We start from the raw sequence: 69,885 nt of genomic DNA on the forward strand, positions 1-69,885 counted from the left end.
CTGGCTGGAATGCAGTCTGCAAGCAGGCAGCCCATGAAGCCTGGAGTTTGTGGAGATCATATACCGACACTTACGCCTCCATAAATATAATATCATCCGTAGCCAAGTTACTTAGCCTCCTGTAATTACACTTTCTTTCTTTTCCAGTTTTTAACAACATTAATTCTTGGAATTATTAATAAAATCAAATTGGTTATTTGCTTAGTTTTCCATGTCCCTGTAATGAGTTTATTCTCCCATACCACCAAAAATGTAAATTTGTCCTCTCTTCATCTTTTTATTTATTGGCGACATCCTTTCTGGTGCCTTCCGCCCTCCTGCCACAGTCTTGACTGGTTCCTCGCTAAGCCTGCTGCCAGGCTGTCGGTCACCCGAGGATTTCCCTTCATCATCATCTTGGGGATTCTCCTTTCTCACCTCTGTTCAGTATCCTGTTTCTAGGACCATGTCTTTCTTCCTGTTTCTTAATTTATTCTCTCATTTTGGTACACCACATCCTCTAGTAGTTTCCTGAGAAAGGGTACTTGGTTAGGAAGTAAAATGTTTTAAGATTTCACACATCTGAAAATGTGCTTACTTTACTGAATCCACAGTTTGGCTAATTTCTAAAATTATAGGTCATAAATAATTTAAAAGCTTTCCCTTTCCTCTACCGACTTCCAGCATGGCTGCTGAGAAGCACTGTGCCATTCTGTTGTCCCTTTGACTATGACCTGCATGTTTTCTCTGGAAGATTTTAATAAACTTCCTTTATTTACTCAGTGATCTAAAATTTCATTTCTTTATCATCCAGTGTGGGCCGCTCGTTCCAGAGATTTCAGTTCTGAGATGATTTCTTGAACTGTTCCTTCAATGATTGCTTTTCCTTAATTTTTCTATTTCCCTGGAACTCTCCTTAGATAAATGTTAGTCCTCCTGGGCTTTCAAAAATCTTTTCATGCCCCCTTTTCAGCTTTTATTTTTTTAAGGATATTTCCTCAATTTTATCTTTCAACTCTCTGAAGTTATTGGTTATATTTTATCATTTTTACATTTTTATTTATTTATTTTAGCGAGAGAGGAATGGAGAGAGACAGGAACTTTGATCTGTTCCTGTAGGTGCCCTCACCAGGGATTGAACCAGCAACTTCTGTGCTTTAGGATGATGTGCTATAAACTGAGCCATCATATTTTATTTTTAAAATGTTTTATTCCCTGATGTTAATTTGTAAGCGCCTGTTCCTGTTTCATGTATGCAACATCTCCATATCACTCTAAGAATATTTATCACTTTTTTTTTAAGTTTAGAATTTGTTCTCTTGCTGTTTCTGTATTCTCTAATTTCCTTTTTCCTTGTTTATTTGTTTGGTTTTTGTCTCTCATGTTAGAGACTTTCTTCAACTACCTGGTGATCTTTGATAGTCCATTCATGGTTAAGACTGAGGCACTGGCTGGGTAGCTTAGTCGGTTAGAGCGTCATCCTGATATGCCAGGTTTTGAGCCCGTCAGGGCACATACAAATATTAACCAATGAAAGCATAAATAAGTGGAACAACAAATCAATGTTTCTCTCTCTCTCTCTCTCTCCTTTTCACTCTCTCTAAAATCAGTAAATTTTAAAAAAATTGTTTTGCCTGACCTGTTGTGACAGTCGATAAAGTGTTGATCTGGAATACTGAGGTTGCTGGTTCAAAACCCTGTACTTGCCTGGTCAAGGCACATACGAAAGAAGCAACTACTATGAGTTAATGCTTCCCACTCCCTACTTTCTCTCCCTCTTTCTCTCAGATCAATAAATAAAGTCTTTCTTTTTTTTTTTGAGAGAGAGAGAAAAAGAGACAGACAGGGACAGACAGGAAGGGAGAGAGAAACATCAATTCATAGCTGCAGCACCTTAGTTATTCATTGATTGCTTCTCATATGTGCTTTGACCAGGGGGCTCCAGACGAGCCAGTGACCCCTTGCTCAAGCCAGCGACCTTGGGCTCAAGCCAGCAACCTTGGGCTGCAAGCCAGTGACCTTTGGGCTCAAGCCAGCAACCATGGGGTCATGTCTATGATCCCACGCTCAAGTCAGCAACCCTGCACTCAAGGCAGATGAACCCACACTCAAGTTGGTGACCTTGGGTTTCAAACCTGGTTCTTCCGTGTTCCAGGCCAACGCTCTATACACTGCCTGGTCAGGCAATAAATAAAATCTTTAAAATAAATTAATTAAGTGCCCAGCCTGGCCTGTGGTTGTGCAATAGACAGAGAATAGACCTGAAATGCTGAGGTTGCCAGTTTTGAAACCCCGGGCTTGCCTGGTCAAGGCACATACAACAAGCAAGCAATGAACAACTAAAGTGAAGCAACTATGAGTTGATACTTCTCACTCCCCTCTTCTCTATAAAATCAATAAAATCTTTAAAATAAATAAAAAAATAAAGTGCCTTTAACAAAGTTCGACAATCGCTTCTTGTGGACCATGAGGACATGTTTCATGTTTGATTATATATGCTTCATCCATTAACAAATATGTGACCATCTACTACCGTATTCCCCACGTGTAAGATGCACCATTTTTTCGAAAAATTTGGGGCCTAAAAACTGGGTGTGTCGCCTGACCAGGCACTGGTGCAGTGGATAGAGCGTCGGACTGGGATGCCAAGGACCCAGGTTCGAGACCCTGAAGTTGCCAGCTTGAGCGCAGGCTCACCTGGTTTGAGCAAAAAGCTCACCAGCTTGGACCCAAGGTCGCTGGCTCAAGCAAAGGGTTACTCAGTCTGCTGAAGGCCCGCAGTCAAGGCACATATGAGAAAGCAATCGATGAACAACTAAGGTGTCGCAACAAAAAACTGATAATTGATGCTTCTCATCTCTCCGTTCCTGTCTGTCCCTGTCTATCCCTCTCTCTGACTCTCTCTCTGTCTCTGTAAATAAATAAATAAATAAATAAATAAATAAATAAAGGAAACATTTAAAAACTGGGTGTGTCTTATACAGTGGTTGTAGATTATTTTACTTGCTTTTCCCGCTTTTTTGCACTTGTTTTGCGCTCATTGTTGAAGACAGTGATTTGTCATCAGACACAGATGAGGACAAGCTCATGGATGGGAGTTCTGACAGTGATGAGGAGTTGTATGAATTTTATGATGAATAAAACTTGAGTTCAATAACTTTATGTAATACATTTTTTTTTTAATTTGGGCCCCCAAATTAAGGTGTGTCTTATATATGGGGGAATCCTATACATGGGGAAATACGGTATGTGTGAGGCACAATTTTAAGCACCAAACAAGACAGACAAGATCCTTGTTCTCATGGAATCTGCATAGCAATGGGTATAGGAAGATAGTAAAAAGATAATTTTAGGTATTGAGAGGTGTTCCGAAGACAATCAAATGGGGTCCAGTCATACAGTATCTGTAGAAACTACCTTAGACAGGTTGGTTACGGAAGGCCTTACGGAGAGACATCTGAACCTGAGGTAGGAATAATGGGAAGAAACAGCTAATTCCAAGGTCCTAAGAATCACACACAAGATCATGGTGTGCTCAAGAAACAGAAAGAAGGCTAGAACCTAGCGAGCAAAGGGAAGGGACAGGAAAAATCAAGAGGATTATTTTATGACAATAGTCTTTCTGCTCACAGGAGTTGAAGAGGAAGAGCACTGTCTCAGCTCTTCTGTGAATGGCTCTCTTTTTTTTTTTAAAGATTTTATTTATTAATTTTTGAGAGGAGAGAGACAGAAAGGGGGAGGAGCAGGAAGCATCAACTCCCATATATGCCTTGACCAGGCAAGCCCAGGGTCTTGAACCAGCAACCTTAAGTGTTTCCGGTGAACGCTTTATCCACTGCGCCACCACAGGCCAGGCTGAATGTCTCTTTTCTAAGTTATTTGTAAGAAGTGTGTGGGAAGTCAGGAAAATGGCTATGAAGTTTTCCCCATCACTAAGTAAGGGGCACTCAGTCCTCCAGCTGTCACAGTCACCTCCCATTCTTCCTCATTGCTAATAAGGCCAAGGTTTAAGCCCCCACCAGGTCAGTCAGTTTCGCTCATTAGGAAAGAGCATCAGGTCTCAGCCTGACTGCTTCTCCCTTTGAGGGGGTTGGGTGGAGGACATGACACTGGGTGGGCAAACTGCAGCTGATCTCATCCATTCAAATTCATTTGCTTAACAGATACTAGTGAGCACCCCTGGGTGGGCACACAACACTTGGGCCAACCACCTCACAGAAACTACTGGTTATGCTCAGGCCATTTCACAGATCGAAAAGGTTAAGTCACTGGCTCAGGATCATAAAGCAGGAAGTGGCAAAGTAAGATTGAAACTCAGTTTTTCTTTTTTAATTTCATAATTTGGACATGAATATTCCTGACATTCTAAAGTTAGGGAATAACATCAAAACCCATGTACTCCATAGAAAGCTCAAGAAATACAACTTGAAGCCTCCTGTGTATCTCTCCTCACTCCACTGAATAGTGTGACCTCGGACTGCTCCCACTTGGGAAACACTGCAAATGGCATCACCATCCATTTCGTAGCACAAGCCAGAAATCCTAAAAGGTACCAGTGACGCCCTGGCCGGTTGGCTCAGCGGTAGAGCATCGGCCTACTGTGCGGAGGACCCGGGTTCGATTCCAGGCCAGGGCACACAGGAGAAGCGCCCATTTGCTTCTCCACCCCTCCGCCGCGCCTTCCTCTCTGTCTCTCTCTTCCCCTCCCGCAGCCAAGGCTCCATTGGAGCAAAAATGGCCCAGGCGCTGGGGATGGCTCTGTGGCCTCTGCCTCAGGCGCTAGAGTGGCTCTGGTCGCAACATGGCGACGCCCAGGAGGGGCAGAGCATCGCCCCCTGGTGGGCAGAGCGTCGCCCCATGGTGGGCGTGCCGGGTGGATCTCGGTCGGGCGCATGCGGGAGTCTGTCTGACTGTCTCTCCCTGTTTCCAGCTTCAGAAAAATGCAAAAAAAAAAAAAAAAAAAAAAAAAAGGTACCAGTGACACTTACCTCTTCTTCCAATCAGTCACCAAGTTCAATTAACTGATATCTATTTTTTTTTGTATTTTTCTTTTTTTTTTTTTTACAGAGACAGAGAGGAGTCAGAGAGAGGGATAGACAGGGACAGACAGACAGGAATGGAGAGAGATGAGAAGCATCAATCATCAGTTTTTCGTGGTGACACCTTAGCTGTTCATTGATTGCTTTCTCATATGTGCCTTGACTGCAGGCCTTCAGCAGACTGAGTAACCCCTTGCTTGAGCCAGAGACCTTGGGTCCAAGCTGGTGAGCTTTGCTCAAACCAGAGGAGCCCATGCTCAAGCTGGCGACCTCGGGGTCTCGAACCTGGGTCCTCAGCATCCCAGTCTGACGTTCTATCCACTGCGCCACCACCTGGTCAGGCCTCAGCACTCTAGCTTTATCTCAACCCCTTATCCTCTGTGTTTTGGAGGCCCAATCCTTATTGCACTCCCTTATAATCTCCAAGCTCACTCCTACCACAGCCTTTGTACATGTTGTCCCTTCCTTCTTCCCCTGAATAACCCTCTTCCTTTTCTCAGCTAAGTTTTCCTTAAGCTCCTCTAACTGTATCATTCCTTGGCACCTGTCACTTTGACAATTATACATCTGTTTGTGAAATTAATTAATTACTCTCTTCCCTAATCATTCAAAAATCAAGACTTACTTAGTACAAAATACATGCTAAGTAGATAAGTCAAAGTACATATAACATATTTCACGTGCCAGGCAGTGTTCCTAGCACTTAACATGTATTAAATCCCTTAAAAACTCCCAAAAGCCCCCCCCCCCCATTTTTAGAGACAGAGAGAGAGTCAGAGAGAGGGACAGACAGGCAGGAACGGAGAGATGAGAAGCATCAATTATTAGTTTTTCGTTGCGTGTTGCAACACCTTAGTTGTTCATTGATTGCTTTCTCATATGTGCCTTGACCGTGGGGTTGCAGCAGACCGAGTAACCCCTTGCTCAAGCCAGCGACCTTGGGTCCAAGCTGGTGAACTTCGCTCAAACCAGATGAGCCTGCGCTCAAGCTGGCGACCTCAAGGTCTCGAACCTGGGTCTTCCACATCCCAGTCTGATGCTCTATCCACTGTGCCACCGCCTGGTCAGGCAAAAGCCCTTTTTTTTTTTTAAATTATTTTTATTTATTTATTCATTTTTTAGAGGAGAGAAAGAGAGAGAGAGAAGGGGGGAGGAGCAGGAAGCGTCAACTCCCATATGTGCCTTGACCAGGCAAGCCCAGGGTTTTGAACTGGCGACCTCAGCGTTTTAGGTCAATGCTTTATCCACTGCACCACCACAGGTCAGGCAAAAGCCCTTTTTGATGTAGGTAAATTAGCTCTACTTTATGTGCTAAGTGGCAGAGCTGTGATATGATGAACTCAGTCAGTTTCTGGAGTCTATGTGCAAGCACACTGTGGTGCCTCACTAGCACCTGTTGAATACAACAGAGTGTTGATAAGGACTAGATAGCACCATCAGTAACTTCAGTTGAACTAAAATAATTTCACTTGGGTTTTAGTAAGGGTTTGATTGGAACTTTGCTGCAAAACATTTATCTTCCCAGCATTTTATTCGTTTCTTTGAAAATCCATTCACCTTCACTGGTACTATCATGACTGATGTTGAGCAGAGGAGGCGGCTCAGCAAACTGCTAGGGGGCAGGAGAAAATTGGCTTGGAGTGAGACAAAATTGCAGATCATCTGGAGCATGGGTAATCCCATAAAGCGATTTCAAAGATTTTCATGGACATCATCTCAATTAACCTTTACTGATTTCTGATAAAGCCACACACACAGTGCAGTTCTTCCTCAGTAACAGATGAAGCAAGATGCTGGTGTTAGAACTGCTAAACCATACAAAATCAATGAATCACAGGGTGAGGTGAGGATGGTGATCCACACTTCTGCTTCAGAACTGCAACGAACCTGACCTGTGGTGGCACAGTGGATAAAGTATTGACCTGGAATGCCGAGGTCGCAGGTTTGAAACCTGAGGCTTGCCTGGTTAAGGCACATACAAGAAGCAATTAAGATGAGTTGATGCTTCCTGCTCCTCCCCCCTTCCTCTAAAATCAATAACTAAAATCTCAAAAGAGAGAGAGAAGTGCAACGATATCTCTAGCTTTAGACCTTCCTAATAGAGGAAGACCTTTTACCCTCTTTTAAGGATTAAAAGTATCTGGCACACTTTTCTTAATTCTTGGGTGGAACCTCAGTGAGGAAGAATTTCTCCTAGGTTTTCTCGGTATGGCTAGAGTAGGGCAATTATTCCACAAGTTCAATATTTATGGTCAAGAACTCTATAAAATTCCCTATATTAAGGTGACTAACTTTTTTACAATGAAAAGGAGGACAAAAATAAATTGAAGAAAACAATATTGTAAATAAAAGAAACATTTTATTAATTGCAACAATACATTATAATAAATACATAATAAAAACATTTGTAATATTTTATATTGTACTGTCCTCCCTAAAGGAGGACGATTGGTCATCTTATCTACATGCAATTAATCCTAAAGCAGTATGGTGAAAATATAACAATTCAGGAAATTCTTCACATGGAGCCCAAGTACCAATGTCAGTGGAAGTCAAGAAATTGTATGTCCATTTTTTTATGCTTTGATGGGAGAATGTGCCATTATATAATTTTTTAAAAAAGATTTTATTTATTGATTTTAAAGAGAAAAAGGCAGAGGGGAGGAGTGGGAAGTATCAACTCCTAGGTAGTTGCTTTTCCTTTGTGCCTTGAGCGACAAGCCCAGGGCTTGGAAAGGGTGACCTCAGCATTCCAGGTGGACGCCTCATCCACGGCACTACCACAGGCTGTATGCACATTTTCTTTCTGTGCATTTTACTAAGGAAAGGCTTTCATTAGTTTTTTCCAGGACTCAGAAGTAAAAAAGGTTAAGAATCACGATCCCTCACGCCTGTACACAATTCTGTCTGGTTCACGGTTATGCCTTGTTAGAGGATACTTCGCAGGAGGAAACATTTATACTTCTTCAAGTACCTGGTAGCAATGAGTGGAGGTTAGAGGAACTAAAATTGCCACCCCATGTGAATTAGACCTTGTAACAGCACAGACCTCAAATCCTATAAATAGGTCTAAGGGAAGTGATTAGCATTCACCTCCTTGAAGGCGGAAGCTGCACGTAAGGCCAAGGGCAGTCAGGAGCGCTTGAGTCCTATCCCGAGCAGGTCACCAACCAGCTCTGTAACCTAGCACAAGTTGCATACCCACTCTGGGCTTCAGTTTCCACATCTGCTAGGAAGTTGAATCGCTTGGTCTTCATGGTCCTTCCCGCCGCGAGGGAGCCACCAAGTAGGCCTAGTCATTACAGCAGCTTCCTGTGGGCGCGGTGCAGGGCTTTAACGGTCCCCCTCCTTCCCCCGCTCAGGCCCGCGAAACCCTCTACAACACGCCCCTCGAAGTGACGGTACTTCCCCAACCGCAGCCAGAGCACGGCTCCGCCCCTTCCCGGAGCCATCCCATCGTGCCCCGCGCCAGGGTCCTAAAGCGGCGGGACGCCTCCCGCCTTTCCGCGGCCCCGACCCCGAACTCTTCTACCTAATTCTCCTGGGCGCCCTGACCTATCAACGTCTAGTATCGCAGCCAATCACGCGGGCCCGAAGTCTTTCCTTCGGACCACTCTCCTCCCAGTGCTCAGCCGGTCTGAGCCCAAGGCCTTCACCAGGCCAATCCAATCAACAGCCAGCTCTTCCCCTGACCCACCCCCTCGGCCAATCCGCGCTACCATTCTGCTGCCCGCCAACCAACCCGAGCCTTGAAACCAGCGGGCGAATGGACTCAGGGCGGCCCTTCAACGCTGACTGCCTAGCCAATTGAAGATTCCGCGTGGCCACGGCGGCAGCCAATCGACGTGGAGCGCGGTGCCGCCGCGGCGAGGTCCGGCCCGAATATCCCTCCGCCTTCCTTCCCTCCCTCACTCCCTCCCTCTCTCTCCCTCCCTCCCTGAGAGCCGCGGTTCACTTACAGCCTTCCTTCTTTCTCCCTCCGCCACCCGAGCACCAGCCGCGCTCTGAGCTGCCCCCGGGGTCCCTTCCCCGCCTCCAGAGAAGCAGCTGCCGCCGCCGCCGGCAGGAGCAAATTGGGAGGGAGGAAAGGAGAAAAGGAGGAAGGAAGGGAGCCGGAGCGACTAACAAGAGGGAGCCGGTGAATGGGCTGGTGGTGACCCCCGCCCCCCACCCCACCCTCCCTTCCCACCCGACCCCCAACCCCCATCCCCAGTTAGAAGCCGCCGCCCCAGAGGCCGGACCGACGTCTTAAGAGAAGTCGCCGCCGCCACCTCCGCCATGGAGCTGATCACCATCCTCGAGAAGACCGTGTCTCCGGGTAGGACGCGGGGGCCGGGGGTCGGGCTGAGGTGATTGGGTTGGGGGAAGGGAAAGCCCTGGACCCGCTGACCCTGTCCTCTTTCCCACTTTTCTTCCCCCCAGATCGGCTGGAACTGGAAGCGGCGCAGAAGTTCCTGGAGCGTGCGGCCGTGGAAAACCTGGTGCGTGCCATCCCGCCGGCCCCCATCCCTCCGTCTCCCCATCCCCTGCGTGCGGGCCTTCCCGCCCTCCTGGAGGCCCAGGCCTCGGGAACCCACCCCGCCCCATCCCGTCCCCCTCCCCCCCCCGTCCAACCTAACCCCGCCATCGGGAAGCCGGTGGGTGTGTCCCGCCCCGGGCCCCGGCAGCTGGCCAATGGCGCGCCGCGCCGGGGCGACTGCGCCCAATCGCCGCGCGTCCTGAGGGCGGCGGTGCAGCGGCAGGGAGAGAGAGGGAGGGAAGGGAAGTTAGGTTGCGCCGCGCTGCGTGTTCAGCAAGGGTGGGGGTGGGGGAGCCGGGCCTAGGGGCCATGTGGAAGCACCGAGCCCAGTTGCCCGCCCTGTTCTGACCCGGGCAGGCTTCTCCTTCCTGTCCTGTGGCCCCTGTGATTCCACCTACCTCTCAGAGCTCTACCCTTCCCTATCTCTTTTGGTCTGTACTCATAGGCAGGCCTGGCAACCGAATGCATGTTGACTTATTCTAGGCAATATTTCTCTCTTTTTCTGCCTGATAATTTGCCCGGGATTTTTTCATTTCTATTACTTCGATGAGTAGAGAATTGGTACCCAGACAGCAATCTGAGGCTCATCCTTGAGATCGGGTCCGTTTCCAGATGAAATCACAGAGGAAAGTTCCTCGTTTTTCATAATTTTGGATTGAAAGGGTACAGGAAAAAGGAAGATAAGTCCACTAGGGTCTGGACTTTTGCGTAAAAATGTGGGATGGATTGGTTGAAATAGCCTGTGTCAGCAGTGTTGTTTTCTTTAGTGTTTCCTGTTGGGAGAATGGGGAGCAGAGGGAAAGGTGGATCATACTTGACATCTTTTAAAGATGATAGGTAATGTCTAAATAACACTAAGCAAGTGTATTTCTTTGGGTTAATTAGGCAAATGATGTAAGCAAAAAACAGTGACAAGGCCTATTTTATACGAATTACCTTTCAGTGATTCTTTTTTTGTTCTTACATTGCCAGATTTTACTGCTACATTTTTGTTCTTGACTTTACAGAAAAGGTTTCTTTCCACTGGTATAGACTGATGATAGTTCTATTTGGAGTATATTCCTGTTTCTGGCTTTGTTAATTTGGAAGAAACCTTTTATGTCATCCCTGACATTCCTAACATTATTTAGTAGTACGTAAAACTTTTTTAAGAGTGATTTTCTGCTCTGGTTGTCAGTTGGTTAGAAACTGTCTGTTTTTGGTTTTTCCTGTTAACTTTTCAGGAAAAGTTTTTGGACAGAGCTTTTTGCAGAGTAGAGGAGTATGTTAAAATTTTTAAACAAAGGGAGTCGTTTTGGGGTTCTGCATTACAAAAGACTCAGTGTCCTTTTGGGGAGTCCACTATGTTTAGTGGACAACTCTAGTCAAAAATGTATAGGAACATGTACTGTGTTGACTGTTGACTGTTAAATATAATTGCCTTGACAAATTTGCTGTCACATTTTTATGTTTTCGGTTTCCACCTATTTCTAAGTATCATTTTTTCCCCTGTAAATCTGCTTTTTTTGCTGTTCCCCACTTGCTAAAGACTCACAACTGAAATAGGACTTTCACTCTGTTTTTGTTTTATAAGTATTTCCCTCTCATACAAGATTATGTGCTTTTCTGAGATAACTGTAATAACATACTCATTTATTCAACAAATATTGAGTACCAGGCATTGTTCTAGGTACATCTTTAAAAGCCCCCTGACTACTAGATTGTCAACCTTGCTTTAATTCTGGGGGATCTAATGTGAAGATTTAGGCACTAAGAATGACTTTGATAGGAAAATCTAACTTGTTAAGTGTTGAGGGTGCATGAGTAGATGGTTGCCTTCTTTAATGTACTAACATACAGAAGTCTTAAAGTAAGTATTTTGGAGTTTTCTGAAATATGATATGTCCTAAAAGATTTAGGTTCTCCCCAGTGTTCTGGTGTTCCATAAGCTATCCTCAGTTGAAATTCCTAAGAGATCTTTTCATTCACTAGTGCATCTTCTCTTAACAGCCCACTTTCCTTGTGGAACTGTCCAGAGTGCTAGCAAATCCAGGAAACAGTCAGGTTGCCAGAGTTGCAGCAGGTCTACAAATCAAAAACTCTTTGACATCTAAAGATCCAGATATCAAGGCACAATATCAGCAGAGGTGGCTTGCTATTGATGCTAATGCTCGACGGGAAGTCAAGAATTATGTAAGTAACTATTACCTCATTTTGGTCCTATAGCCTAGGGAAAATCTTGGTCAGTTCATTTATCATTTACATGGGATAGAGCTGATGGTATAATAGGTTTTTGGTACCTAAACTTCACTTGAAGACAAAAGTTGTATCTCATTTAAATCTCAGTTCAGCTTGTGTATTCCCATAATGGATTGGAATTCTTTTCAGATAACTGAAATAAACTGCAGCAGTTTGGGAAACTTGAATTAGATGCCAGAATTTGTAGAATCTCTGGAGAATTGGACTACTATACAAATTGAGTTTCCAAACTTGGGTTATCAGAATCAGTTAAAGAATTTGTTAATGATATGGTTTCAAGCTCTCTTCGTAATTTTGCTTTGAAGTGTGAGGCTCAGGGATTTTTTTTTTTTTTTTTTTTACAGAGATAGAGGGAGAGTCAGAGGTAGGGACAGACAGACAGGAATGGAGAGAGATGAGAAGCATCAATCATCAGTTTTTCGTTGTGACACCTTAGCTGTTCATTGATTGCTTTCTCATATGTGCTTTGACTGTGGGCCTTCAGCAGACCGAGTAACCCCTTACTCGAGTCAGTGACCTTGGGTCCAAGCTGGTGAGCTTTGCTCAAACCAGATGAGCCCGCGCTCAAGCTGGCGACCTCGGGGTCTCGAACCTGGGTCCTCCGCATCCCAGTCCGACGCTCTATCCACTGCGCCACCGCCTGGTCAGGACTCGGATATTTTTTAAACTGTCTTCTCAAGTGATCCATCTAGTCAGTCAGTACCTACTCTTGTTGAAATTCTGCTATAGATAATTTTCATTATTTGGTGGTTTAGACATGCTACTCTGTGTAGTCAGAAGGGAATTTAAATCATCTCTTGGGCCTTTTCAAGCCCAGAGTTTGTGAAATAAGATTAATAGTTCTTTTATCAAATACTTAGCGAATTATGAAAAACTTTCTTAAGAAACATCTGGCTCCCCCCCGTCCCGGAAGTGGGCAGGTGGGGGCTGCGGCAGACAGACAGATTCTCCCTGTGCCGACTCCACCTGGCATGCCCACTAAGGGGCGATGCTCTGCTGCAATCGGAGCCATTCTAGCACCTGAGGTGGAGGCTATGGAGCTATCCTCAGTGCCCAGGCCAACTTTGCTTTAATGGAGCCTTGGCTATGGGAGGGGAAGAGAGAGACAGAGAGGAAGGGGGGGGAAGGGTGAAGAAGCCAGATGGGCGCGTCTCCTGTGTGTCCTGGCTGGGAATTGAACCTGGGACCTCCACACACCGGGCTGATGCTCTACTGCTGAGCCAACCAGCCAGGGCTAATATCTGGCTTTTGATCAAAGCATTTAGATTGGGCTGATGAGTTTTATTGAAAATTGAAATGTATGTTGTTGCTCTGTGTCATTGAAGTTCTGTGACTTTTTTTTTTTAATTTATTTTATTTTATTTATTCATTTTAGAGAGGAGAGGGGGGGGGGGAGAGAGAGAGAGATGGGGGGGGGCTGGAAGCATCAACTCCCATATGTGCCTTGACCAGGCAAGCCCAGGGTTTCGAACCGGCGACCTCAGCATTTCCAGGTCGACGCTTTATCCACTGCGCCACCACAGGTCAGGCTGACTTTCATTTTTTATTTTTATTTTTTACAAAGACAGAGAGTCAGAGAGAGGGATAGATAGGAACAGACAGACAGGAACGGAGAGAGAGGAGAAGCATCAATCATCAATTTTACGTTGTAGCGCTTTAGTTGTTCATTGATTGCTTTCTCATTTGTGCCTTGACCTTGGGCCTTCAGCAGACCGAGTAACCCCTTGCTCAAGCCGGCGACCATGGATCCAAGCTGGTGAGCTTTGCTTAAACCAGATGAGCCCACCCTCAAGCTGGTGACCTCAGGGTCTTGAACCTGGGTCCTCCGCATCCCAGTTCGATGCTCTATCCACTGTGCCACCACCTGGTCAGGCTCTTTTAATTTTTAATTTGTTGATTTTAGAAAGGAGAGGAGGGAGAAAGAAACATCGACTTGTTCCATTTATGCATTCAATGGTTGACTCTTGGCATGTGCCCCAACCAGGTATCAAACCCACAACCATGGCACATCAGGACAGTGCTCCAACCAACTGAGCTGGCTACCTGGCCAGGGCTCTTGTGACCTTTTTTTGTTGTTTTTTTGTTTGTTTGGTTTTTTTTTTACAGAGACAGAGAGTGAGTCAGAAAGAGGGATAGACAGGGACAGACAGACAGGAACGGAGAGAGATGAGAAGCATCAATCATTAGTTTTTCATTGCGCGTTACAACACCTTAGTTGTTCATTGATTGCTTTCTCATAGGTGCCTTGACCGCGGGCCTTCAGCAGACCGAGTAACCCCTTGCTGGAGCCAGCGACCTTGGGTTCAAGCTGGTGGGCTTTTGCTCAAACCAGATGAGCCCGTGCTCAAGCTGGCAACCTTGGGGTCTCGAACCTGGGTTTTCTGCATCCCAGTCTGACGCTCTATTCACTGCGCCACCACCTGGTCAGGCCTCTTGTGACTTTTTCGTTGAACTAGAAATTTTTATTTATAAATGTAGCAAAAGATTCAGAATGCATGGACAGGTGTCTTTTTTTTTTTTTTTTTTTTTTTAAGCTAAACTGCCTGTCCTACCTGTATAAGGCACTAAGTCAGGCATCATTGGTCCTTGCTGTTTGAGGGGAAACCAGTGGGGATACTTGTGTATTTGTGCAGGTGTGGTTATGCACATCTTATTTGCTATTTCCTGGTTCAAAGTGTCAGCATTAGGTAAATTAGTACCCCATTAGGCAATAACTTCCTTGGTTACATACCGCTTTCCCAAGTCTTACGTGGAAACACCTTATTTATTTATTGTTTTTGTATTTTTTCTGAAGCTGGAAACGGGGAGAGACAGTCAGACAGACTCCCGCATGCGCCCCACCGGGATCCACCCAGCATGCTCACCAGGGGGTGATGCTCTGCCCCTCTGGGGCGTCGCTTTGTTGCGACCAGAGCCACTCTAGTGCCTGGGGCAGAGGCCAAGGAGCCATCCCCAGTGCCCGGGCCATCTTTGCTCCAATGGAGCCTCGGCTGCGGGAGGGGAAGAGAGAGACAGAGGAAGGAGAGGGGGAGGGGTGGAGAAGCATATGGGTGCTTCTCCTGTGTGCCCTGGGCGGGAATCGAACCCAGGACTTCTACACGCCAGGCCGATGCTCTACCACTGAGCCAACCGGCCAGGGCCTTATTTTGAGTCTGTCTTGAAATACATCAAGCTATTTCTATTCACATTGGATCTACTTATATAGTAACATTTTAATATTCTCTTTAGCAATTTGATATACTGTAAATGAAAGTTATGCCATCAATCACTGCAAATCTTCATTACCTACATTGCAGTGCCCAAATGTGATAAGAAATGATTGGGACTGGAACTGACTTTTTTTGGGTTTTTTGCACATCCCTATTTCTTTTTTTTTTTTTTAATAATTTTGAAGCCTGTATCTCTTTTTTAAAAAATTTTATTTATTTATTCATTTTAGAGTGGAGAGGGAGGGAGAGACAGAGAGAGAGAGAGAGAGGAAAGACAGAGAGAGAGAAGTGGGGGAGGAGCTAGAAGCATCAGCTCCCATATGTGCCTTGACCAGGCAAGCCCAGGGTTTTGAACCGGCAACCTCAGCATTTCCAGGTCAACGCTTGATCTACTGCGCCACCACAGGTCAGGCGCACACATCCCTATTTCTTAATTTGAGAGACAGAGAAACATCAGTTTGTTGTTCCACTCATTTATACATTCATTAGTTGTTTCTTGTATGTGCCCTGATCAGGGATCAAACCCACAGCTTTAGTGTACTGGTATAATGCTCTAACCAGCTGCCCTATCCTGCTAGGGCAGCACGTCCCTCTTAACACCAAAATTTTTCTAAAATTTGAATAAGAATTTGTTGAGCCCTTGTGCGTGAAGAAAAAATTAGCAATTATCTTGGTCTTTTCCCCTTCCATAACACATCTAGTAATTAATACTTTCTCAGTGCTGGTGGCAATGTTTTTTTTTTTTACAGAGACAGAGAGAGGGATAGACAGGGACAGACAGATAAGACTGGAGAGATGAGAAGCATCAATCATTAGTTTTTCGTTGTGCATTGCAACACCTTAGTTGTTCATTGCTTTCTCATATGTGCCTTGACCGTGGGGCTACAGCAGACCGAGTAATCCCTTGCTCAAGCCAGCGACTTTGGGTCCAAGCTGGTGATCTCGGGGCCTCGAAACTAGGTTCTCTGCATCCCAGTCTGGTGTTCTATCTGCTGCGCCACCGCCCGTTCAGGCGGCAATGTTTTTTCTTAATCTCGGTCTTAGGCAAAATTGAGAGCTAGTTTCTTTTTCTTTTCTTTTCTTTTCCAGAGACAGAGTCAGAAAGAGGGATAGATAGGGACAGACAGAAAGGAACCGAGAGAGATGAGAAGCATCAATCATCAGTTTTTCATTGTCACACCTTAGTTGTTCATTGATTGCTTTCTCATATGTACCTTGACCGGGGGGCTACAGTAGACTGAGTAACCCCTTGCTTGAGCCAGCGACCTTGGGTTCAAGCTGGTAAGCTTTGCTCAAACCAGATGAGCCCACGCTCAAGCTGGTGACCTTGGGGTCTCGAACCTGGGTCCTCTGTATCCCAGTCTGACGCTCTATCCACTGCACCACCATCTGGTCAGGCTAGTTTCATATTTTTATTTCAGATCATTGAATATTATCATCAGGGCATTCTTACTTTAAAAATAAAGTAATGTTCAGTACTCTGGAGTTGAACATTTGTAATTTCTAAATCAAGTAATGGCAATTCTGGAAGCAATTTAAAAGGAGCAACATAGCCCTGGCTGGGTTGCTCAGTTAGTTGAAGCATCATCCCTGTGCACCAAGGTTGTGTGTTTGATCCCCAGTCAAGGTACATAAAGAAGCAACCAATGAGGCCCTGACCAGTTAGCTCAGTTGGTTAAGAGCAAGAGCATCATTCCGAAACAATAAGATTACCAGATTGATCCTGGGCCAGGGCACATGTGGGAAGCTGACAATGAGCGCATGACTGTGTGGAAGAGCAAATGAGTGCTTCCCTTTCCCCTCCCTTCCTCTGTGTCTCTGAAAATAAAGAAATTAAGCCCTGGCTGGATAGCTTGTTTGGTTGGAACATCATCCTGGAGCACAGAGTTGCCAGTTCAATTCCCTGGTTGGGGCACATACAGGAGCAGCTTGATGTTTCTGTCTCTCTACCGTCTCTCAAAAAAAAAGGAACCAATGAATGCACAACCTAAGTACAACAATAAATTGATGTTTCTCTCTCACTCAAATCAATCAAAATTTTTTTTAGAAAATCAAAAATGAAGGTGCATGTGGTTCATTACTCTCAGATGGTGCAGTGTAGTACAAAGGCACGCTGGACTGAAACTCTTAGACTTGGGTTAATGCCTGTTCAGCTCCTGCTATTTTGGACAATTCATCTTGACCCCTCCTCCTCCCTTAGACTTTTGACATACAATTTTGTTAAAGTCCATTCTAGCTTTGGTAGCCCTAGAGAGCAAAACCTTCATTTAAAATCAACCAGAACTGTTTGTTATTGGGTAGAGCTGGTGGGAGTGGGAGCGGGCAGGGGTGATGGTGTACTGTATAGGGGGAAAGATGGGGAGGTCATTATTAGCTACAAAGCAGGATTCTGAATGACCTGACCCAGTCAGCAGAGCTGGCCTGAATATTTGGCAGCTACTCTTTGTCCTGTGTTCATGCCAGGAACAGTTAACTGTTTGCCTTTTGAGTGGACTGGTGATTCTTTTTTTTTTTTTTTTTTAGATTTTATTTATTGATTTTGGGTGTGGTGGTAAGTGTGGAAAACATCAACTTGTAGTAGTTACTTCTTGTATGTGCCTTGGCTGGGGCCCAGGGTTTCGAACTAGCAACCTTAACATTCCAGGTCAAAGCTTTATCCACTGTGCCACCACAGGTCAGGCATGGACAGGTGATTCTTAGTGAGTTCATTCACTGGCTTAGCTGATCATAGTAATGATTAATCCTGGGTCCATTGTGTCTTCATCCTTTATTTGTACTTGTGCTTTTACCCTTTATATAAATGCTTATATGATTACTGTTTCAAATGAGACATGTTTAATGATAAGATTTCTTTTTTTTTTTTTTTTTTTTTAACTTTTATTGATTTTAGAGAGAGAGCAAGACAGAGAGAGGCAGAAACATCAATCTGTTTCTGTATGTGCTCTGACCGGGGATCAAACCAGCAACCTTTGCATATCAATGCGGTGCTCTGACCAAGCTCTCCGGCCAGGACTATGGATTTCATTTTAATAGGCATATCTGACTAGTACTTGGTATCTCTCAAGAGAACTGTTCTTTTATTTTTAAGGAAACAGAACAAATTCAGATTGGGGGTTAAATAAGCATAATTCTTAGGTATTAGTAACATCAATTACTTTGTATCTATATCTAGTGATGTTACTTGACTGAGGCCTCTCTATGAAAGTTACCCAGCATGCTAAATTGTCAATGACCAGAAGGTTGAAGGTTTGTTCCGCATTTCATGAGTGGGAATATCTCTTCCTTAAATAAGGTTAGGCCATGATCTACTATGAATCAGACCCAACCCGAATGCCTCAGAGTTATTTAGCCTCATCCCCAAATCCCACTTTCTGTCCACAAAGCAAGGCTGTGAGCATCCTTCCATTATATCACTAAGGAAACTAGAAAGGGAATTTTGTGATATCCTTCACCTTTTAATGCTATCGCCTTTCTGTTACTTTTCTACCTTGCGTTGAACATTGAAGTGAGGTGATTGGCTTTGGAGAATTCCATCTGGAGGTGGGGGGAGGTGGTTGGGATTTTTTCCTGGGGTCTGGGCAATGTGGATTGTACTGATGTTGGTGTTAAGGCTGGCTTTCCCATCCCCAACAACTGATCTATACTGTATATGCCTTTTATACTTTTCTGTTATAGAAAACTCAGTTCTAAGAGGTGATTGTTAGGAATTGACATCTTTCATCTTGTTTTTCTTTTGTGTCTGTGTATGCAGGTTTTGCAGACTTTGGGCACAGAAACTTACCGGCCTAGTTCTGCCTCACAGTGTGTGGCTGGTATTGCTTGTGCAGAGATCCCAGTGAACCAGTGGCCAGAACTCATTCCACAGCTGGTGGCCAATGTCACAAACCCCAACAGCACAGAGCATATGAAAGAGTCAACATTGGAAGCTATTGGTTACATTTGCCAAGATATAGTAAGAGCTGCCTTTATCTAACATACATAACTATGATATCATCTGGTTGTGACATGCGTGATACAGCATCAGGATTATTTTAACCATATAAAAAAAACCAAGTTACTACAAAATGTTTTGAAAGTAGAACTGCTTTATTTGTTAATTTAGACTTCTAAGTTAACTTATCCTCACATTGTTAGTCATGTCCTAAAATTAAGAGACTTAAGGGTCAAACTCAAAATGGAAATCCGTGTGTTTGGAGAGGCGTAGATTCTTGACTTTTAAGGACACTCTTATCTTGGATCATCCCTGATCTAATCTCAACATCCTCGTGTGCCATGGCTGCTGTTACACTTTCATTGACAATCTTACAGAAACGGTATACCAGCTCTTTTTTTATATTTTAAGTTAGAAGCGGGGAGGCAGTCATACAGACTCCTTCATTCGCCCGACCGGGATCCACCTGGCATGCCCACCAGGTGGCGATGCTCTGCCCATCTGGGGCATTGCTCTGCAGCAACGGAGCCATCCTAGTGCTTGAAGCAGAGGCCATGGAGCCATCCTCAGCGCCTGGGCCCACTTTGCTCCAATGGAGCCTTGGCTGCGGTAGGGGAAGAGAAATAGAGAGAAAGGAGAAGGGGAAGGGTGGAGAAACAGATGGGCGCTTCTCCTGTGTGCCCTGGCCGGGAATCGAACCCAGGACTTCCATATACCCGGCCGACACTCTGCCGCTGAGCCAGCTGGCCAGGGCCTCACCAGCTCTTGCTGTAATTGGATTAGCCACTGGAGCCACAGCACAGTGTGTGAAATGCAGCCCTCCTAGGACTGTTGTTGCTGCTGAGGTTACCACTCTTGGTGTCTGTTTTGATACAAAGACTTGAAGCAGAGAAGTCCATAGCTCTTGACATGAACTTAGACTCCCTTGATGTGTGCCCAGGTGTTGAGCCTTGGCCCTTAGATATTCTGCAGCTATACTTGAGTTGGTACAGATGACCTGGGGGTGTGGGGAATCACACTGCCATTTCCATTTGCACAGAAGGGAGTGGGGAGCAGTATTACCTCATGTCCAGAGTCATGCTAAGAAGTCAGAGATGAAGTTGATGAGTTAAACTTTTTTCGGGTCAATTTTTGGACTATCAGACTCTGGGATATTTTGTCCCTAAATGGAAATGTGTAGAGAAAGATCAGAGAAAGTCATGATACTCGCTCAAGTGGATTTTACACTTAAAAGGACTGCTGATTAGTCATGAGTTCATTATTATGTTCATTGCACTTCTCTGCTTGTTTCAGGACCCAGAGCAACTACAAGATAAATCCAATGAGATTCTGACTGCCATAATCCAGGGGATGAGGAAAGAAGAGCCTAGTAATAATGTGAAGCTAGCAGCTACTAATGCACTCCTGAACTCATTGGAGTTCACCAAAGCAAACTTTGACAAAGAGGTAAGTGCCTTTCGACAGAAAGGTGTGGATTCAGAGGGTAAGGAGAATTAAACCAAAGATGGTTTTTTATTTGTTTGTTTTATGATTTAGAAAGGACAGTCTTGTTTAGAAGTGTTCATTTCTATTCCAGTTAAGATTTGTGTGAGATATGGCCATGGAATAGGTGTTCGTCATTTTTCATCAGGTTTTTGGAAATAATGTGATCTATAAAGGGTTTCTAAGCTTAGATTTTTTTTCCTCTTTGCAGTCTAAAGTGTACTTTGAGATTTTCTTTTTTTTTTTTTCCTGAAGCTGGAAATGGGGAGAGACAGTCAGACAGACTCCCACAGGCGCCCGACTGGGATCCACCCAGCACGCCCACCAGGGGGCGATGCTCTGCCCCTCCGGGGCATTGCTCTGTCGTGACCAGAGCCACTCTAGCGCCTGGGGCAGAGGCCCTGGAGCCATCCCCAGCTCCTGGGCCATCTTTGCTCCAATGGAGCCTCGGCTGCGGGCTGCGGGAGGGGAAGAGAGAGACAGAGAGGAAGGAGAGGGAGAGGGGTGGAGAAGCAGACGGGCGTCTCTCCTGTGTGCCCTGGCCGGGAATCGAACCCGGGACCTCTACACGCCAGGCCGACGCTCTACCACTGAGCCAACCGGCCAGGGCCTTTCTCTTATTTATTTATTTATTTATTTTTGCATTTTTCTGAAGCTGGAAACAGGGAGAGACAGACAGACTCCCGCATGCGCCCTACCGGGATCCACCCGGCACGCCCACCAGGGGCAACGCTCTGCCCACCAGGGGGCGATCTGCCCATCCTGGGGGTCGCCATGTTGCGACCAGAGCCACTCTAGCGCCTGGGGCAGAGGCCACAGAGCCATCCCCAGCGCCCGGGCCATCTTTGCTCCAATGGAGCCTTGGCTGCGGGAGGGGAAGAGAGAGACAGAGAGGAAGGCGCGGCGGAGGGGTGGAGAAGCAAATGGGCGCTTCTCCTATGTGCCCTGGCCGGGAATCGAACCCGGGTCCTCCGCACGCCAGACGCTCTACCGCTGAGCCAACCTCTTTTTTTTTTTTTTAATTACAGAATTTGAGCTGCTTTATACTTCCTGAGGAAGGTGCTTGAAAATTAAGTTTATTTTGCCTGAAAGTATTTTCTTGTTATTTATTTTTAATTGTGTTACAATAGGCAATAACATCAAATTGACCATCTTAACCATTTTTAAGTGGAGAGTTCTGTAGTGTTAAGTATATTCATATTGTTTTGCAACCAGTCTCCAGAATTTCATCTTGCAAAACTGAAACTATTTCCATTAAACAGCTAGCTCCCCATTTTCCCTGCCTCATTCCTGGCAACAACCTTGCTTTCTGTTTTTATGATTACTTGACTCTGTTTCTGTGATTTCTCTAGATAGCTTATGTAAGTGGATTGTGTAGTGTTTGTCTTTTTGTGACTGGCTTATTTCACTTACCATAATGTCTTGGGTTCATGTATGTAAGATGTGTCAGAATTTCATTTTTAAGGCTGATTGATATTCCATTGTATGTATGTATATATATCCCATATACACACATTCTTTAGGATCTATAACCAGAAGTGGACTTGCTGGGTCATATGGTCTGGAAGTAGTTTTGTATATGTGGTGACACTTCAGCTGGGCTCTTTGCCATTTCTTGGCCTTATAGTAGACAAAAGTGGAGAGGTCTAAAGAAGGCCAAGGCAAACTGAAATTCTCATTGCTTAGAAAATAGGGGTTTTCTTTTAGGTTTCAGAAGACTTAGGACAGTTAGCAAGTAAAGTTCATTCTTCTGTTCTCCCGTATCTTGCCACATTTGATGTGGATTTGCCACCTCCCAGGAAACCAGTTTTGTCTCTGAAATAAAGTGAATGTTTTTAATGCTCTTAATTTTTAAATACAAAGAAACAGATTTTCCGAATGTAGGTAGATTTTTTTGTTTTACTTTTGTTTTAACTAACCATCTTTATTTAGAACCTGTGGCCAATATTTTCCTATTTTCTCCCCGATGTCTTATTAGTGAAGGTCATTTTGGGGATTAAAAGATTAGGGACCTCCTTTGAGGACAGGTCATATGATAGACACTGGGGACAAACTCTGTAGTCTTCGTAGTGCTATTACTATGTCAGAGCTGCTTGGTTGGTCCAGAACTGTGTGGGTCCCTGAGGGTGTAAGGTTTTTCTTGAAGGGATAATCTGGCAGTCTTGATGTATGTGGTTTACACTCTTCTAATTCTCTCTCTCTCTCTCTCTCTCTCTCTCTCTTTTTTTTTTCTGCAGTCCGAAAGGCACTTTATTATGCAGGTGGTCTGTGAAGCCACACAGTGTCCAGATACGAGAGTAAGTATGAGGTCCCTGAAAATTTTATCTTCATCTTTCCTAGGAAATGACAACTCTGAGGATAGTAGTTTGAAATGTTGGGAATTGGGTAACTTCAGAAATAAGGTTATTAGACCATTAAGAATTTTTCTTCAATATCTCGGAGAAGAGGGAAGAACAGTACTTAGAAAGTTTACATAATAGAAGTTGACATCTTGAAAAGGGTTTAAGGAAGAAAGGATTTTTGATCCACCTACTAGTTCATTTCCTTAGTGTAAGTGATTGTTTTCCAGTGTAGCCATTGAAACAGCTTTGCTACTGCTGTAACCTAAATGTTGACCCTTGAAGCAGGTTGGAGTAACCTTAGTCTAAATGGCATTAGTGAGTTTTGTCCTGCTCTGGCTTCCATTGGGGAATGCTAATCCAAATGTACCTCTTTTGACCCTTTAGGTTATTGACTCTCTTGAGTGGAGTAGTTACTTTTGTCAGATTGCCTTGTTATTAAATTGAATGGTAAACTGTTTAATCTGCTCTTTGCAAAAGGTACGAGTGGCTGCCTTACAGAATCTGGTGAAAATAATGTCCTTGTATTATCAGTACATGGAGACATATATGGGTCCCGCTCTTTTTGCAGTAAGTATTTCTAGTTTATGTATTTGAGCATTAGCTAATTGTAAAGCCCATCATTTTGAGTTGCTGTTTGGTTAATTCTATAAATTTTTTTACTTAATATTATGAAATCAAGGAAGTTTCTTGAGTGCTAGTGTTATGTTGAAGTTCATCAGCAGTGTGCCAGAAAAACATGCCATTTCTGTGCTGGGTAACAAAAAAGATAATGTATTTTTAAAATCTGTTTCCTCTATCTACCCTTCATTTTAGACCTAGCTTTTATATATCTATATTTTTTAATTTTTTACAGAGAGAGGGATAGACAGGGACAGAGAGACGAGAAGCATCAATCATTAGTTTTTTGTTGCACGTGGCAACACCTTAATTGTTCATTGATTGCTTTCTCATACGTGCCTTGACCGTGGGCCTTCAGCAGACCGAGTAACCCCTTTGCTGGAGCCAGCGAGCTTGGGCTCAAGCTGGTGAGCTTTTTGCTCAAACCAGATGAGCCCGCGCTCAAGCTGGCGACCTCGGGGTCTCGAACCTGGGTTTTCTGCATCCCAATCTGATGCTCTATTCACTGCGCCACTGCCTGGTCAGGTGATAAATCTATATTTTTAAAACTTTAATGTCTGGTTAGAGGAGGGGTCTAACTTGAACCAGCACTTATTTGGGGCGTGAGGTGTCTTTTTTCTTCCTCTCTCTTTAAGATCACAATCGAAGCAATGAAAAGTGACATTGATGAAGTGGCCCTACAAGGGATAGAATTCTGGTCCAACGTCTGTGATGAGGAAATGGATCTGGCCATTGAAGCATCAGAGGTGAACCTGGGGGCTGGGGGCGTGGAGGGAAAGTGATTACTCTGACTGGGCTTTGGGACGTGCCTCCTTTGTAGGCCTGATTGTTCTCTTCTGAGAAAGCTTTATTCCGACTGGACTTAGGCTCGTTCGCTTTGTGGAAATTTTGATGTTTTTGCTAGCTGTGAGGGAGCCATTTGATTTTTTTGCTGCTCCTCGTGAGGAAGACAGACCAATAATGTGTCATCTCATGTTTTTCCCAGTCAGGCTTGATTTGTAAATATTCAGTATTCAGGCTTGATTTGTAAATATTCATGAACACAAGGGGGCAGCAGGCAGTTCCAGTTCCATGAAGTGATGTCTGGTGCTGTTTTTTCCTTTAGGAAGTCCGAATACAAGTTTTCTAACTTCAGTGGAGATAGGGGAAAAGGGATTAGTTCTGGATTTTCAATCCTTTGAATTCAAGCTTTGTTTTCCATCTTGATGTACTTAAAAAACACAATCTTATTTTTGGTATTCTTCAGGTCACGTAGATGACAGCTTGTTAATATGAATTGAGCTTGTGAAAAAAGAATGTAATTCTTAACATTGCCTTTGTCCTTTAAGGCAGTGGTCCCCAGGCCGCGGACCGGTACCGGTTCGTGGGCCATTTGGTACCAGTCCGCAGAGAAAAAATAACTTACATTATTTCCGTTTTATTTTTTAAAAAGGACCAGATTCCCTCTGTTACATCCGTCTAAGATTCACTTTGCTGCTTGTCTCGGTCATGTGATACATTTATCCGTCCCACCCTAAAGGCCAGTCTGTGAAAATATTTTCTGACATTAAACCGGTCCGTGGCCCAAAAAAGGTTGGGGACCACTGCTTTAAGACCTGAAAGAATCTCATTGAAGTAGACCAAAAAATATAAATGCCCTCAAAGATCACAGCAGATGTTACCATTTGCTCTCTGTATTTTCGTACAGACCCCTGGACAGCTCTCATTGTCTGCCTTAGTACCATAACTTGTTTGCTGCTGTCCTGAATTTGCTTTATGTTTGTCCTCAGGCAGCAGAACAAGGACGGCCTCCTGAGCACACCAGCAAATTTTATGCCAAGGGAGCACTACAGTACCTGGTTCCAATCCTTACGCAGACACTAACTAAGCAGGTGAGTTACCTTCCAAACTTAGCCAGGTTAGCGATGAAACTTTAAGGGTGAGTTTGCTGTGGGACAGCTTCCACGAAGGAGCTCAGCAACTGTTCAACCGTTACAGATGATTGAGGAACAGCTGGGCAGGATCTGTAAGGTCCTCTAGGCTCAGAATTGTTTGTGTTTTTTTGTTTTGGTTTTGTTTTTTGTTTTTACAGAGAGAGTCAGAGAGAGGGATAGATAGGGACAGACAGGAACAGAGAGAGATAAGAAGCATCAATCATCAGTTTTTCATTGCAACACCTAGTTGTTCATTGATTGTTTTCTCATATGTGCCTTGACCTTGGGGCTACAGCAGACCAAGTAACCCCTTGCTCAAGCCAGCAAGCTTGGGTCCAAGCTGATGAGCTTTTTGCTCAAACCAAATGAGCCCACGCTTCTCGAACCTGGGTCCTCCACATCCCAGTTTGATGCTCTATCCACTGCACTACCGCCTGGTCAGGCCAGAATTGTTTGTTAAGGAGAACTTTTCAGTCTTGATCTGGAACAAGCCATACACTACTCTGATTTTCTGAGTGCTACATTGTTCAAACTAGCAGAAGAGACTTGCACTGTAAAAGTTGCAATAAAGAAAGTTTGGGAAGAGAGAAGTACAAGTTTTAAACCACTCAAATATCTGCTTATATCTGGGATATTTTTGTGAGTTCACAGTATATATACCTTTAAAATGATGAGGTTGAATAAGAGTTAGTCTTGATCTTAGCCAAAAGGCCGAGAAGCAATGAGTTCCTTTTTTTTTTTTTTTTTTTAATTGATTTTAGAGACAGACAGGAACATAGATTTGTTCCTGTATGTGCCCTGATCCCAGGGATTGAGCCAGCAACCTCTGTGCTTCAGGATGAAACTCTAACCAACCAAGCTATTTGGCTGGGGCTTTTTTTTAATTTTAATTTTTAAAAATTTTATTTTTAGAGAGGGAAGCATCAACTCAGTAGTAATAGTTGCTTCTCATGTACCTTGCTTGACCAGGGAAGCCCAGGGTTTTGAAGTGGCAACTTCAGCATTCCAGTTCAACACTTTATCCAGTGAGCCTCCATAGGTTAGGCACTTTAAGAGTTGTTCTTTTTTTTTATCTTTCTTGAAGCTGGAAATGGGGAGAGACAGTCAGATAGACTCCCGCATGCGCCTGACCGGGATCCACCCGGCACGCCCACCAGGGGCAACGCTCTGCCCACCAGGGGGCAATGCTCTGCCCCTCCGGGGCATCGCTCGGCCACGACCAGAGCCACTCTAGCACCTGGGGCAGAGGCCAAGGAGCCATCCCCAGCGCCCGGGCCATCTTTGCTCCAGTGGAGCCTTGGCTGCGGGAGGGGAAGAGAGAGACAGAGAGGAAGGGGGTCGGGGGTGGAGAAGCAAATGGGCGCTTCTCCTATGTGCCCTGGCCGGGAATCGAACCCCGGTCCCCCCGCATGCCAGGCCAACGCTCTACCGCTGAGCCAACCGGCCAGGGCCAAGAGTTGTTCTTAACGAATGTCCTGGTGAAGGACTTCAGCCCATGAAAGAAACATTTGATTCTTCATGACTATTAATAAAGTAAAAATAAATTTTTTAAAGAAATAGTACTAATTATTAAAAATCATAATAGCCACTTTGACTACAATATAATAAAATCAGACTTTAAAATCAAAAGTTTACAGCCTGACCAGGTGGTGACACAGTGGATAGAGTGTTGGACTGGAATGTGGAGGACCCAGGTTCAAAACCCTGAGCTCACCAGCTTGAGCATGGAACTGTGGATATTACCCCATGGTCACTGGCTTGAACCCAGGGTCACTGGTTTGAGCAAAGGGTCACTCGCTCTGCTGTAGCCCCTGGTCAGGGCATATTGAGGGGGGGCAGTTAATGAACAACTAAGCTGCCACAACGAAGAATTGATGCTTCTCATCTCTGTCCCTTTCTGTCCCTATCTGTCCCTCTATCTCTCATCACACACACAAAAAATAAAAAGTTTACACTAAGTCACTCAAACATTTGAAAATATTAAAACATAATAAACAATTAGGTCAAAGAAGATTAAAAGCATAAGATTTGGTACAAAAAGAAGTAATTAGACTTCATAAAAATGATCTAATGAGTAAATAGAGAAATTTTTTTATATGAAGTGTATCTTGGTTGCAGTCTGTCCTTTTGACTTTGTGAGTAGTTTTCCTTGATGAGGTGTTTGGAAAGATTCTGTTACCTCATCTCTGGTGCATGTGAAATGTTACCGAAGAGATGTCAGTGCTGTAACTTTGAGCTCTGCAAAATGTCTTGTACAAACAAGAATGTAATTTTTTTTTAGGAAAGTACACGACTCTTTCAATTGTAGAAGATAAGTAGAAATATATTTGGTTTGAAATGGACTGGATATGCCCTTAAAATTTCTTCTCTTTCAACTTTACAGTTGATATTTTTTAATCTTTTGATCTTATTATCTTTGCTTTTGTATTTCTTTGGTTGTGTTTCCCTGCTTGGGAACAAATCATTCTTTAAGTACGTAATTATCTGAAACTACATAAGCATCCTGCCTTAATAAACTTCTATGGGTGAATGGCCACAATAAGGATGATAGAACTTGACTTCTAATTTCACAGAAACTCTGAGTGGAGTCTTTGTTGTTGTTTAACTTTTTACTGAATTATAACAACTACTAGAACATTAGAAGCCCTCTTAGGTGTTCTTGTCAGTAGCTCTGTAGATTAATTTTGATTGTTTTAATTATGTATATATTTAGAATCATATAGCATATAGGTTAATTTTGATTGGTGTTTGAACTTCTATAACTAGAATCATACAGTATTTTATATGCTTTTGTTTTGCCTTTCACTCCATAAATCTGAGATCATCGTTCCTGTTATATGTCGTTGAAGTTCGTTTGTCTCATTGTGTAGTGCTGAGTGGGTTCCTCCCTCCAACTGGGTCTTAACAAAGCATGTGCCATGATGAATCTTTATGGAAGAGAATAAGTAAAAAGGTTTTGTGTTTTAGCCCTGGCCGGTTGGCTCAGCGATAGAGCGTCGGCCTGGTGTGCGGGGGACCCGGGTTCGATTCCCGGCCAGGGCACATAGGAGAAGCACCCATTTGCTTCTCCACCCCCACCCCCTCCTTCCTCTCTGTCTCTCTCTTCCCCTCCCGCAGCCAAGGCTCCATTGGAGCAAAGATGGCCCGGGCGCTGGGGATGGCTCCTTGGCCTCTGCCCCAGGCGCTAGAGTGGCTCTGTTCGCGGCAGAGCGATGCCCCGGAGGGGCAGAGCATCGCCCCTTGGTGGGCAGAGCGTTGCCCCTGGCGGGCGTGCCAGGTGGATCCCAGTCGGGCACATGCGGGAGTCTGTCTGACTGTCTCTCCCCATTTCCAGCTTCAGAAAGAAAAACAAAAAAAAACAAACAAAAAGGTTTTGTGTTTTATTTACGACCCCAAAGCTTCAGTTCTGATAACATTTGGTAATAATTAAGAGTACCTTGTTAAAATGATTTTTGTCTGAGAGAGAGAGAGGCAGGAAGAGAGATGAGAAGCATCAACTCGTAGTTGTGTCACTTTAGTTATTTATTGACTGATTCTTATATGTGCCTTGACCAGGCGACTCAAGCCGAGCCAGTAACCCCTTACTTAATCCAGTGACCTTGGGATCATGTTGATGATCCCACACTCAAGCCGGCTACCTCTCGGGGTTTCGAACCTGAGTCCTCAAGTGTCCCAGATTAACACAGTATGCAGTGTGCTACCACCAGTCAAGTGATTATTGGTACCTGTTTTATTTATTTATTTATTTATTTTACAGAGACAGAGTCAGAGAGAGGGATAGACAGGGACAGACAGACAGGAACGGAGATGAGAAGCATCAATCATTAGTTTTTCGTTGCGCGTTGCAACACCTTAATTGTTCATTGATTGCTTTCTCATATGTGCCTTGACCGTGGGCCTTCAGCAGACCAAGTAACCTCTTGCTTGAGCCAGTTACCTTGGGCTCAAGCTGGTGAGCTTTTGCTCAAACCAGATGAGCCTTTGCTCAAGTGGCGACCTCGGGGTCTCGAACCTGGGTCTTCCACATCCCAGTCCAACGCTCTATCCACTGCGCCACCGCCCGGTCAAGCGGTTCCTGTTATTTTTAAATAAAACTTACCTCGTGCTATATTCTTTATCCAGGATGAAAATGATGATGACGATGATTGGAACCCCTGCAAAGCAGCCGGAGTGTGCCTCATGCTTCTGGCCACCTGCTGTGAAGATGACATTGTCCCTCATGTTCTCCCCTTCATTAAAGAACACATCAAGAACCCTGATTGGCGGTACCGGGATGCAGCAGTGATGGCTTTCGGCTGTATCTTGGAAGGCCCTGAGCCCAATCAGCTCAAACCACTAGTTATACAGGTAAAGCCAAGGGCATGAAGGGGTGGAAAGGGAGATGTTTGTTCTTGAAACTTTTTGCTTGAAAGCGTTCCTTTATTCTAAAAACAAAGCTATAAGTAGTCATCCACAGAGATTATTTCTAGGTAATTACTTGCTGCCAATGAAGGGTAAAAATATTTCTTTTTATTTTTTTATTTTTTTATGAAAGACATGACTTGAAAAATGCAAAAAGGGCCAAAAAAGTGTCACCTATGATCCCATTGCCCCGAGATAACATTCTAATTCTCAGTGTTTATCTTTGCAGCCTTTTTCTGTGTGCATGTATGTGCAACACGATGGCGACCTTACTACGCAAACAGTCTGATAACCTTTTTCTCTTAATGCTATCTCATAAACATTTCCTTATAATTTGTAATGACATGATTATTTTGTCCCAAGGACAAAATGCATTTCTGTTATGAAACCGCTTATGGAAATATACTTATTCTGCTATTGAAAATGATAGTAGTTCATTATAATTGTGCATACAGAACTTGGCCTTTTAGGCTGTAGCCAGAAGTTGTCACAGTCACATCTTTGGAGCTCTCCCTAAGTAATCTAGTAAATTGCTGAAAATTCACGCCAAACTCTTCAATTAAACTGTATGGATTTTGGTAAAGAAAGGACTTTTTCACTTTATTGTATTATATTACCGGATATTTGATGAGCATATCTTTTAAAAGGACAAAACCATCCTGATGTTCTGAGTTTTAAAACCCTAATCATCATAAGTTTCTCTTCTGAGGTACTAGTCAACAGGATTTTAATCTGTGTTTTGCCTCATATTTTCAGGCTATGCCCACCCTAATAGAGTTAATGAAAGACCCCAGTGTAGTTGTTCGAGATACAACTGCGTGGACTGTGGGCAGGATCTGTGAACTGCTCCCTGAGGCAGCCATCAATGATGTCTACTTGACCCCCCTGTTGCAGTGTCTGATTGAAGGCCTCAGTGCTGAACCCAGAGTGGCTTCAAATGTGTGCTGGGTAAGGGATTTTCTTCCTGGTAAGATAAGGACTTTGCCTGAACCATTGGCAAGGAAGTTTGAGGTGTGGGAGAGAAATGGGTCTGCCTCGCTGGAAGGCTTTTTCTGAATAGCATCCCCTTTCTAATTCCTTCAATTAAAGTGTGGAGATGTCAACTACAAGAGCCAGTAGGAACTGTTGACTCATGGTGACTGGTTCCTGAACCATTTAGAACAGTCATGCTAACCCAGTGGGAAAACTATCTGGGCTGTTTTCTTTCTTCAGTTGCTTGGGGACAAGAAATTTTGATTAAAGTAGGGAGTTGTGGGCTACACAATGTACAATTGCTGGGAACAGGGCAAGAAGAAAGGAAGGTAGGCGGTCTAAGTGTTGAGTCAGTATAGGCTGAATGTGGTTGATTAGGGACATTTGGGGCTGTAGGGGAGGAAATTCAAATAAGGGAGTGGAGGCTGAAAGGCTTATTTTTGATTAGAAATTGAAGTAGCAGGCATTTGTGGTAAGTGAAAGTTCTTTGGTGCTTAGTTTTGGGCAGGACAAATTAAATATAAATAAACATTTAATTTTAAGGTTATTCTATAGAACATTGTTTTGAGATGACCTTGACAGAGAAAGTTGAGGCTTCACTAGTGTTGATTTATTCTAAGATCAGTTGGAGAAGGATGTGACCTAAGATATCTTAAAGAAAAATGAAGTAATCTTGGGATGGGGTTCAAGACTAGTATTAACTCTCTCTGGTTTTAAGGCTTTCTCCAGTCTGGCTGAAGCTGCTTATGAAGCTGCAGACGTTGCTGATGATCAGGAAGAGCCAGCCACCTATTGCTTGTCGTCTTCTTTTGAGCTCATAGTTCAGAAGCTCCTGGAGACCACAGACAGGTAACTTACTACGTGTCTGTGCGTTTAGCTCCTGTCTTCTTGGGGGGCTTTCTCACCTAATCAGAGAAGCATTGCATGCAATAGGAGGAATTAAAAGACTCCTATGGTCGATTATTTGTTTAAATAAGAGAAAGAAATGTAGATTAGAATTGTTTGGCTTGCCTGGCCTATGGTAGCACAGGAACTAAAACGTCGACCTTGAACACTGAGGTCGCCAGTCCAAAACCCTGTGCTTGCCTGATCAAGGCACACACAACAAGCAATCAATGAACAACTGAAGTGAAGCAACTATGAATTGATAGTTCTTGCTACCCTTCTCCTCTTTAAAATCAATAAATAAGACATGCTTTTTTTTTTTTTTTAAAAAGGAATTGTTTGGTTTACAGTTCAAGTCGGAAAATAGTCTCATTTTTCTGTACTTAAAAAGAGTATTTGCTCTAGAAGTCCCTTCATTTTTCCGTGCCTACAGTTAACTACTGATTATGGTGTCAGAAATATATATTAGTTCTTGTTATGAATTCAGTTGCTACATAAGATCATTAATTGCTATTTATGATAATTGGATGAAGAACTTGCCATTAAATGCAGTTTTGTAAATGAGCTTTGAAGTTTAGTTTTAAGGGGTTATAAGTTGAGGACAACCTTGAATTTGGGTTTTGTGTGAGCTGTACTTACTATAAAGCCGTGCTTAAAAGAAATTAATTGCCTGACTGATGGCTCAGTGGATAGAGCTCGACCTGGGATGCTGAGGTCCCAGGTTTGAACCCCAACCTTGCCAGCTGGAGCGTGGGGTCATCAACTTGATCCCATAGTCACTGGCTTGAGCTCCAAGGTCACTGAGCAAGTGGTTGCTGGCTCAGCTTGAGTACCCTGGTGAAGGCACATATGAGAAGCAGTCAATGAACAACTAAAGTGACGCAACTACAAGTTGATGCTTCTCCTCTCTCCGTTCCTGTCTCTCTCCCTTCCTGTCTCCGTCTCTCATACACGCAGAATAAGAAACCATGAAAGAAGAGGGTTGTGTATAAATTCTCTCAGGTTGACCTAGTTCGTTTCCACTTCTTTGTTCAAGATTATATATGAAAGCGTCTTTCACAGATGAAGAAATTTAGATGCCTTTTTCTTAGCTATTCAGGCAACCTCTTCAGTTGTGTACGTAGACTCTTCATCATTTTAATGTAATTTTTCCCTGTAATTTTAGCCCATTTCCAAAAGGGCCGTTCTAAAGTTTAACCAGCTCTGGAGACCATAATGACATAGCCATTGGCTTAAAGGTTTAAAATTTAGTTCCTGGCTATATTGTTTTGCTAAAATTAAATCAGGTCTGTTACCATATCAGTTCCTGGATTTTTGCTTTTGGTGAGACAGTGTCTACCTTATAACAACTCTGTTCTTTCTCAGTTGGTACTTTTTAAGATTCTTGTTTGTTTTCTTTACAGACCTGATGGACACCAGAACAACCTGAGGAGTTCTGCGTATGAATCTCTGATGGAAATCGTGAAAAACAGTGCCAAGGATTGTTACCCTGCAGTTCAGAAAACAACTCTAGTCATCATGGAACGACTTCAACAAGTGCTTCAGATGGAGGTGAGACTTGGGCATTGTTGGCTGGAAGGGTGCAGTATTTCTAACAGCTTTATTTTCGAGGCCGTTCTTGCATTTCAGTGTTTAACTGTATTTTTTCTCAGAAAGATATCAGGCTAATGCAAAAAAAGTGTTGTAGCTTAAAGTTTGCATTGCTTGTCACAGTTGACTCATCCATGTGTTACAGTTTATTTACTTTCCTACATTAGCGTCAGGAATGCTTATTTAATAGTCCTGGCAAACTCAGCAATAATGGAAGTATTGAAGGAGTTTAGAGCACCTTTAAAAGGTGTTTATTCAGAACATGATGATCTTGTTTTTTTTCTTGTAGTCACATATCCAGAGCACATCGGATAGGATCCAGTTTAATGACCTTCAGTCTTTACTCTGTGCAACTCTTCAGGTATGTTGGTGCCATATCACTTAATAGCTCCTGGGGAGAGACTCAGGCCCAGGGTGCAAGTTGATGCACATGCAGAACTCTGAAGTAGTATAGATGGTGCTCATTAGCAGCTCTTCTCAAAAGGCTTTGGGTTGTGATTGATTGGGGAAACGGTTTTTTTTGTTTTTGTTTTTTTTCTGTGTCCATAAAGATGAGGTTTGTCTTGCACAGTGTAGGGGAGGAAACTATTCGGCTTGTAATGGTCCTTCCTGGCATACAGTGTTTTGCTTGTGTGACCTTTCATAAGAGTTATTTGAGTCAAACAGGATACACCTGGAAGCAAGATCTCAACAGACTGATTAAGAATGCTTCTTTTCCAACTGTTTTGTGTTGGGGCAACTTTGGTTTTCATTGAGCTGTCCAAGTGTAGCTGTCAGATTCTGTTCCAAGCTGTAGTATATACACCCAGCTAAAAATAAAGCCTTGAGTTTCTGCCATCATCTTTTGAAGCAATGGTTGCTTAATAAAGTTCCTGATAAAGTTTTTAACTTACATCATTTATAGTACTTAGTGTTCGCAGTAGACTTTTTCTGAGAGACCAGGATAATTAAAATGTCACTGCTCACTCAATGACTGGAGTCATTTAGTAGCTAAGGAAGATATTCCCTTTTATACCAAAGAAAACCCTGGAACTTGTCTGACACTTGGGTAGGTACTAGATTTTAGTATTGTGTAATGCTGGCTAGATAATCTTACCTGTGAACTCCCCTCGTTCTTACTCTAAACTTAGTTTTTTAAAGCATGACTATTATGAAGTATTTTCTTATTCATCAGGGAAATAAAGGAATGATTCAATAACATTAGTTGAAACAAAGGGTAAAGAGGGAAGTTTGAGGAATGTAAAATTAGGAGAAGTTAAATTGGCTTTATTTTATCAAGACTGTTTCTTGACCATCTGTAAATCAGGACATAGGAAGGCTTGTGTTTTTTGTTTTATTGAGTAAAAACTCTAACATTACATGTCCTTTAAAGCTGAAATAATAAGACTTGAATGTAGAGGCTGCTGGCAGGGGTTTGTCAGACATAGGTGAAATGCAGACGAGATGATTTTATGCACCATTGGAAGATCATCTCGTGTTTGTTTCGAACTGGTAAATAGAAGGGCTATTAGAATGTATGTTGTAAATGATTTGCACTGTTGAAACTTTTGAGCCTAAAAGGTGTATTTGACCTTTTCAAAAAAGAAAAAATTTCAAGGGACTTAATTGATTTTAAAAAGGTAATGTGTTCTGATTGGAGGGTTTAGAATCAACAGATCCAGAACTCTTGTTTATTTCACAGAATGTTCTCCGGAAAGTGCAACATCAAGATGCTTTGCAGATCTCTGATGTTGTCATGGCCTCCCTGTTAAGGATGTTCCAAAGCACGGCTGGGTCTGGGGGAGTTCAAGAGGATGCCCTCATGGCAGTTAGCACACTGGTGGAAGGTCAGTGAGCTGAAATTGGGCAGGGAATCATCTTTAACAATAGCCACGGAAGAATTTTTGACCATGAAAAGTGTAGTTCTGTTTTCTCATTTACAGGCGAATGAGTTGGTTCAGAGTTGAATTGAATGTAAATGTAAATTTGTGCGTTGTGTTGCCATGCACTCTCCTGGAAGTAAATGGGGAGCCAGTTTGCAACTCAGTTTGGCAGACTTTTGGGGGAGAAACTTATCTACCTGTCTTTATCAGCATTCTTTTTTTCCTGAAAGTCTACTTGATTTATTGAGGTCAGGCTCCTGTCAAGGATGAGGGAAGCAAAAGTTTCCTTTTTCTTTCCTGGCCATTGGTACCTTCTGGTTTGGGTTGTAATGCTTTGAACTCAGGTTGACATGCTATAGTTCTTGGTATGGGCTGGAATGAAACATTGAGCGAGTCCTAGGAATTTCTGGCTGTTACATGTCTGCCTTTGCAGAATTGCTTTGAGGAAGCCATGTCTGACTTAAGACTCTTTGAAGGGTCATTAAAAGCACCTAGAATGTTTCAGAGAGTGGCCTGAAGGTATACTACTAAGGCCGTTACCTGAGAAACACTCCCCAGAGGGACCAGACTGATTTCTAGCTTAAAGAACATTGTCGAACTGATGTGGCATGATGTGACCACCCTGATTGAGCACAGCAGTTTGTTTTGGCTCCTGGAGTGGCTTATTTGGATATGCAATCCAGCCTGCTTTTCCTGACTGGCTTAAGTAAGTTCTTGATAGAACTGCCTAGGGAACCCAGTTTTTAGTTGGCTTCCGAAGAGGACACGGGAGGAGGTAGACAGGAGGTGATATTGCTAGCTCAGCCAATTCACATTAACCTTGACATTCCTTGAGGGCCATGCCATGTGGCTGTTTGAGCCAGAGTGAAACCCTACGCTGTGGAGATGCGACATTATCTCCAGGGCCTACGAGTTAGGCCCTTCCAGCAGTTGTGAATTTGTTTTGTCTGAGGCAGCCTTAGTGTCTTCATAATACAATCAGTAATTAATTCACATTCTACCCAACCTGTTGAGTAGGGTGAACATATTTTGGGAAAACTAGGATGGTTAATTTTGCTCACTGCTGTGATATCCTATGGTGGTAATAGTTTGTTTCTTTTCAGTGTTGGGTGGTGAATTCCTAAAGTACATGGAGGCCTTTAAACCCTTCCTGGGTATTGGATTGAAAAATTATGCTGAGTACCAGGTAGGTTATGCGTTTCAAAATATAGTTGACCTTTGAACTGTGTGGGGTCCACTTATATATGGATTTTTTCCAACAAATAAATACTTTGGAAAAGTTTTTGGAGATTTGCAACCGTTTGAAAAAGCTCACAGACATGGACAACATAGCCTAGAAATAGTGAAAAATTGAGAAAAAATTAGGTATGTTATGAATGCATAAAATATAGATACTGCCTGACCAGGCAGTGGTGCAGTGGATAGAGCTTCGGATGGAACGCAGAGGACTGAGGTTCGGAACCCCGAGGTCGCCAGCTTAAGCAAGGGGTCACTTATTCTGCTGCAGCTCCCCCGGTCAAGGCACATACGAGAAAGCAATCATTGAATAACTAAGGAGGCCCTGGCCGGTTGGCTCAGCGGTAGAGCGTCGGCCTGGCGTGCAGGGGACCCGGGTTCGATTCCTGGCCAGGGCACATAAGGAGAAGCGCCCATTTGCTTCTCCACCCCCACCCCCCTCCTTCCTCTCTGTCTCTCTCTTCCCCTCCCGCAGCCAAGGCTCCATTGGAGCAAAGATGACCCGGGCGCTGGGGATGGCTCCTTGGCCTCTGCCCCAGGCGCTAGAGTGGCTCTGGTCACGGCAGAGCGACCCCCCCCCGGAGGGGCAGAGCATCGCCCCCGGTGGGCAGGGCATCGCCCCTGGTGGGCGTCCCAGGAGGATCCCGGTCGGGTGCATGCGGGAGTCTGTCTGACTGTCTCTCCCCGTTTCCAGCTTCAGAAAAATACAAAAAAAAAACAAAAAACACACACACAAAAAAGAATAACTAAGGAGCCGCAACAGACAGTTGGTGCTTCTTATCTTTCTCCCTTCCTGTCTGGCTATCCCTATCTGTCTCTCTGACTCTGTCAAGAAAAAAAGAAAGATACTAATTTATCATTTACTATCATAAAATTATGCAAATCTATTATAAAAACTTAGTTTATCAAAATGTATACACAAAGACAGATCATGGTGCCGTTAAGAGAAATGTAAACATTTTTTTTAAACTTTATTAATATTTTTAAAATTTATATTTATTGCTAGAGAGAGGGACAGACAGGAAGGGAGAGAGATGAGAAGCATCAACTGGTAGTTGCCACACCTTAGTTGTTTATTGCTTTCTCATATGTGCCTTGTCGGGGAAGGGATGGCTTCAAGTGAGCCAGTGACCTTGGGCTTCAAGCCAGCGACTATGGGGTCATGTTTATGATCCCATGTTCAAGCCGGCAACCTTGGAGTTTTGAACCTCAGTCCTTAGTGTTCCAAGTCAACACTCAATCCACTGCATCACCGCCTGATCAGGTTGTTGATCAATTTTAGAAAGAAAGAGAGAGACATCAGTCTGTTGTTCTGCTCATGTACTCACTCATTGTGATTCGTGTATGTGCCTCAACCAGGGTTCGAACCCACAACCATGGCATATTGAAATGATGCTCCCTGGCCAGGGAAGAGGCAGTATTAAATCATGATTGTATGAAATTAACTGAAGCACACATTGTATTATAATAATTTTATAGCCACCCCTTGTTGCATTGCAGTGTGCTCCAGTGTTGCAAAGTTATACATGGAATTTCAACTGCACAGGTGTTGGCACCCCAACCTCCACATCATTCCAGGATCAATTTTAATGTATATATATTCTCATATATACCTGATAGTCGTTGTTTTGGGGATTTTTAAAAAATTTTATTTATATATTTTTACAGAGACAGAGAGTGAGTCAGAGAGAGGGATAGACAGGGACAGACAGACAGGAACGGAGAGGATGAGAAGCATCAATCATTAGTTTTTCATTGCGCATTGCAACACCTTAGTTGTTCATTGATTGCTTTCTCATATGTGCCTTGACCGGGGGCCTTCAGCAGACTGAGTAACCCCTTGCTGGAGCCAGCAACCTTGGGTTCAAGCTGGTGGGCTTTTGCTCAAACCAGATGAGCCCGTGCTCAAGCTGGCGACCTCTGGGTCTCTAACCTGGGTCCTCTGCATCCCAGTCCCACATTCTGTGCACTGCACCACCGCCTAGTCAGGCGAAAGTCATTGTTATAGAAACTTGTTTTTCTTTAGTGCAGGTAGTTTTCCTGTATATCTACCCAAGTGTTGGAGCTATGTTATTCATTGTTCTGAGTGTCTGAACTAAAAGTAGTCAGTGAGAAGCAGAGTATTAGATATACCAAAACAGAGTAGCACCCTAATGAAGGCTGCTTTTTTTTTAACCACCTGCCTTAGCCACCACCATCTCTGATGAAGAGTGTCTTTTCTTAATGATATCTCTAATAGTCTTAGTTCTCTTCATTTGTTAAAGTGAACAAACCTCAGAGGGGACACTTCTTTTTTTTCTTTGATTCTAGGTTCAAGTGAGAAAGGACCAGCAGCTAGATAAACATGATGTCTTTTCTATTTGCGAGCTTACTTCCTTGCTTCTTTGCAGGTTTGCTTGGCAGCTGTGGGCTTAGTGGGAGACTTATGCCGTGCCCTACAGTCCAACATCTTACCTTTCTGTGATGAGGTGATGCAGCTCCTACTGGAGAATTTGGGGGTGAGCACCTACACACACGATCTAATTTAACAGTGTCTGAAGAATTCTATGTTTGGAAAGATGATTAAACATCAAAATTTGTGACAGGGAACTTTAATTTCCCAGAATGTTGGCTGTGGGCTTATGAAGAAAGGAATTGTTTTCACAAGACGATTCTAAAATATGATTATAAAGTTAAAGGAATGCATGCTCAATGTGTGGCACTTGGGGAGGAAAACCAGTAAAATGCCAAGGAAAAGAAAATACATAATCTCTATCCAGAGATAACCACTGTTGATTTGTGTGTATATCCTTAAGGTCTATACCCAGCATATTAATAGTTGCTTTTATTTGTTTTTTAAGATTTTTATTTATTGATTTTCGAGAGAGAAAGGGGGCAGGGGGTAGAAGAGGGAAGCATCACTCGTAGCAGTTGCTTCTCGTATGTGCCTTGTCCAGGCAAGCCCAGGGTTTCGAAACGGCAGCCTCAGCGTTCCAAGTCAACACTTTATCCACTGCGCCATTATAGGTCAGGCAGTAGTTGCTTATTTCTTTTCTTAAAAAGTTTGAGTCTTTGGACAGAACAAATTGTGACTTTTAATAATTTGCTTTTCCTGGTTTTTTTTCCTTGTCAGAATGAGAATGTCCACAGGTCTGTGAAGCCACAGATTCTGTCAGTGTTTGGTGATATTGCCCTTGCTATTGGTGGAGAGTTTAAAAAATACCTAGAGGTTGTATTGAATACTCTTCAGCAGGCTTCCCAAGCCCAGGTGGACAAGGTAAACATACAGCTATCTTTCAGTCCAGCCCTGATGGAGGAGAGAACTGTGACAAACATACAACTAAAAACAATCAGTGTGATGGAGATTGTTTTCTTTGTCTTTTACAGTCAGACTATGACATGGTGGATTATCTGAATGAGCTAAGGGAAAGCTGCTTGGAAGCCTATACCGGAATTGTCCAGGGATTAAAGGGAGACCAGGAGAACGTACACCGTTGAGTATCCAATCAAACTTAGTCCAGTGTGCCCTTAGCCAAGTGGGCTGCCTTTCATTCTGAATCTTACTTGTAAACTAGTGCCTGTTGCTTAAAGGAAGAGGAGAAAGAGGAACAGTGCCCTAATGAAGAAAGTGGCTTTGGGGGAGGGTATTGACTCTTACTATTTATGCTCCCCCACCCTTCCTTTGCTACTTTTTCTCAGGGTTCTTGAGCACTGCAGGGGATGGGATGCACAGCATGCTGTTGATGCTGGTTGCATCTTCACCAGCTGTGAGTGGCAGTTGTTGATTGACACCCCTTCTTGTGCAACTGAATTGAGCCATTGGGGGATCAGATTTCCTTTTACCACCTGATGTTTTTATTATTGATTGGGGGCAATGTTTGCCCTTTGATATCACAGACTTAGAATAAAGGTTCCATTTGTTCTTTTTGTTTTATATCTATTATATCAGCTTAAAAGAAGAGAAGTATCTACCTCTTTTGTTGACTTGAGGAATGACAACTTAACCTGAGAAAGAATAATTTTGTGTAGTTATATGCAACTAGTTCTCCAGCCTGCCACCTGACTGATGGGGTTCAAGTATTTGGAAATTTTGAAATGGGGTGTAGTCCTGCCAGAGGCGGGACAAGTTCATCAGACCTTCTTTCTTTTATAGCGGATGTGATGCTCGTACAGCCCAGAGTAGAATTTATTCTGTCTTTCATTGACCACATTGCTGGAGATGAGGATCACACAGACGGAGTAGTAGCTTGTGCTGCTGGACTGATAGGGTAGGTTAAACCCTGCTTCCAATAGTTGAGTAGAACTGGTGGAAAGTAAGAGAGAGGACTTGTAAACATTTTTGAGAGTAGACTGGATGGTAATTTCCCACTTCTTTGGTACAGAGATTTCTTTAATAGAATCCATGGTGTTCTTCCCTGGCTGGTTGGCTCAGTAGTAGAGCGTCGGCCTGGGGTGCAGGAGTCCCGGGTTCGATTCCCGGCCAGGGCACATAGGAGAAGCGCCTATCTGCTTCTCCACCCCTCCCCTTCTCCTTCCTCTCTGTCTCTCTCTTCCCCTCCTGCAGCTGAGGCTCCATTGGAGCAAAAGATGGCCCGGGCGCTGGGGATGGCTCCTTGGCCTCTGCCCCAGGCGCTAGAGTGGCTCTGGTCGCGACAGAGCGATGCCCCGATGGGCAGAGCATTCCCGGTCGGGCGCATGCGGGAGTCTGTCTGACTGCCTCCCTGTTTCCAGCTTCGGAAAAATACAAAAAAAAAAAAAAAAAAGGGAAGGAGAATCCATGGTGTTCTGTTTTGAGTTCTCACAAATGATCATTCATTCCAGACATTAGCTCTAGCCACATTCCAGATCCTCCAGATTTCTAATGTCTCCCCACTAAATTCTTTATGAAATGAATTCTAATGTATAGAAGCAGCATCAGATCTATGTTCATCTCACATTCTAATGTTTGTCAACTAATTGCTTAGTTAGCCTCTGTTGAGGGTTTCTGAGGCATAATTTGAAGAAAATATTGATCTTGAGGAGCTCAAAGACTTGGGTTCTAGTTCTGATTTTATCATGAATTAACTATGGAATGATGTGGGTAAGCCCTTCTGCCTCTCAGTTTTTATTTATTTTTAGAGAGAGAGAAATACTGATTTGTTGTTCCACCTATTTATATATTCATTGGTTGATTCTAGTATGTGCCCTGATTCGGGATCGAACCTGCAACCTTAGCGTGTCAGGTGACACATTAACCAACTGAGCTACCAGTCCAGGGCTCATTCCACCTCTTTAGATCTCTTTTTTTTTTTATTTTCCATCTGTTGAGGGCAGGTATTAGACTTATTTATAAGATTTCTTTCAGTTTTAAAAATCAGGTGACAGCATGACCTGTGGTGGTGCAATGGATAGAGCATTGACCTGGAATGCTGAGGTTGCCGGTTCGAAACCCCAGGCTTGTCCAGTCAAGGCACATATGAGGAACAGTCAGTGACCAACTAAAGTGAAGCAACTACAAGTTGATGCTTCTCACTCTCTCTCCCTCCTCCCCTCCCCCACCCCCTCCCTCTCCCTCCTCTCTAAAAATGAATAAAATCTTTAAAAAGTCGACAGAAGAAACCCATAGCTAGCTTAGCACTGGTTTGAAAGGCTTAATACCTAATTTTAGTGTCAGGCCAGGAGCTCATTTTCAGGTGTGCTTGTTTTGCACAGGGACTTATGTACAGCATTTGGGAAGGATGTACTGAAATTAGTAGAAGCTAGGCCAATGATCCATGAACTGTTAACTGAAGGACGGAGATCGAAGACTAACAAAGCAAAAACTCTTGCTACATGGGCAACAAAAGAACTGAGGAAACTGAAGAATCAAGCTTGGTAAGAGCTTGTCTTTACTGCCCTCTTCCTACTTTCTTGGGGAAGAGGAGCATTTTATTTAGATTGTTCTGACAAGACTGCCTTTGATTTGGTATTTTGTTTTGTGCTCTTTCTTATATAAGTGCTTCTAAGCCAGGCCTTTATAAGCCTTGTAATAGTGCAAGAGTCAGAAAACCTCAGTTTTTCCTTGAGCCAAATACTTGATTCCTCGTGGTGATAGCACAGAACTTTCATAGCTAGAATTCACTAAAGTTCCCAATAGTCACCAATAATGGCATTTCCCATAATTCTCTTTTCTAAATCTTCATTCCTGGCCCTATACCCTTTTCTTTCTTGACTGTGGTGCTTTTAGACTTTGCTTAGCTCTACAGAAGATCTCCAAAGTCAGGGTTTTCTGACGCTTGCTTGGCAATGCAAGTTTAATTTATTTTTTTCTCATTTAGTTAACCATATTTCACAGATCTCAGTAAAATTGGCCATTTTGAGTTTTGTCTTTTTACTTTGCCTCCCACCCTCTGATGTAGGTGCTGATGAGAGCAGGTAGCTGGCCGATAGCCCTGGTCGGCAAACTGCGGTTCTTTGGCCCCTGAGTGTGGCTCTTCCACAAATACCACGTGCAGGCACTACCTCAATAAGGAATGTACCTACCTAGATAGTTTAAGTTTAAAAAATTTGGCTCTCAAAAGAAATTTCAATCGTTGTAATGTTGATATTTGGCTCTGTTGACTAATGAGTTTGCCAACCACTGGGCTAGAGGATTGAAGAAAAATAGTCCCTGAAAAGTTGATATTTCATTTAGACCTCTGAGCACGTAATTGTAGGGATCAGAGAAGTGTTTGGTTTTTTGGCTGTATGTGATCTCAAAGGTTGACCTCTTTTTTTCTTTCCATTTTTAGATCTGTTACCATTGGGATGATAACCTGAGACCCCCACTGGAAATCTCCAATCTTTTGAAAAACCTGGAAGTGAGGAGTGTGCACGGATGCTGAATGTTTGGGAATGAGAGGATGAGTGAGTGAGGCTTGAAAACACACCACATTGAAAATCCTGCCACAGCAGCAGCCGCAGCCGCCAACAGCAGCGCTGTTAGTGGGCTAAGTAAGCACTGACTTCGTAGAAAACCATAACATCGGCCATCTTGGAAGAGAGTAAAAGCGGTGGATTTACTTGCCTAAAAAAAGAAAGCTATCTCTTCCTAGGACAGGCTAGAACTAGCTTTTCTGTCTTTTGGCTGGTGTTGAGTGGAATGACTAGTTTGGAGGAGGAGGGACTGGGTTCAGCTGTGGTGCTTTGTTGTAAAAGGCAGCCTGGCCTTTGCTACTGATAAGAAGGAGCCTGAGTCTCGAGCCCACCTTTGGTGTACCTTTGCCACACGGTACTGTACGCGTGCCGGCTAAAAGGAGGGTGAGGGATTCCGTACAGTCTGAGAATGAGTGTGTGTGAGTGAGGCGGTATCCACATTCTCAACTTCGAGTCATTGCAGTTTCTTTTTCCCAGAAAAAAAAGGGGTTAGACATTGCATTTCATAAAACTAACTGAAGTTCTGTCTACTGATGCAGCACAAGAGATGTAAAAAAAGGGGGGAAGACGCTCTTTAGGTTTTGGGTTTTTTTTGTTTTTTAATTAACTTCTAGGGAAAACACTGACGAATGTTCAGAGCTCCCATCCTGATCTTTTCATCAAGGCGCCTTTCCTAATAATATGGTTCAACTGTGAATGTAGAATTGGGGGGAGGGGGGGAAGAAAACTTTGGAGTTAGAGGATATAGAAAAAATAAAAATGCAATTGTTACAAATAAAGAATACAGACTTCAAAAACGAAAGAAAACCACAGCCCAAACAAACCAAATTTAAATGCTCAGATTGGCAGCACAAACGTTCTCTTCTGACATGTATCAAGGCAGTCTGAACGCCCCAGAAAATTGTGCCAAAGAGTTTAGAAAACAAATATACAATAAAGTAAACACACATACAGCAAACTTCAGGTAACTATTTTGGATTGCAAACAGGGATAAATTTAATGTTCAAACAATCTGATAAAATAACCATTTGGAAACTGCTTGGCCTTCTGTTCTCTTATTTGACTGCAATACGGTATTGGTCTCTTGCTGCACTTCAAAACCAATTAACCAACAACAAAAAAAACCAAGAAAATATATATATAAATATATATATAGAGAGAGAGACTAGAACTCTTGTGATGAAGTGGCACTTGAAAAAGGTTATATTTTTCCACTGAAGTTGAAGATTAATAAAATGGTGTCAAACATTCCCCTGGTCACACGCTTTAATATTTTTTTAAAAGTGTGATGTGCTGTGATAACCATAAATCAGACTTAATTTTCCCGTTTACACAGGGAACAGGGCACCCTGAATTTGGGTTTTAGCCTCTCAGCAATAAGGGATGTTGGTGAGCTTTGATCCTCTTGGTTTTGCAGTTATTAGGAATTTTTGCTGGCATTCTGAATATGCTGCTTTCAAAAACACCAAGGAAGATTTGTAATGCTTCCTAGTATTTGGAGGATTAAGAAACAAGACCTTAAATTCCCACTTTCATTCTAGCAAAAGAAGGGGCTTTCGTATTTCTCTGCCATTTTTCCTCCCTGTCCAAGCCTTCCATTCTAAGTGGGTTTGGCTCAGTTTTGCCCATCCATATGGCAGCATCGCTAATAGCTCTTGTACAGGGTATCAGATATTGTGCCTTTTGGTGCCAGGTTCAAAGTCAAGTGCCGATCTATGAACCAGTGTACAAAAAAAATCCAGGTGTTTGAAGAAAAGACGCTCCATTGTGTATAGAGTACACCAGCTTATAAGCCCTACTAAGAAGAGACCTGGCCTTCTAATGCCTTGTTTAATTTTAGTTGTTCCTTGAGGGAGAGGAGGATCTACTAACCATTCTTGGTAGATAGGGTTTGGGTCAGGGCTTAGGGAAGGGGCAGGAATGTTGGGGAGAAAAAAATGATCATTCCTCAGTGCTACCCATTTCTGTCCTGTGTGGGTTGCTTAGCTAGACAGCAGGAGAATAAAGTACACCAAGAACCATAGTGAAACAAAACCTTCCATGTGTTTTGTCATGTTTTGTTCCAGGGAAGCAGTTGACAAGTGCTGTTATTAATGTTTTCTCCCAGATCCATTCAGTAATGGAGAGGAGGAAAATGGGCTGGTTGGATTGTGGTTTTGGTGCCTCACAGTTATTCTGCACTGGTTATGCATTTAATCTTTTCTAGTTACCTTTGGCTAGTGGGTTTTCCATAGTCTGGGTATTTGTCTTTAATCGATTGTACCACCTAAGGCAACTGGATGCATGATGCATTCTGTCCAATCTGTCTGGGCCTTCCCCACCCTAGTCTTGGCACATTCCTTCAAGAATGTAGTTACCGTCTGCTTGGGAAGATGTCAGTGCAAATGTGAAGAAAATGGGCATCGGACTAGGCTTTGGTTTGCCACAAGTGGCAGCTGCCTACTTCAATTACAATTACATTTGTTAATTTTGCTCTTCATTTTTCCGGTTCCCTTCAGCTCCCCTCTGTTGAAATGTTGGCTGTCAAGAGGCAACTGTAATATTGCCTTAGGGACTCTGGAGAAAGGGAGGGGGATTGATTGCTCAGTGTAGTATTTTCACTCAGAACCAAGCAATCTAGTCACTCATATTTAAGAAGTGTGTTTAGTCTGACTTTAAGAGAAATCCAAACTTCATCAGCTTTTGATAGCATCTTGGTTTTTGAAACAACTTCAATCTGTTATTGGCATTTAGAATGCCCTTGGCATGCCAGTCTGTGATGGCATTAAAGACCTGTTAAAACACTTGAGCCCAACTTTATTAACCAAAACTGATACCACCACCTTTATCTTCTAAATAAAGTCCGCTTTATTTTTATTTTCAACATTTTGCTGCTTCATTTTTGGTTCCAGATGGTGTCACGTTGGAGGTGAAGTGAATGGTTTGAAAGAAGCAGGGGAGTGTGTGGTGAAGATGTGTGTGTGAGCTGGGGAGAGGAAGGACAGACGTCTGTCTTAAAATGGACTGTACATAATGGAATGGGAAATAAATGAAAAACCTTTCCTATGTGAGGCAGTGTGAAAGTCCTACATGGAGGTTTCCTGTTGGGAGAGTGATTGAAGCTGCTGAAGATTGTCCTCTGTCTTGTGCATATTTTTCAGGTTCGTGATCTGGGCTGTTCAATGGCTCATCCAAAGGTTGGCTTTTTACTTCCTTTGCAGCATGTATTTAATTTCTACCTCCACTTTTACCCCCAGAAGTTTGTAGAGAAAAAGGAACTCTGGATTTAAGGAACTGGGTCCTTTCCTTCACCCTGCTGCTTATTAGCATAGTGACGCCTGCAGGCTACTTTTTGGAAAAAGGCACTTTCTTAGTTTATATCGGGCAAATAAAACGAGGGCTAACCTTAGTTCTACCTTATCCTCCACGTGGCCTTTTACCTTTTCTGGATGCACACCCATGTCAAGAAATTTTGATCATGCCCACCCCCAAGTGTTTATATACTTGTATACTGTACCCATATATTGTGTAATCATAAGACACAAAAGTAGAATTAAAAAGCAATTTATGAAAAGTAAATGTAAACAAAAGTTCTAATATTTCATTTCTATACCCAATTTTAGAGATGACTGCATTATAGAGGTTAGCTTGTCATTCTTACCAGACTGCTTTAAATCCTAGGTGATGGTAATAGACCAAAACCATTCCTCCAATAAAGTTGTACTTACAGGAAGAGGAGTTAGCAGTTAATTATCAATGGCAGGGAGGGATTGCTTCCCCCCCCTCCTCCCGTTTTGTTTTTTTTCCTTTTCAACTTTTCCAGGCAATTCCCCATTCCCATAAACTGCCTCTCCAACACACACTTAAAAAGAACAGAACAAGGTTACCATAGCAAGGCTTCGAACCTGAAGTAAAAATAGTAAACACGGAGATAGATGTTAAATGTTTCATTATATATATAGATATATATAGATATATAGATATATATATATATATATTTTTTTTTTTACAGAGACAGAGGGATAGACAGGAATGGAGATATAAGAAACATCAATCATTAGTTTTTCGTTGTGACACCTTAGTTGTTCATTGATCGCTTTCTCATATGTACCTTGACCACGGGCCTTCAGCAGACCGAGTAACCAATTGCTTGAGCCAGCGACCTTGGGTCCAAGCTGGTGAGCTTTGCTCAAGCTGGCGACCTCGGGGTCTCGAACCTGGGTTCTCCGCATCCCAGTCCGATGCTCTATACACTGCGCCACTGCCTGGTCAGGCTCATTATACCTTAATTCTCAACTTTTTACAGTCTTCCTGTTTACTGCTGAGGAAGAAGGGGCAGAAAGATTGACTCACTAGACCAAGGTCACATGGAGCTCAAATTTATGCCCAGGTCTGAACAAAATCAAAGTTTTCTCACATTTGCCCTAGACAGATGCTCACAGTATCTTAGCGATATAAATGCAAGGGTTCACATCCATATTTATACTACACATCTATTTTCATGACAGGACTATCAAAGTATATTTTATATTTATTTTTTTGCCAGTTTTCCCAACACTAATGTAATGCAATGACCTTGACCGTCTTACTTGCCACAGTAACTTCAGACTGAAACAGCACTTGACATATATAGTAGATTTTTTTTAATTTTTATTTTTAACTTTATTTAGCTTTTTTTTTTAGAGAGATACACACACACACACACACACACACACAGAGAGAGAAGGGAGAGGAGCATAAAGTATCAACTCGTGCCTTGGCCAGGCAAGCCCAGGGTTTTGAACCGGCGACCTCAGCATTCCCAGTCGACACTTTATCCACTGCGCCACCACAGGTCAGGCAATAGATCTTCAATAAATATTTGAAATAGTGACATGTCGGTACAGTTCAGGGAGTTTCTGGAATGGCTTCACTTAGCCTCTGAAGGACAGCATCCAGAAACCTGGGAGCAGCAGGGCCTCAGAATTAGGGTTCCTAGCTCTGCTCATTTGCTGATGTAAGGCTAGCCTCTTAACCTTGGGTTAATTGGAGGGATGGGAACAGCATTAGTCAATAGTTATTATAAGTATCCATTTTACACAGATGCCAGGCTTGTAATAAGCATCCCAGGTAGAGTAATAAAAGTGATCTGCATCAACACTATAACAAAGGCATCATTTTAGTCCCATTTTACAGACAAGAAAACTAGCACTGAGGCAAAGAACCTTGCCCAGAGTCATACGGTCTACCAAGCAGTGCTGATTCCACAGACTGCTTATCATATTGGGCTGTTGCATAGTAGAAGGAGCAGATGGATCTCTGCTCCTAAAGAGTTTAGTTTGTGGTGAAGCAGAGAGCCCCAGATGAAGCGTATTTGGAATTAAATAGCAAAGACTTTTTATCTTTATTATGAGGTCCATGGTTAACTTTTTGGCATTTATCAAAGTCTTCATTCAGGGATGAATGAAGTCAACTTTCCTCCCAATTGGGGTTAGCACCATCTCCCTGCACTTCTTTCTGCTCCCTTTTCCCTCGGAGCTAGAAGCTTTTGAGAACCAGGGCTGGAAGCAGGGTGGATGTTGGTGCCTGGTTGCCACAGGGCTGCTCAGTTAGCTCCCCATCTGAATTGCCCCAATGCCATCTGCTTATCCCAGGCAGGGCAGGGCAGTGCAGTGCAGTGTGGGCAGGATGCCTTCGAAGCCTGAGCTGCTCCCTCCCAGGTGCTCAAGGCCCTAAGTTCCTGAGCTCCCCTCAATGTGAAATGTACCTTCTTTTCTATAAGGAAAGGACATCTCAGCGTTGGCACCCTGCCTGAGCTCTGGATGCAGAGAGGCAGCCTGTCTCCATTCTGAGAGAAAGAGAATTAGGAAATGGCTCTTTATGAATAAGCTCTTAATAGCAATGAGCAATGCCTACTATTTTCTGAGCTCTGCCCTTCAAAATACTGTCTTTTGGTTATGACCTTGGGCAAATTATTCAACTTTTCTGATCTTGTTTCCTCATCTGTAAAGTAGGAATTCCAATGAAAGAAAATACATATGAAGTTCTTAGCACAGGGTCTTACACATGCATTAATTAAGATAATTGATCAAGCACTATGGAGTATGTGCCAGGCACAAAGCATTGGAGAATGAAGCAAAATGTCCTAGGGAGTTCACATTCTAATGGACAATATACCTTGTAACTATTCAAAATTGTAATACTATGATATTTGTATTGTAACTTTTTCAAAATTCTGTTTGGGAAAGAGCAGAAATGAACATGTTGTAACAGGAAGCACAGAGTTATTAAAACAATTTCCGCCTGATCAGGCGGTGGCGCAGTGGATAGAGCGTCGGACTGGGATGCAGAGAACCCGGGTTTGAGACCCCGAGGTTGCCAGCTTGAGCGCGGGCTCATCTGGTTTGAGGAAAAGCCCACCAGCTTGAACCCAAGGTCGCTGGCTCCAGCAAAGGGTTACTTGGTCTGCTGAAGGCCCGCAGTCAAGGCACGTATGAGAGAGCAATCAAAGAACAACTAAGGTGTTGCAATGCGCAATGAAAAACTAATGATTGATGCTTCTCATTCTCCGGTCCCATCTGTCTGTCCCTGTCTATCCCTCTCTCTTTCTGTCTCTGTAAAAAATAAAATTAAAAAATTTTTTTCCACCTGCCCTGGCTGAGTAGCTTGGTTGCTTGGAGCATTGTCCTGATGTGCCTAGGTTGCAGGTTCAATTCCCAGTTGGGGCATATACAGGAGTCAACCAATGGGTGCATGAATGAGTGGAACAGCAAATTGATGTTTTTCTCTCCCTCTCTAAAATCAATAAATCAATAAACAATTTCCCTCCAAACCTGGCTTATTTGATTAGAGGATGTGCATTACCTGTAGAGAATTCGGGGACTTGGTGAAGAAATAAAGGTCTTTCTACCACTGCCCAAACCCCTAATTTGATGGGAAGCCAGCAGCTGCAGTTGGGAGTCCCAGAATGTTTCTGCAGTGAACCCTAATTTTCTAAGGTCCAGAACTGAAGGACTAAGGTCCTGCATTGTCACATGTCTAATCAATTTCCCTGCCCGCCTGGTTCTATTTGAGTCATGAGTTTTATTTTGATTCAATCTCTGTTGGCTGCTAACAAATACCACCTCCTACTCTTCAGGCAAGAACGGGACCAGAAAGACAACATCTTTCTCCAGAGCAAGAGTCCTAGAGTGGGAGACAGTCTCTCCCTGATGGTTCCCAAGGAGGAAACATGCAGGGGCGACTTGGGCCCTGCTTTTGGGTTGTCTCTATTACTAGTAACTACTAGTGGAGGCGGGTCCTCTCTTACTGCGTCTGTAAACGCCATCTAGAAATGTTTACAACTCTGGCTTGACCAGCTGTCTGCCACTTTCCCTCCTTCTAGCACAGCTCTGACCTCACTTCCCCTTGACCATGCCCCAGGTTTTTCCTGTTTTCTAACACTACCAAGATGAGCCCTGACTTACATGGGTTATTAGAGGGAATTCAGACCAGTCTTCAGGCTTTCTCAGATGAGGAAACAAGTCAAGAGAGGGAAAGTAATGAATCCAAAGCCATACTGCTTCATTCATTCACTCAAGAACTATCCTTACCCTTTAAGATCTGGCTTAAATGTCACCTCATCAGAGAAACCTGCTCTGACTACTTTATCTAAAGCAGATCTCCCAACCCCCATTCTTTTGTGTTCTGGCCCTTTGTATCTTCTCATCCTTTATCACAACTTGTTGTTTCATTCTTTAATCTTTCTGTTTTTGGTCTAACTCTTCAAATAGAATATAAGTTCCATGAAGGCAAGAGGGCCATGTTTGTCTTTCAGAGATATGCTCATCACTGTATTCTCAGCATCCAGCACATTAATAGGTGTTAACTCTGCTGAGTTAAAGTACAGTGAGCAGGTAACATCAGGGCACTTGGGGATATGAAAATAGATGGGATACAGTCCCTGCTTTCAGAACTGTCTTGTGTGAACAACAGAACCAGAAAATGGGGAATGTGATGAGATCAGGTTCAAATTGGGAGTGGGGGAGGGGTATTTTAGGGGCACCTAAAACAGTCCTAATCTCTGTTGGGATTTTGTTACCAACTGTCGAGAACCCATGGTAAACCAGTTGGCTGTGATTCAGGCCTGTTCCCTGAGCAGCCCAGCAGCAGCAGGGGCTGACAGCTCATCTACTACAGTGTGTGCTCAGACGGTACCTGGATCCTTTACCCTTTCCAGTAAGAGACTGCTTGCCAGACAGTTTCATAAGTCCAGCTGGAGCCAAGGCCATAGTCATCAAGGCCCCAGAGACAGCCCCACACCTTCTAGCCTCATTTCCAATCTTTTGCCTGGTCTTCTGCTTCAGAAGAGAATGAACCTGTGCAGCATTAAAAAAGGTGATACCTGCCTAGTCTTCAGGATCAGGGGAGTGACATGTCCCAGCTGGGTAGCCTTCATATGCAGAGGGCAGATGGGTTATCCCACATGGCTCAAGAAAGCTAGTACCTCAAAGAGCAAGTGGATGACCTGCCTTTCTGTTCTGGACTATAAAAGAAACCCAGAGGAGGAGGAAGAAGGAAGGCAGTGATGATACCTTTCTTGGGAGGGAAGGAGTCCAAAGCCTCTTCTGGCTCACCCCTCAGTCCTGTCTTCTCCCTACAGTGGGGCAAGATGGCAGCAGCTGCTGCTGGTTCTCAAGGCTCACAGCCAGCAAAAAACCTTTGCTTTCATCATCTTCCCCTTCCAGATTCATCCCTCCACCCGCCAGGAGCCACAAAGGTCCTGGGCAGACTGAACCCTCCTGCCAGATAGGAGGCTTATCCTGGCTAAATGCTGAGCCCACCCAAAGCCCCGGGTCCTCAGCCTAGACGCTGCTTCCAGGATTGGCTTGTTAGGGTTTAGCCAGAGTCCTCCAGATTCCTTCAGCACCCCTACCTGCCGCCAGGCTGACCAAAATGACTCATTAACACCTTGCGTGTCAGAGCAGTTTTAGCTCTGATCCTCATTCTTCCCCCATGGTTGCTGGAGTTGGTAATTATCTCCAACTTCATTCATAAAGGTTAAGTAACTTGCCCAAGGTCACACAGTGGAAAAGTGGCAAAACAAAACAAAACAAAAAACTTGCATCTCCTGCTCAGCAGTTTGGCAGGTGTTCAAATAATCTTTGTGGAAAGGGTGAATCTGTTGTTTTTTCATTTCACTGGCTTGTGGATGCTTCTGTGTGTTGGGGAAGGGGATGGGGCGGGGAGGAAAGCTGTCCCCTTTCTAAATGAACCTTTGACCTCCTCAGTTCACTTTCCATTCCGAAGAAGTTACTGGTTTAACTCATCTCTCCGACTGGACTCTATGGTGTGTATCTATTATCAGAGCAATGCCCAGGAGCAATGAAGAATAAGTCTAGTATTTTCCTTATCAAAAGAGCAAAGAAAAAAAATCCAAATGAATAGTCTCACTTTCCCCCAAAATGTACAACCCCAAAGCAAAAACGAAAGCGGCACCTGACCCCTGGCACGGTCCTCCGATGCCCCCACACACAGTGCCCCAAGCCATGCCACACTGCGTTAGGGAGGCGTCGGGGAGGGGGCGCTGAGCACGGGTTGGACGCGGCGGGGAGCGGGTGGGCGCCGGGCGCGCTGCCAGGCCTGGCCGTACCGCGGGGGCCGGCCGCCCCTCGCCACGTGGTGGTGACAGCGGCAGGGTCGAGGGCGCCTTCTGAGCTTGAGAAACCCGGGGCAGCCGGAGAGGAGGAGGAAGCGGCGGCGGCGGCGGCGGCGGCGGCGGAGGAGGAGGAGGAGCGGGGCGGGAGGGAGGGAGGGGGGTTGGGGGGAGGGGTGGGGGGTGGGGAGAGACCCGGCGGCGGCGACAGGGCGAGAGCAGAGCTCGGTGCCAGGGGGGTGGGGGCACCGGTGCCCGTCTGGGGAGGGAGCAGGCGGAGGGGGTAAGCTGCGATTACAAGCAGGAACCGGCGGCAGCTGTGAGTCCCCGGCGGGGCTGGGCGGGGGAGGGGAGCGCGCCCGGGGCCGGCCCCTGGGGGTCGCGGCGGGGAAGGGGTGCTGGGAGGAGGTGGTGGGAGGCTGGCGAGCAGTTGGCCTGGGATGGCGGGGAGAAGGGTCCGGCGTCCGCCCCCCGCATCCTCCACTTTCGCCCTGCTCCGCCGCTCCTCAGGCCGCACCGCCTCCGAGCCCCTTCCCCGGCCTGGAGATGGCTGACCTGGGGCCGGGCCAGCAGCGGGGGAGGGGGCTGCGTGGTCTCAACCCGCGAGAGGGGAGGGGCGACAATTTCTGTCGGCGAAGCTGAAGGGGTTTAAAGGGCGGCTCTTAAAGGGGCCGCAGAAGGGGCCCGGGCCCAGGGAGGCACCCCTGCCCCATCCGCCTTTCGTGGCGCTCGCCCGGGGCCGCCGGGCGGACGGGAGAATGCAAAGGAAGGAAACAGTTGTTGGGGCGGCCCAGAGGACTGAGCCCCGCTAGGGGGATTGGGCCCGAGGTGGTGGGCAGGGGGTCTGGGAGGTGGGGTGAGCGCAGAACAGTGGAGTTGGGGGAGGGGATGGGCCTGGAGAAGAAGGGGTTAAAGGTGGGGCCAACCCTACAAACAGGCGCACACACTCCTTACTCAGACCCGGTCACTCGCGTTTCCCTGGCTCTTAATGGGGGCGAGGGGGCGGTGTGGGGGTCTGGGACTGCGCCCGTTCCATCCCAGGCTCCGCTGCCGGGTTTTGAGGTCGCAGACTCCACTGTCTCAACTCACAGCTCAGGAGCCCCCTCTCCTACGCACACACGGGCTCCGGCGCGCGCGCGCACACCTCGGACATTCCCATAGTGCCTCACGTGACCCGCGGCCCCGAATGTGCCCACCCTTCACACACGCTCACGCACGCGTGCACACACGCGCGCACATAAACACACACGGCCAGTTTCAACTCCATCCCGACCCCCAGCTGGAGCCCTGCTAAGGCACTCATTCAGCGTGACACACCTACACTCATTCACAGACACATTCCCCCACGCTTGCCAACCACAGACACATTCATAAACAGGGCCAGGAGAAGTACACGCGCACCCCCTCGCCTAGCCTACTCTTTCGGGAGCCCTGAGTCATTCCTGCCCCCTCCCAGGGCTCCCCATGTCCCTGTGTGCAGGCCCACAGGGCGGGTTTGGGAACGCTAGGGCAGCCCTCTTCACCAGGGCAGTGGCCCTCTCCCAGAGCCCCCTTCCCTCTGTGTACCCTCTGCCAATCTGCGGTGACTTCCTGTGGGTCCCAGGTCAGGGCTGAGAAGGGAGGGTCTGGAGAGTTGCCACAGCCCTTGTGTGAGCGGGGGAGGCATTTCCTTTTCCTGAACTCTGGGATCCTGCAGGAGGAAGCTGGGAAGTTGGGCGGGGGCCCAGCAGAGGATGTGCGGACAGTGATGGGGCTGACCCTCCCGAAAGCACTGAGTCTTTCTCAGGGAGAAGCCAGGGGTGCCAGAGGCCTGAGATGAGGAGCTTGGCAGAGAGGTATTTGGTGAAGGAAGGCCTAGGGTGGAGTAGGGGCTGAGGCAGTAGGAGTCAAGGCAGGTCCCCATCTGGGCCCTGTGCTGGGAAGGCTGCTCTCTCCTGTCCACTGGGTTCCCAAAGGAGCCCTTCCCTGCCGCTAGCCTCACTTACTTGTCCCAGTTTGTCACCTCCACCCCCAAGTCTTTACCTGGCTCCAGCGCCTTCCCCCAAAGGACACAGAGAAGAGAAGATGGGGTTTGGTAGTCTGGGGGAGGCTGTGGGAGACTGGGGCAAGACCAGCTTCGTCTCAGCTGGTCGCAGGGCTCCTCGGGCCAGGACTAGGGGTATCGGAGGACAAGCTTCAGGATGCGCTCTCCATCATTGCTCCTGCTCTCCCAGGAGGCTCAGGGGGTGCTGCAGCCCAGGCCCTTGCCATGGAGTCCATGTTTGAGGATGACATCAGTATCCTGACCCAGGAAGCCCTGGGACCCGGTGAGGTGTGGCTGGACACTCCCGGAGACCCCTCCCTGGGGGGAGACATGTGCTCTGCCTCTCACTTTGCCCTCATCACGGCCTATGGAGACATCAAGGAGCGGCTGGGAGGCCTGGAAAGGGAGAATGCCACCCTCCGCCGCCGACTAAAAGTCTATGAGATCAAGGTCAGAAACTGGAGGTGATAGGGGTCTGTGTGTGCGTTGCCTGTGTGAGTGTGTGTGGTGGGGCTGCTGCTGGGTGGCAGGAACTGAGGATTCAGCAGAGATTCCAGGGATCCAAAAGAGGGGTCAGGTACAGACTCTTGAAACTTGAGAGTTCCCCATGATGATGTGGCTGCTCTGAATGGGAACTCCAGAGAGCCCAGCACCAATCAGGAAGCGATCAGGAGGGATCTGCTTTGGAGTGGCAGGACCTGGGATCTAGAAAAGATCTGGTTAGTGGGAGACACTTACAGGCTTACGGGAATTGGGATGTACAGATCCCACTAGAGAGGGGGCTCTGAGGCAGGTGGTAGGGTGGGGGCACAGTGACACCGAAGCCTGGGCAGGGAGCCAGGCAGCAGCTATCCTGAGGGCCTGCTCCATCATCCACAGTACCCACTGATCAGTGACTTTGGAGAGGAGCACGCCTTCTCTCTGTATGAAATCAAGGATGGCTCCCTGTTGGAGGTGGAGAAAGTCAGTCTACAGCAACGGCTCAACCAGTTCCAGCACGAGGTGAGCCCCTTGCAGGCCTCTCAGCCTTCCCTGAACTTGCTCCAATCAATTTCTGACAACTCCCCAACCAACCAGCCTCTGGCCTTCTGTCCCCTTCATCAGAAATGGTCATGGTCCTCCTTAGAGCTGGCTATAGCTCCTCCCACCCCTTTACCAGGTGCTGTGAGTGGGGGTGGGAGGCCTAGGGAGTTGCTCAGCCCCCAAGTCAATGATGGGCCTGACTGATGTGCACCCCAACCCTCTGGTCCCCATCCAGTTGCAGAAGAATAAGGAGCAGGAAGAACAGCTCGGGGAGATGATCCAGGCTTACGAGAAACTCTGTGTGGAGAAGAGCGAGCTGGAGACAGAACTGGGGGAGATGGTGAGGCCGGGGAAGCTGGGTGCTGGAGAGTGTGACCAAGGCTGTGTGTTACCCTATGTGTGTGTATGTTTCTGTGCCTGCAAGTGCCTTTTGGGCCTTGTGAGTAGGGCTGTTTGGGTCATATAGATTGTGAGTGACTGTGTACATTGGACCATGCAGTGACAGGAGGTGACTTTTTGTGAGTGACCCTAAGTGGGTGTTTGGGTCTCACCTATGCCTACAGCACTGCTCCTGGAAGGCTTTGCAGGTGAGAGAAAAGATAACCAGAGTGTCTGTGACTGCTAGGATGGGTCTTGGCATGTGTGTGATTCTGGGTCAGGGTATGGCCATGCATGTGAGCAAGTGGGCAGGCATCAGAATCAGAAGACATAGTCTCTGCCGACTCCCAGCCTGTCACCAAGGTTAAGTCAGTTAGTCTCCACTCCTCCTCTGAAAAGTGGGGCAAATCACTTTACTGAGCCTGACCTGTGGTGGCACAGTGGATAAAGCATCAACCTAGAACACTGAGGTCGCTAGTTCGAAACCCTGGGCTTGCCCGGTCAAGGCACATGTGGGAGTTGATGCTTCCTGTTCCTCCCCTACTCGTTTCTCTCTCTCCTCTCTAAAATAAATAAATAAAATTAAGAAAAAAATTTTAAAAAGGAAAAAATAACTTTACTGAGCTGTTGTGGGCATTAGTGTAAAAATGCTTTGCTTTTATAATCAAAAACACGTGGCATTTGCTATGTGCCAAGCCCCTTCTTACCTCTTCAGATGTAGTCACTCATTTTCATCCTCATAACAAACCTAAGAGGTAAGTGTGGTTGTCCCTATGTTAAAGATGAGGTAGAGGAAGCCAGAGTGGTTGTCGCATATGCAAATGGAAGTTACTCTGCTCCTGAGCTGGTGTCTGGACAGGGGGCTAGGATTTCTGTTAAGTGTCCCTGTGTATTAGTGACATGGAAGAGGCATTAATTCTGATCTTGCAAGGGCTGTACCCAGAAGCAGCTGCATGCGGTTGCTGGGCGAGACCTCGAGCTCACGGCCACTTGGAAGGTGGAGTTGGATGCATGACCAGGGGACTCTGCTCAGTTTGGGGGTGACGGCTATTCAGATATAGCAAAGCCTTAGGTTTGGGGGCTACTGGGGAACCCTGGCCCGTGCAGACCCTCACCCCTTTGTTTCCCCCCACAGCGGGCCCTGGTGGAGACCCACCTGCGGCAGATCTGTGGTTTGGAGCAGCAGCTGCGGCAGCAACAAGGCCTCCGGGACACAGCTTTCTCCAGCCTGAGCCCCCCGCCAGCCCCGGCCCCTCACTGTGCCGATCTGGACCTGCACTACTTGGCTCTGAGAGGAGGACCTGGCTTGAGTCTCGGTGAGATCTCAGTGATCCCTGATTTCCCTACCCCAAACTCCCTAAGCCAGACCCCCATTTTAACACCTTTGCACATGTCCAGCTTCTCAGGGAGTCAACACCTCAACACCCCATTATAATACTTTAAATTTCCCCTGTTATCACCCCATCCCACCTTACCTACCACCTGTTCCTAACTTCATCCACTATTACCCCAATTTCTGCCACTGACATCTATCTCCCTGTCAGCTCCTGTAACCCTGGCTACCCCCTGCAATTCTCACAGGTGCCAGCAGAGGGCACCCCAACCCAGAGTCCCTGCCTCTCTTAGGTTGTGATTAGGAGAGGCCCCTAACGATGCTCAGACACAAGTCTGGCCAGGGAAGCCCTTCAAGAGATCATCTTGTTTTTCCCTAGCCTCCAGGAAGATTAGAAAAAACAGCTTAGACCCTCCTTCTTCACTGCCCTCAGTAGAGGTATCTCTCATCCTGGGGTATCTGCCCTCTAGCTGTCTCTCTTGGGTCCCTCTTGCTGCAGCCCTCACCTCTTTCACTTTGTGTTGATCTGGAATTCCGTGGAGATGCCCAGCAGCTGGCCTCAGCCTGACATTGTCCTCTCCCCTGCCAGCAGGCTGGCCAGGCCCCACACCGAGTGTGAGTGAGCTGGAGCGAAGGCGCCTGGAAGAGGCTTTGGAGGCTGCACAGGGAGAGGCCCGGGGAGCTCAGCTCCGGGAGGAGCAGCTCCAGGCCGAGTGCGAGCGGCTGCAGGGGGAGCTGAAGCAGCTGCAGGAGACCCGCGCCCAGGTAAGCTGCGCCGGGTGTGGACTGCGGGCCTTGTTCGGGACCCTCCGCGGCTCTGCGGAGGTCTGGGCGCTGCTGGGAATAGCGTGCAGAGGTTTAGGACTTCTTCACTGGGTGCAGACGGGCCCTGGGAATGGTAGAGAAGGGGAGTCCAGGCAGGTGAGGTTGGCATTTGAGCTCTCTGTTTTCTCCCTTAGGATCTGGCTTCCAACCAGTCGGAGCGGGAGATGGCGTGGGTGCAAAGAGTTGGGGATGACCAGTAAGTCACGTCTGTAATCCTGTCCCTCTTAACCTCTGTAGCCCTGGGTGGTGTTTCCCAGTGCCCCCTTGGTTGACTTCCCCTGCCATGGTTTGAGGGGTCTCTCTGCCAAGCCGTCAGAGCTGTGGCCTTTGGGTTGCTTGTGTGACTGCATCCTTCAGGGGGAGGAGGCAGGGTTCTGGGAGGTTTCCTCTGTGTTCCTCTGGCACCCAAGCCTGTGTCTTCTCGAGGTGTCGGGGGTTGCGGGAGGCTTCCTCAGCAGGTTTCGTGCTCCGTTCTGTGGCCCCTGGTGAGTTTTGGGGCCTCTCTGGGACTACGTTTTTTATCCCAGCAACAAGGCCTAGCCAGTTGAGTTAAGCCTCCCCTCCCTGGCAAGGAGGGAGGAGATGGCCTCTTTCAAGATCTGTGGTGCCTCATCTACCTCAGGAGAGAGAGAGCTGGGGCTTAGTGTTGAGGGACTCCCTTGAGGGCAGTTGGAACATACTGGCTGGGGTATCCCTTGGGAGTCCTGCCAGGAAAGCGGGGCAGCAGGAAGTAGGGAGGGAGCTCTGTCAGTGAGGAGCCTAACTGTGGGGGCTCCTGGGGCAGCCCTGGGCAGCCGGCGAGAGGGGAGCAGCAGCCTGGTGGCAGTAAGCCTGATGTCTTTCACATCACACCCAACTCATCCTCTCCCACTTTCTGAGAAATAGAGCGCAAACCTCCTTCCGCCTCAGCCCTCTCCCCTAAGGTGAGGTATGTGGCACAGACTCCCTACTTTCATTGGCGGAGAAGACCAAGGCCCAGAGAGGGGCAGGAACTCACCCTCTATCACACAGCATACCCAGCTATAAGACCCTGAGAGTCCTCCCCCCTGCAGGCTTCCTCCTCGCCTTCCTCCCAGCTTCGGGCTAGTTGGGGGTACTCCTCACTTCCCTCCGCACCCTGGGGGCCTGCCTGGGTGGAGCTGTGATAGTTGGGGGGGGGTGAGAACACAGTTTGTGGGACTGGTGGGTGGGACCTCTTAGCTAGGCTGTTACGGGGTATCAGGGCCTCCGTGGAGAGGGTCCACCCTAACTTGTGGCTGGGGCCCAGAGCCCATCCTCATCCGTATGCCCAGACCCGGAGCACAAACACACACACTCTCTAGAAATCGTAGCTTGCCCCAGAAGTCACACCGCAGGGCCCTTTATGGGTCACTGAGTCCAACCCCTCTTAGAAGACCAGCAGTGAAGGCTCCCCCAGTTGGTTGAACCCCAAGAAAGGACAGATATTGTGGCAGGGCTGGAGTCTGAACACAGGCTTTGAATCCAGGATGCTGGGGTGCTGAGTGACTTGGCTTTACTGACTTCGCCTCTCTGGCTCCAGGTTTCCCTCACGGGTTCATTGCTGAGACATGTGAGAGGAAGGTGATGAGAGAGTGAGGGCAGAGGAGGGGTGAGTGAAAGGGAACCCCTCCCGTAAGGTTCTTTTGGAGGTCGAATTCTTCATTCTGCTGTTCTGGCCAAAATAGGCCCTTTCCCTTCCTCTCCCAAGGCACCTGCCTCACCCAGGCCCGTGGCCATGGAGATGAGCCAGTCCTACCTCCCTTCACTCCCAGTGGTTCAGACTCTGCCTCGGGGCCTCCTGGACCTCTGCCCCTGGGCCCAGCCAGGCCCTGCCTGCCCAGCCTCATACCTCTTTTCAGTATCTCCGGACAGCCCCAGCTTGGCAAGAGTTAATTCTCAGAGGAAGTCCTCACTCCCCCGGTAGTTTTATTTTCTTATAAACTCAGCTCCTTTTGGTAATAGTCCGCTTCCCCAGTGCTCCCTCCCCTGGCCTCCCACCTGAGGCGGCCCTAGTCACCTGCCTTCAGCTGATTTCCCTCCAACCCCTTTTCTGCTTTCTAGTCTGCCTGGCCCTCCAGGCCGGAGGGAACTTGACCTGTGGGTTGCCCGGGACAGGAATGCAGGGCCTGGGTTATCCAGGTGGGAGTGTGACCTCTAGAGAGGGCCCCAGAAATTCTGTATTCAGCCTACTCCTATAAAGGAATCTTGTGTGTGCCCTGAAGATTTTCACTTATTCGCAGTTTGGACACCTCCAGAGAAGCCAGTTGTGTTGCGGGAGTCCTGGGTGTTAAAATAGGCTCCTCCCATTGCTCCTGCCTCTGTTAATTCTCCGAAATGGGTTCTATTTGCGCTGAGGCCTGGGAGGCAGCCCCAGCCCCAAGGTTTCCCGGTTCCTCCTATCCCAGCCCCTGGCCCGCAGGCTCTGGTCATCAATGTTCCTCTGAAAATGGCCACCCAGACCAGGTACGGGTCTCACCCTCCAGGTCTGACCTCGGGGTAAGAGTTCCCTGCCCTTTAGTGAGCCCTGCCTGACCCGCTCCACAGGAAGAGCTGCAGGGGGTCCCTCAGGGTCCAAAGGCGATGGCGGGAGGAGGTGGGAGTGGAGAGCGCCCTGCTCCTGAGGGTGCAGTGGGCGGTAAGACCCCAGGAGGACCCTAGCCAAGGTGGGAGGTGCACCGGGCGGCCACAGCCCCCTTCCCTCTGGGCCTGGCGGCTGTGGCCAGCCTTTCTGAGGGGGTGGCCAGTGCTGAGGGTGGAGGGGAAGTTGCGGAGAGGGGTCTCCTCCATGGGCCCAAGGGCTCTGAGTGGGCGGGACTCAGCCAGGAGAATGAGGTCTCAGGGAAGGAGGGAGCTCATCCTGAGGGGTCCACAGCAAGAAGACATGGGGCTCAGTATGAGTGATGAGGGCCTGAACTGTAGGTCTTTCTCTTTTCCCAACGTGGGGGGCTCAGTGTTGCAGCCGGGCCCTTTTCCGCCCACCCCCCACACCCTCTCTCCGCCCACCCCCCACCCCCTCTCTCCGCCCACAAGCCTCTGCGTGGGCTGCGGTTAGTGGTGGGGGAGAAGTGTGAACTCGGAGAGAGAGGATGGAAACTGTGCACAGAGGTCAAGGGCAGTGTGGGGTGGGTCCGGACGGAAGTCGGAGACCCCCATGTACCCCGAGCTTAGCCTCATGCCCCAGAAGCAGTGGGCCCAGGGCCTCCCCCTTCACGCTTCTCACCCTCCCTACTTCCTTTCTTTCAAGTTGCCTCAGCCAGGGCACCCAGCCGGGCTCACAGGAGTTAACCCCTGAACTCTTGGAGCCTGGGGGGCTCCCCAGGGTGGGGAGGGGCTCTGAGCTGAGGCCCCCCACTCCCACCTCATTGTGGTCTGAGGGATTGGTGGGCTTCAAACCTGTCTCTGGCCGTTTCCCTGCCAGGAAGGCAGAGAGCAGTTCTTACCACACTCTCTGCCTCCATGGGAAACTCCACTGCCTCCTCTCATTTTTCAACCAGAGTCACTGAGCTGGTATCTCCAAAAAAAAATCAGAATGGTTTCCCGTCTCCACCTGTCCCCTAGGCACTCCCCTGAGCCTTCATCCCTGCCAGATGCTAGGAGAGGCAGTTCACCTACAGTCTCATTTCACTCTCACAGATGACGTGGTGAAGTATTGCCCCCTCTTACAGCTGAGCAAACTGAAGTACAAAGAAATTAAGTAATTGAGAACTTAGGTGCAAACAGCAAGCAGGTCCTGAGCAACTGGGACATTTTTCCGGTTCAGATTCCTCTTCAGGTGGGGAGGCCCTCCTAGGAGGGATGACCAGATGATTTGTTGATCAAACCCGATCACTTTTGAAAGTGAAAGGGGAGGCACTATTAACAATTATGCTGGGGCAACTAGTGTGAACCAGGTCAGCGTGGGCAAATCGGGATGCGTGGCCCCTCACCTAGTCGGGAGCTCTGGTGCTCAGCCTCTGTGTGAGCTACTTAGTTTGGCTGCAGAGGGAGGCGGTCTAGACTCAGTGAACATCTGGCAATGCGGAAAGCATGGCAGGGCTGCCATAAGCGCTGGGCTCTGCGGACCGGACCGCAAGTCATAGCTGGTCGAGGAGCGGGGAGCGTGAAGGGGCTCAAGGCGCCTGAAAGGAAGTGGTGGAACACTGGGTGGTTGCAAAGCGACTTCCTCCTCCCCCGGCCCACAGCCTCAAGTCCGCTCCACGGCCTGGTGCCTGTGGTCCCTGTGGTCCCCTCCCCGAGGCTGAGGGTCGGGTGGGAAGACATGCTGGGTGTGCCTGTGGGTGGCAGAAAGTTTGGTCCCTCAATTCGTGCACAGGGGTGAGGTGGTGGGGGACAGTTGAGGGCCACCATGGGCCAGGCTGGCAGAGCTGGGATTGCTGGGCTTCTCTTTTCCTCCTGATTCTGAGTCAGTTGCTGATTCTGACCACAGGGCCAGCTCTATCCAGACCCTAATCCTGACAGGAATACAGACTCCAACCCTGACTCTAACCCTATCTCTCATATGGACCCCGACTATATCCACAGTCCTGACCGAAAACGAACTATTAACCCAACCCTAATCTGACGCTGACTTCAGCCTTAACTTTGACCTTCGGACCATCCCTGGTTCTAATCCATGACCCTGTGCTGGCCTGAATTCCAGCCCAGCCACAGTCTCACAGCCACTCCAGCATGGCATGGGGCACCCCATGAACTTCCCCAGGAAGACCCCACTCAGAGGCCTATGTGTGTCCGTCCCAGCTGGTTTGGGGCGTGTCATATGGAGGACATGGGTCTCTGACCTTCCTCACCTCAGTTTTATCAACAACAGTGAAGATAATTATTTCCAGATGAATTTTTGAGATCCCTGAACTACTGGTGGAAAGAATGAATGAAAGGCTACATCAGTGAAGGGCGGGAAGATTTGCAACAGCGGTGCCCTCCTTCCTGTCAACCCTGCCATTTGCCCTCTGGCTCCTCAGAAGGTGCCAGCTCAGCAGGCTGAGGTGCCAAGGGCATGTTTGAATCGCTGCTCTGTGTCACCACTGCTCTGTGACCTTGGGCCAGCCCTACTAATTCTGATCTTCCCCTTCCACATGAGCCTAGCACCTTCCTCTCCCCTCCCAGGGCAGAGGTGGCGAAGGTCGGGCCCGCCGGCCACCTTGGAGGTTCCCAGCCTCTTCCCCCCTCCTCATATTTCCCTTCTGCCACTTTCCCACCTCCTGTCCCCCCATTCCGGGTCCTTTTGGAAGGCAGGATATAGCTGAGTGGTCGGTAAGCTGGACTTGAGAGCCCAGGAGGCCAGACGTCCCATTCCAGCAACTCCACTACTGCAAGGCTTTATGACTGTGGTCGAGGACTTAACCTTCAGGAACCTCCATTTTCTCATGGAGAAAATGAAGTAATAGTGGCAACCCTGTGGGATTGTTGGGAAGATTAAGCGAAGTCCTCCCTGCAATGCCTGGCCTGGGCTGGCGCTCATACGGGTTGTCTGTGATTCTTTTCTCCCTTGCTCCCTCCCGGGTTCTGAGAGACTCAGAACTTGCCCCCGTGGTCTAAGCAATAAAGAAGCACCAAGCGCAGCCATCTGCTGCTGTCCACCTGACCCACTGTCCTTCCCGAGCAGTCTCGATGGTGGAAGATAGCACTCAGGTATGGGCTGGGAAGCCAGGAAACGGAATGTGCATTCAGGTGCACGTGTGCGACTCTTGATTGGGTTGTGAAGTTGAGATTTTTTTCCACTGAATTGGCAGTGTTTTCTAATGTGAGTCATTCAGGTCCGTAGTGTATTTTGCAGCCTGGGCCTGTGCATCTGGATGTAGGGGGGGACACCAGCTTAAGGGGGAGGTGCCGAAGGGTCATGGGGCAGCAGGACCTTGGGTCCCACCTTTTTGCCAGGTCTCAGAGGTGCTATGAGGACTGCCTGGGGTTCTAGCAAGACAGTCGCTTCCTGTCCCCGGCACCCAGGTCCGAGCTGTGAGAAGGGCTGGGTATTCTGGGCCAGGGGCACCTTCCATTTCCTGCTGGTCTGTCTGCTATCGTGAGGAGGATGCCAAGGCTGGCGGTGCAAACCGGGGTAGCTCCTGACAAGGGGAGGAAGGCAAGCAGGGGAGAGATGCGGGCCTGGGAACTGAGTGTGGCAGGTGAGATCTCCCAGGCGGGGTGTGAAGGCAACGACCTGTATCTGTCACCTGAGATACAGCAGTGACTGCGATGGGGAGAGAAACTGTGGCTGCTTGGTCAAAGGAGGGTGCACCATGTCACGGCCTGCCCAGGGCTCCTCCTGTCCCCACCACTGGGGGGCCGGCATGGTCCTTTGAAAGCTCCCAATCTGATAGGGGAGATACAGCTCCGCCCTCAGATTGCCCCAGGTGTGAAGGGCGTAGCCTTCCATTGGGGAGTCCCCAGTTTCATGTGGGACACAGATTGGACTTCTAGTCTGATGGGTAGATGGCATTTTCCCCCACAGGCCCATAAGGTGAGAGTGAGTGGACACAGGACGTGGTGAGCAGACACAGGGCTGAGATGTGATGGGACTGAGGGGTGTAGCACCTCAGCAAGGGTTCCCAAAAGGACCTTCCTTTCTGCTCCTGTCCCTCTCTGCCCACCATCAGATGGGTGCTGAGGGCTCTCCCTTCCTGAGAAGTAGGCTTGTCCCTCAGAATCTCAGCCTGTTTGCGACAATTTGGCTTTGGCTCAAATGGGTTAAAAATAGTTTTGTTGTGGGAGGGGCCGTTGTTTCTCCCACCACCCAGCTCTGCCCCAGGATTAGTAAGAGAGCCCTCCAGTGAGTGGAGAGCGAGGGCACTCAGTCATTACCTACGCTCTGCACGAGGCTTTTCCTGCCCTCTGAAGCCCTAACCTCATGACTTCCCCTTCTCTCCTCTGGGGCCAGCCACACACACACTCACACTCACACTCACTCACACTCACTCTCACATGGTTCCTCACACTCATCAGACTGGCCTCATGCCTACCTTCACTCCCTCCCCTCCACACACATCCTCCCACACATCCATTACCATGATGAGATGGGGTAGGGTCCTGGGGTCTGGAGAACCCCCCACCTCACTCCTGCCCAGCACCTCCAGCTCCTGGGGCTACAGAGCCTCCCCTGGGAAGACAGCCATCCTCCCCTCCAGCTCCAGTTTCCACGAAGTTCCGAGTCCCTTCTGGATTTAGTGAGGTGGGAGGAGGGATACAAGAAAATCAAACCCTCTGCTTCCCAGCCTCTGTGCAAGCCCAGAACAGAAGACAGTGACAGTCACTTTGAGCCAAAGTGACTCAAAGCCAGAGCAGAGCCTCATGTGAGGTCAAGAAGGTCTCTGAGCAGACCAGAGGGAGACAGAGGAGGGCAATGCGGAGAGTGATAACCTTCAGAGGTGCCAGGTCAAAGTGACCTAAAGAGACAGTGGAAGAAAGGAAGTAGGTGAGGTCTTTGGCAAGTTCAGGGTCCGGTCCAGCTTTGTGAGGGTGGGTGCTCAGGAGAGCTGAGCAGGAAGAGGAGAAAGAATGAGAAGAAGAAAGAAAAATGGATGGAGAGGCTCAATTCATTACTCACTTACTAAACGTCTACTGAGCACCAAGCCCTGGACAAGGTGCTAGGAATATAAATACAGTGATATAATCTTAACCTTCCAGGAACTCCCAGTGAAGTTCCAGAAGGAGGCAACCTTTACTAAGTGTTCAGTGTGAATGGTGCCCCCTGGAGGTGTGTGGTGTACAGCCATGGTTCACAGAGATCTCTGTGTAATAAGGCTCCCTGGAGCTCCTGCGAGGCACAAGGCCGAGAGGAGCTTGGAGGCAGCTTTGAGATGGAAGCAAGGGCACTGGACCTAGAACTGGGCAGACCTGGGTTCAAGTTTATTAGTTGGCACCTCTGCCAAGCTAGGAGGCTGTGTCTTCACTTACGCAGTAAGGCTTCTCATAGGCTGTGTAACAGTGGTCCCCACCTTTTCAAAGATGAGGGCTCTTTATGGACCCCCTCCCCCCAATACACGGACTGTGCTTCCACTTTTAGTATGTGCTCTTTGGAAAGATACACAGTAACAAAAGCTACTATAAATTCAGTGCAGCTTTTTGATGAATCTGTGTTTTATTTGTCACCACAGCTTCGGCACAGATTTGAAAGCATTCACACATACCTGTGTGAGGTATGTTCAGGCCACAGACAGTGCTTGGTAACACATGAGTTCAGGGACCCCCGGAATCACTGAGCTCCCTAGCCCCAGTCCTAGTCTGGGAACCACTGCCCTGGCCCTCGGTACCATTCACTGGGAGGAGAGGGGAAGCTCCCTGGAAGAAGTGGCATTTAAGGTGGACAGACCTTCAAGCCCAAGAATTTTTGCAGTTGGGGCAGGAGGCCCTGGAAGGCAGGAGAGGACCAGATCCTAGGGCAAAGCAAAGCGGGTTCTTGCTCCACAACTGTGACAGTAAACCCACTTCGCTTCTCTTTCCTACTCCCTGCCCTCTGACCTTAGGGTCAGGGGAGGCTGGGGTAAAACCATGACCTGGGGGGCCTGGGGTGTCCTTCAGGGTGAACTTGGCGCTGGCTTACACGGAGCTGACGGAGGAGCTGGGCCGGCTCCGGGAGCTGAGTTCTCTGCAGGGGAGGATCCTGAGAACCCTGCTGCAGGAGCAGGCCAGGAGCGGTGGTGAGATGGGGCAGGGCAGAGGGGGCCAGGGCTGGACCCCGAGGTTGGGGAAGCTATGGCTACCATCCTGTGGCCTGGGGCCACCCTCCGCTTCCGTTCCCTGGGCCTGATCCTTTTCCACTAGCGTTGGGAGGAGAGAGGGTGGGCTTTGGTCTCAGGCGAGCCCCTGGCTCCCAGTTCTGACCATCTTCTCCCCCCACCGCTGTCCCCTGACCTGGTCCTGCTTCTCTTCCAGGCCACAGACACTCGCCGCTGTCGCAGCGCCACTCCCCGGCCCCCCAGTGCCCCTCACCATCTCCGCCGGCCCGGGCGGCACCCCCGTGTCCCCCGTGCCAGTCCCCCGTCCCCCAGCGCCGCTCCCCCGGCCCCCCGTGCCCCTCGCCCCAGCAGCGCCGCTCGCCAGCCTCGCCCTCCTGCCCATCGCCGGTGCCGCAGCGCCGCTCGCCGGTGCCGCCGTGCCAGTCCCCCAGCCCGCAGCGCCGCTCCCCGGGGCCCCCGGCCTGCCCGGCCCCGCCGCCCCGGCCGCCGCCGCCCCTCCCGCCGCCTGGGGAGAGGACGCTGGCCGAGCGCGCCTACGCCAAGCCGCCCAGCCACCACGCGAAGGCCGGCTTCCAGGGCCGGCGCAGCTACTCGGAGCTGGCCGAGGGCGCGGGCTACGTGGGCGCCTCCCAGCCCTGGCTGCAGGCCGAGGCGGCCACGCTGCCCAAGCCGCGGGCCTACGGCGCCACTGAGCTCTACGGCCCCGGCAGGCCGCTCAGCCCGCGGTGCGCCTTCGAGGGCATCCGCCTGCGCTTCGAGAAGCAGCCGTCGGAGGAGGAAGAGTGGTCTGTGCCCCCCAGCCCGCCCAGCCCGGAGGCGGGCACCATCCGCTGCGCCTCGTTCTGCGCAGGCTTCCCCATTCCCGAGTCGCCCGCAGCCACGGCCTACGCCCACGCCGAACATGCGCAGTCCTGGCCGTCCATCAACGTGAGTGGGGCACCCGCATGGGGGATCTACCCCCGGCCACCTCACCCTCGCTTCACAGCTGATGGCTGGGCTCTCTTCTTTTGACTCCTGCCCCCTACTTCCCTGGGGCCTAGGTAGCATAGGTCCTTAATGCACCACTACCACTGAGCAGGGCTCTGTTCAAGGGCATGGTCGTCAGAATGACAGTTCGGCTTTGACTCCAGACTCCACCACTTAGTACCACTTAGCAATCGTGGGGAGGTGGACAAGTTACTTATCCCCTCAGATCCTGAGTTTTTCTCATCTGCATAACGAGGGCAATAATTGTATTATCTAATTCCATTAGAGGATTCTCAGAGGAAGGCCATATGCTGAACAACTCTCTGCACAGTAGTGAGCATCTGCTCTTACCTTGGAGATGGAGGCCACGCTGACCCTGACGGTCTCAGGCACTTCCCTCCCTCGGGCCTCAGAGCCCCTGTTCTTTCCTGTCTGTCTTAGAAGACAGCCCTGTGTTGGGCTCTGTCATTTCACTGATATAATGAGTTCCTGGATGTCAGATCCAACCCTTGTCACCTGGAAGGACCAAAATATATTCCAAAGCCAGGCAGAAAATTATTTTTGGGTTGTACATTGTTTGGGATTATCTGTTGCTTTGAGTTATCTGGCAGCGGTGTCTTAGTCACTCTGGGGGCATGTCTGGGTCTTGGCTTTCCTCATTACCGCAGATGTCCTGGCAGGCTGAGCATACATACCTCCTTATACACACCTCCTGTGGACCCTATGCCCTGGGTTGGGGAGTGGATGCTGAACTGGTGGAAGGTGGGCAGGGATGGGGAGGAGGGGGGTGGTGGTAGACAAAGGGCACCCAGAACCCTTCTGCATGCTACAGCCCTCCCTGCCCTGGGCCCCAGGGAAAGGGCAGGCTTGGATGTGGGTACCATGAGGGAGGGTTAGGGACCTAAGTGATTTCCCTTTCTTCCCACGCAGCTGCTGATGGAGACAGTGGGCTCTGACATCCGCAGTTGCCCCCTCTGCCAACTGGGTTTCCCTGTCGGGTACCCAGATGACGCCCTCATCAAACACATTGACTCCCACCTGGAGAACAGCAAGATCTAGGTGCCGCCCCCACCTACTGGCTGTTTCTCTGCCCTCTTCCAACACCCCTAAACACTCACTCACTTTGAATGCTGCATGAATTTTGTGGGGGGGCTCCTGCCCCTTGCGACCCCCAGGTACCTCCACTAGCTACCGAGTCAACGTGTGTGCCGTCTTCCCTCGTCCAGGCACTACGCAGCCCTGGCTCTTCCCAGGAGGCCAGTCGAGGCTCTCCCCAGCTCCCTGGCTTCTGCTGGGAGGTGGGGATCTGGGCTGGGACGGGGAGGGGAGTACCCCGCCCAGCCTTTCCCTCTGTATTTCTGTTCTCAAACACAGTTGGATCCAAGGAGGTATCTAGTGCTCAGGCCTGGGGGAGAGGTTGGGTATCAGAGGACCAGGCGCTCCCCCAGCCCCTCCCAAGACATCATATTTCTAAGGCTGTGCTCTGCCTAGGGAATGCCTCCCTGTGGGGCTCCAGAGCCTGCCCTACACCCTGATGCTAGTTCCTCCATCCCGTGGCCAGCTCGGGGCTTGTGGCTTGGGTCCCACTGGGGGAAAGAGGCATCTTGATTCTTGCCATTCCCTGTAGGCAAGCCCTGTTCTCCCCCTCTGCCCACCCTAGGGAACAGGGAGGGTGGGAGAGGAGAGGGAGGACCCTGGAGGACTGGGAGGATCCAGCCTAAAGAGGCTGCCCTATGGGCCAGGGGACCCTGCTCCATGACCCTCAGGCCAGGGGCCTATCTGTGCCAGCCTTCTAGGCCCCTGCCCCGCCCCCTGGCACCGAGGCAGATTGTTATGGCAGTTGCTCCCCTCCCCTGTTACCCCACTTGAGCCCCTGACACCACAGGCACCCTGGAGTCGTGTGTCTCAGCCTCTGTTAGCTGGACGAGTGGCATCAGCCCTGCCTCTAAGGCCAGAACCTGAGGGTGGGCCCAGGGTGCTGTGGAGATCAAATTCAAAAGAGCTAACC

The 69,885-nt window shown here is 47.3% G+C and overlaps 2 protein-coding genes and 1 non-coding gene across 6 annotated transcripts in view; all 3 read left to right on the forward strand.

Annotated features, from left to right (window-relative positions):
* Positions 1 to 4,539: 4,539 nt before the first annotated feature.
* On the forward strand, positions 4,540 to 4,615 carry TRNAS-ACU (transfer RNA serine (anticodon ACU)). Its single transcript has one exon. It is a non-coding gene; the product is annotated as a tRNA-Ser (tRNA).
* Positions 4,616 to 8,929: 4,314 nt separating this feature from the next.
* On the forward strand, positions 8,930 to 45,931 carry KPNB1 (karyopherin subunit beta 1). Its single transcript, XM_066364396.1, has 22 exons — positions 8,930 to 9,336; positions 9,441 to 9,499; positions 11,527 to 11,709; positions 18,736 to 18,936; positions 20,209 to 20,361; positions 22,635 to 22,694; positions 23,217 to 23,306; positions 23,993 to 24,103; positions 25,127 to 25,228; positions 29,393 to 29,617; positions 30,428 to 30,619; positions 31,362 to 31,492; positions 32,932 to 33,079; positions 33,408 to 33,479; positions 34,800 to 34,944; positions 36,084 to 36,166; positions 38,607 to 38,714; positions 39,329 to 39,472; positions 39,583 to 39,688; positions 40,349 to 40,463; positions 41,887 to 42,048; positions 42,945 to 45,931. Coding segments are annotated over exons 1-22 (2,631 nt in total). The 5' UTR covers positions 8,930 to 9,296; the 3' UTR covers positions 42,946 to 45,931.
* Positions 45,932 to 52,843: 6,912 nt separating this feature from the next.
* TBKBP1 (TBK1 binding protein 1) overlaps positions 52,844 to 69,885 on the forward strand; it is a 17,499-nt gene continuing 457 nt past the window's right edge. Inside the window, exons 1-11 of one of the 4 annotated variants that reach the window (XM_066364401.1) lie at positions 52,844 to 52,979; positions 54,874 to 55,133; positions 55,563 to 55,685; positions 55,942 to 56,046; positions 57,220 to 57,400; positions 58,007 to 58,182; positions 58,377 to 58,438; positions 66,754 to 66,872; positions 67,108 to 67,838; positions 68,546 to 68,639; positions 68,808 to 69,885. The exon at positions 68,808 to 69,885 is cut by the window's right edge and continues 457 nt beyond it. In XM_066364401.1, coding sequence (XP_066220498.1) covers positions 54,909 to 55,133; positions 55,563 to 55,685; positions 55,942 to 56,046; positions 57,220 to 57,400; positions 58,007 to 58,182; positions 58,377 to 58,438; positions 66,754 to 66,872; positions 67,108 to 67,838; positions 68,546 to 68,639; positions 68,808 to 68,833 — 1,842 coding nt within the window. In that variant the 5' untranslated portion in view covers positions 52,844 to 52,979; positions 54,874 to 54,908 and the 3' untranslated portion in view covers positions 68,834 to 69,885. Of the gene's footprint in view, positions 52,980 to 54,356; positions 54,496 to 54,873; positions 55,134 to 55,562; positions 55,686 to 55,941; positions 56,047 to 57,219; positions 57,401 to 58,006; positions 58,183 to 58,376; positions 58,439 to 66,753; positions 66,873 to 67,107; positions 67,839 to 68,545; positions 68,640 to 68,807 lie in introns of all 4 variants that reach the window. The other 3 variants (XM_066364399.1, XM_066364398.1, XM_066364400.1) reach the window with 3 other exon arrangements.

Source organism: Saccopteryx leptura, chromosome 2 (assembly GCF_036850995.1).
Source record: "Saccopteryx leptura isolate mSacLep1 chromosome 2, mSacLep1_pri_phased_curated, whole genome shotgun sequence".
Lineage (NCBI taxonomy): Eukaryota > Metazoa > Chordata > Mammalia > Chiroptera > Emballonuridae > Saccopteryx > Saccopteryx leptura.

What these genes read in the sequence shown, in the direction of transcription:
- KPNB1 (XM_066364396.1), top strand. Translation starts at nt 9,297, where the DNA reads ATGGAGCTGATCACCATCCTCGAGAAGACCGTGTCTCCGG. An exon ending in CGCAGACACTAACTAAGCAG is followed by an intron (nt 25,229 to 29,392) that starts GTGAGTTACCTT and finishes TTCTTTATCCAG; the next exon opens with GATGAAAATGATGATGACGA. An exon ending in AGTTAGCACACTGGTGGAAG is followed by an intron (nt 34,945 to 36,083) that starts GTCAGTGAGCTG and finishes GTTTCTTTTCAG; the next exon opens with TGTTGGGTGGTGAATTCCTA.